Source organism: Anoplolepis gracilipes, chromosome 14, assembly GCF_047496725.1.
Source record: "Anoplolepis gracilipes chromosome 14, ASM4749672v1, whole genome shotgun sequence".
Classification (NCBI taxonomy): Eukaryota; Metazoa; Arthropoda; class Insecta; order Hymenoptera; family Formicidae; genus Anoplolepis; species Anoplolepis gracilipes.
Genome location: NC_132983.1, coordinates 7725581 through 7797669, shown reverse-complemented (window position 1 = coordinate 7797669; position 72089 = coordinate 7725581). Strand labels below are relative to the sequence as shown.

The window sequence follows — 72089 nt, the reverse complement described above, 5'->3', positions numbered from 1 at the left end:
TTAAAGACCAAACAACACATTTGATAAATGTACTTACAATCGGGTTTTTCCATTTTTATATATGTTATAGAGGGTACATTTCTAAATTACACTTTGTTTGAATTTTGTGGCGTCTGTTTGTTTTTAAAATATATAACTTTGAAATAATATTTTTAGAAAAAGAAATTTAGTCTCAATGATCTTAATCTTGAGATATGTTTTCAAAATTAATTATAAAATAAATGTCTCAATGATCTTAATCTTGATATGTTTTCAAAATTTTTATAAAGTAAATGTGTAGACAAGGGAAGGGCTTCGCCTACATCCTGTACCCTCTATCGCAAAAAAATATCATTCTACAACCTGTTTCTCTCTTTCTGTTTTTAATATTAAAATCATACATTCTTATGCATATTTTTATTTGGGAAGATAAAAATTGTGGAAGCATTTCAAATAGTAATTGTAGAACTATTAATTTAACATAGTAATTGTTATTGTTTAAAATCTTTTTCAAAACAAAAATATTAACATTGAAATTAAAAATATAACACACATATGTTATGTTACAAACACAATTTTATTTTTCTTTAACCAATTTTTATTTTCATAGAATAGTGTATATTGTCGAACGCTTCAGTAATTCGAAGATTTAGTATATAAAAATCAGTCTAGGACGCGTGCATTGAGCAGTTTAGTATCTCACTTCAAATTACCCTTAGAAAAATCCACGAACAATACTCGTTTGTGTTGTTATTTTTGAATATTCTATTTTAATAGAAGTAACATTTCTTATTCTTATTTAGATAACATATTCAAAATTTATTAAAATAAGAAAAATACACTTGTGTCACTTTCTTTGTCAAAAACTTCATCTCTCCTTTCTTTAACAAATTATAGACTTTTACTTAATAAGCGTATACGAGTTTGATACAATAAGTAGTACGAGAAGAATAAAATTTTGATTCCTATAATTTTTCTTTTGTCTAATCAACAGACTTAATTTATTAACATTGCTCTGTGCATACTTAAACCAAAACAAAGTTCACTGGTTATATCGACAATCATTATTTTACAATCGCAATAAAATTATAGCATAATATCATGTAAGAGTACGAGGATATTACCTAATGTTTATTAAGCACAGTTCGCATTTGCTCTTATATATGATTAATCTAATAAGTCAAGTTGGTGTCATTAAAAAAGACTGACATTGAAAACGATGCGATAATAAAACAAAATGTCAAGTGAACATAAAAATAATTGTTGTGCAAAAAGTATATAGATTAAATGTATATACCTAATATTGTTTAAATCTGCTCTTTTGTGCAAAAATAATGTTATAACTTTTAAAATTATGTTTATTAAAAATAAAGAAATACAAGCACTATAAAATTTTATATTTTTTATTTAACATTATTATCCCACATTGTTTTTAAAATATTAAAAATTTTACATAATGAGGATATAAAATTTATATACAATATTTATAAAGAATATATAAAAAAAGATATCACAAAAATAAGCTTATTTAAAGTAATTGCAGATAACCTTATTGGAGTATCTTGAATGTATTGAAACATGCTAATAGAAAAATTAATTTGTATAATAAATACCACTTTTTTTATTTCTAATCAACGAAATTTGTTGATGTATTTATTTAAGCTATCAAGAAACAGCCGGTTTTTTCAATTTTTTAGTAGATTTATTCGTCACTATCAGTCACTTATTAGGTAAATATCATATCTACATGTTAAATTTTTTACCAAAAGATAATTTTACTCATTATTTCAATCACCAAATAAAAATATTTCTGGATAACAATTTAATTCGTAGAGATAAATTTTATCAATAAATAGAACCATAGTTGCTAATATTTATCTGCAATAAATAATTAACGGGTAAATCTACCAAAAGTTGGAACATTCTATATAATTGATTAGTATCTGGCAATATTACTAAAATTTGGTAATTTAAAATACTCTGAATTAGATAGGCTAAATAGATTCTACACATTCTCCATATTCTTTTTTGTTATTTGTCGCTGGGGGTTTGTATGTTTCTTGATTTTTATTAAATTTTATACTTATGTATCTACATATGAAAGTATCAAGAGATCAATGGTTTATCGAAAGATAAATAGTTTATATTTTATCTATCCACGATATTATTTAGAATTCTCAAGAAAATACCAAGTTTATAATATATCGTTGTAACAAATAAAACAGAATTATAAAAAAGGATTTAAAAATTTTAAATTAATTAAAAGAAAACGAGCAAAATTCGGTTTTTATAAAAAAATCTGTAATATTTATATTATTTTTCACAGAAGTATCTTGTCCGTGTTTATTTTTGTTAATCGCATAAATTTGTAATATCAGATTTAGACTTAAAATACATTTATTTAGAAAAATATTTTGTATAATAAACAGATATGCTAATTATGTTTAAACGTGTTTTCGTTTAAACATATAATAGCAAGCTCTTGTTTTTTCTTAAAATTTTCCAGTTCTCTATGTACCTTTGAAGTATTATCATTCGCGATCAATCAAGGAATGAAGGTGAAGAGACACGAGACAAAACACATTTGTGTATTTCGAGATAAGAAATCACGCGACATGTTTACAATATATATTTCATTTATAATGTTGCACATATACAAAAACAATACAATATGTATTTGTTTATAATGTTGAACATATAAAATGCATAACGATTTTCTTCTATTTTTACAATGCATCTACTTCTTAGACTTTATGGTATCTGTGTTAATTTTATGGTTGTTTGCATTTAATTAAAATAAATCTTATATGAACTGGACGAAAAGGACGTATTATTATATCAGCTTTCACTCGAATATTCTTTAAATATTTAACGGGCTCCAAAAAAATAAAATAATTGCTAATAAAATAATAAATAATAAAAAATAAGGTAAATGTTTACCTTTACACAGTCAGCGCCAAATGCGTTCTACTTTATCTGAATGTTATTCTTGACCTTTAAGAAAGTCAAGAATATAGACATTTTCCGTCGCTCGTTATTTATTAAAAAGTTATAAACAAAAGAAGGGTAAATATCCTGTTTAGGGGAGGATGCTCCGATGTCCTTGACCTTGACATATGTTGTCAAGGTCATCACCCTCAGTAACGCTTAAAAGGTTTTAGCCGTCGCTCGTTGTTTACTAAAAAGTTACATACAAAAATTGTTAAAAATTGACGTTTTTTGCAATTATTTTATCAAATACTGGAAATTTAAAAAAATGTTTCAAATAAAAGTTGTAAGTCTCTTCAAAATACACGTTTTATATCTTATCGATTTTTATTATACGAGTGATAGTTTTCGAGAAAAACAACGTTAAAGACTATAAACCTCATACAATATTAATTATAATATCATATATAATATAGTTTTACTGTATTGGGATCTCTGTGAACTCCGTAGATATGAAGATGTACGATCGTTCCAGCAAGTACGACACATAATCCTGAAAAGCGTATTTTAAAATTACAAAATATTATATTACTAGCTTTTCGGACCGCGCGAAGTGCGGTCCGAAAAGCCTTTTTATTTGGACCGCGCTTCGCACGATCCTCATGAGCTACTTACATATTTATGAACCGATTTTCACTAAATTTATATCAAAATATTATAAATTTTTTGAGGATAACTACTATGTTATTTCTTTTTTCATTTTCTGATATTTTATTTCGCGCTGCCTTTATATATATAGATATAACATGTTATCTATATATCTATATATATTATATATTTTTTAAAACATTTTTTATTTTCTTCAATTAGTACAATTTTTTAATTTGTTAATTTACAAAATTTCTCTGTATATTATCTTTTTGGAAAACGTTTTTCACTTCCTTCAATTAGATGTCCTTGATTATTGAATTCAATCTTAATTTTTACACTTTCCTTTTTAGTTGCTCTAGAAAATGCCACATAAAGTTGACCATGAGCAAATACAGGATTTGGCAAATAAATCCCAACTTTTTCTAAACTTTGTCCTTGGGATTTATTGATTGTTATAGCAAATGACACTCGAATAGGAAACTGTCTTCGTTTAAACTTAAATGGCAGTTCCAAATCACTTGTAATTAAATCTATCCTTGGAATAATAACAATCTGTCCTCGTGCAGGACCAGTTAGAACACCCGCATAAATTAAATTATTTTTCAAATTAGTAACAATGAATCTTGTGCCATTACAAAGTCCTTTCTTAGTATTTAAATTCCTTAATAAGATAATTGTAACACCGATTTTTATTTTAAGTCGATGAATTGGCATTCGAGAAGGTGTCAAAGAGTTTAAAAATTTAGTTGGAAAATTTAATTGTTCCTGTGAATCGTTACTTACAATGAAGTCAATTAAGAGATACTCCTTTTCTTCTCCTTCCATTAGACGAAGGATTTCGTCATTAATTATGAAAGTATCCTCATTTTTAGGACAAAGAATCGCTCGATCTGGATTTTCTCTATTCCGCTCTATGGTGATTCTATCACCAAAAATCTTAGTAATAAGAGATTCTTTTGATATAAAATCCTGGGGAATTTCAATTGTATCAAGATGTAGTCCATCAGTAATTGATAATTTACCATCTCCTAGTTGCATTAGCTAATTTGCAGATTCTTTTTCTTTTCCAGTTCTCATATTTTGCTGTAGTTTAACCTGAGTTACATTCCTCCATATAGGGTTGTATTTTACAGTCGATTCAATTAAAGCTGCTTTTTGTGCATGTAGCACTACGGGAAGATTTTGTTTGAAATCTCCTGCAAATAAAATTACTTTTCCTCCAAATGGTCTTTCATTCTTCATCAGATCCTTGAAGAGTTTATCAACTGCTGTTAAGGCATGTCCAACAATCATGCTCACTTCATCCCATATGATGAGTTTGCAGAGATCAGTTCTCGTGCAGCTTGAGAGTTTCCTCTGATATTTGATTTAGCTCCATCATCAATTGGAATTGAAAGCTTAAACAGAGAATGATAAGTTCTTCCTCCTTTAAGAAGTGTTGCAGCAATGCCAGTTGAAGCACATGGAATAACTATTTCGTTTCTTCTTCAAATAACACTCAAAAATGTGTTAAATAGATAAGTTTTTCCACTTCCTGCAAATTCGTCAATATAAAATAACTGCTGAGGTTCATTCTCATTGTCAATCGTTCTAATGACTATATCGTACACGTGTTTTTGTTCATCATTTAGTGTTGATAATAAATATCCACCACGTCTTTTTTCTTCATCCACATTATACTCTGTGACGTAAATATTCACTGGAATTGGATTTGGCAATTGAAAGTTTTCACAGCTACTTCTATTATTTCTCAGAATTTCTTGTATATGATTTAAAGCCATATTTTCAAGGTCGACAACATTGTTGTTTACAAAGTCTTCAATCATTTGATCTTTGTATTTATTCCAAAGTGTTGGTACATCTGTTGGATTTCCAAATATACAAATATAGGCAAATAGCTCTCGAATTTGTGCAGGCATTTTTGATTCTGTTGCTTCCTCTAACGTTTTTGACCATAGATCGTCAGCTTCTATTAAATTCTTCGCAATTGCTGCATCCTTAAATGTTTCATAAATAACTCCACAATGTTTCATAAATAACTCCAGTTTACAGTTCTTAAATCTTCAAAACATTTAGCTCCAGTCACATGTAGGAGAAGGAGACGTAGATAAAATCTTTCATTATCTTTTATGCTCACTGTGTATAGCCTTGAAATTATTTTCTCACCACCTTTTTTACGTGGCATCCACTTAGTAACTTTCTTGTCATAAATATAGTGATAAGGAATATCTGTGTAAAAAAAATGCATTGCATTTTCATCATATTAATTCAGTTTGAACCATGCAGTCAATGTAGTATCTCGATTGAGCTCTCTTTGAGCAGCTTGTTCTTCATTTCTTGCTCTGAAATAACCATTTGGCGATCAGGCAAATGAATTGCCAATCTTATTACTGTGTGAGACTTCATGAACAGATCATATCCGTTAAGTCTCCACATTGCTTCTAGAGCACTAACATATCTTGCATTCAAAAATGAATTAACTTCATCTATTCTAATGAAACTTGTACCATCTCGTGCTTGCACTTCAATTGCAGCACAATCAAATCCTTTATGAATATATTTATATAGATATTTTACGCTTTTCACTAATGAACATATTTCTAAATTGATGTGTCGATTATATTTCATAATTAAATATGATGAATATGGCACCACCCATCGATTATCAACCTCTTTAGTTCTAACGATATATTTTTTTCCAATATTTCTACGTTGATACATTGGATATCCATTTACATTAACATTAGTTTCATCATGAAATTCTTTCGGAAAACCTTTTGAACATTTTCCATCGTCTCCAGTGAAAAGATATCTCCTCGAGGGATCTGAACCGTGAATTATGTGTTTAAAACTTTTTCGTTAAGTTCTGGATATTTTTCTTCGTTAGGAATTTCAGCCCATACCATCATGTCAATGATTTCTTGAAGTCGGGGCTTATCTTCATCGCTCAACATTGCAAGTAAATGTAAATGTGGAAGTCCTCTTTTTTGAAATTCAATCACGCCTGCATAAGCTATAATATTTCCAAAAATTTTATTTTGAATTAAAACCTTTAAAACCTTTTTGACATCCAAATTAAATGTTTTAGCGACTAAATCAGGTCGAAACTCTATTAGACATCCATCAAGGTTATCCTTAATTTCAGGACATTGAAGATTGCAAGTTATGGTAAGAAAAATGTCTGGTTTACCAAATTTTCTGACCAAAGACATGGCATCTTGGTATCTTTCTTGCATGTTCCTTGGACTGCCCATAAATGAAGATGGTAATATTACAGGTACACCAACTGTAATTCCCTCATTTTGTGTTCGATTATCAAGGTGATCCATTAATCCTGAATAAAGTTCTGCTCTTAATTGAGGTTGATTTAATTTAATATAATTAAATCTATTGGCTTCAGTTTTCATATAGGCATCAAGAATAAATTGACATCTCAACTTGCCTGCTTTTTTAAATTGACTAAATTCGACTCTTGGTGCTAATAGGTAAGCATAATAATCCATTTGAGTCACTTTAAATCCTGAATATTTAGGATTATATGATTTAAGTTCTGAATGCTATCCATCGTTACCATATGGATATAACAAAGGATAACACATTGGATCACATCTTTTATCCAAAATTGATATTTGTTGAACATCGTTCGAATTTTTATTATAAATCCGAATGTCTCTTTCAAATGGAGGTTCGCCATCTACATCTGAAAGACCACAGCTATTTCATTAGCTTGTGGAGCATTGTATCTTCTTTGATCATTTTGAGAATCCTTTCGAAAGGACAACATTAAATTTATTGTTTTATTGCCTATCGGATTAAGATCTTGTTCAACTTGACGCATCATCTTGAAAGTTTTTGCAAGTTTATTGCATTGTACTATAAAACGTGACAAATATTTTATTATTTCTGGATTCTCAATCTTGATTAGCTTGGTTATTCATTCTGTGATTTATAGCTTCTTCTGTATCTAAAAAGTAAAGCTGCGCAAAGCGCGGAGCTTGCCCATCTGCTGGGCGCATTGCTGTTGAGATCAAATGATGATATTGATGAATGAATTTTTAAACAATAAGGAGCATTATTCACAACATCTAATGGATTTTTATTACCTGGGGCACCCATGGAAACCATAGTTAAAGCGCTGTTATATGAACGAATATTATCAAGGAAATTTTTTGATGAAGAATTATTTTCCATGTATAATTTTTTAAGAAAATTAGGACAATTTATTGGCTTTAATTGAAGCTTCTTTTTTTGACAACAATATGTAAATTTTTCATTTTTAGATTTTTCACATGCAAAGTTTAATGATTTGCAAAATTGGCATTCTACATTCATTTTGCCAAGTGTATGAATTGGTATATTTATTGGTATATTATCCTTTGCAATTAGCGCAATTTTATAATCTAATTGCTTAACCTGTTGCCTTCTTTGAACATGTCTCTGAGCATCAGCTTCAAGTCGTTGAGACCTTGTGTCGTCATTTTCATCAGCCCTTCGCTGAGCATTTCTCTGAGCATTAGCTTCGAGTCGTTGAGATCTTTTCTCCGAACTCTCAATTTTTCGTCTTTTTTGTGAGCGCCTGCTTTCGCGACTTACTTTATACAAATTTCCGCTTTTTCTCTTTTGAGGCATAATTATTTGCGTTGTACCATATACATAGATATATTATACAAAATGATATCATAACAATACATTCTTCTTAAAATATATATAGATAATTATTTCTTATTTTATATATAAGATATCCTATATATAAGATATTTAAAAAAAAATATTTATTAATTCTGTATCAGCAGATAGTAATCGTTTATATACAGGCGCACAGCAGCTCTGTATCGGTGGATAATAACCGTTTTTACAGGCGCACTGCAGCCTTTTTTTACAGGCGCACTGCAGCCTTTTTTTTTTACAGGCGCACAGCAGCCGTTTTTACAGGTGCACAGCAGCCTTTTTTTACAGGCGCACAGTAGCCCTCTTTTACAGGCGCACAGCAGCCTTTTTTTACAGGCGCGCAGCAGCCTTTTTTTAACAGACGCACTGCAGCTCTGTATCTACGCACAACAGTCTTTTTATAATTTTTTTGAATTTCGAATATCTAATTTTTTTTTAAATTAATAAAACTTTGAATATTTATTTTTCGTAAAATTTTATCTCTTTTATTCTCTCCTTGTTACGCCGTTTTTATTTAAAATCGATCTTTCCATAATGACATTTTAAATAATTAAATTTGAAATCAGTAACTTATATTCATTTATTAAAATATTAATCGATTCACGTCAAACGTCAAGAAATACAAATTCGTTTCCATTTGTCACTGATGTGCTTAAAGAAACGCTAAACCGACATAATTTTGTTTTTAACAAAACGTCAAAATGTCTAATAACGACGAAAATTCAAGTAATAACATTATTACCCAAGATATAAGGGACGAAAACAATTTATTAAAGATACAATTACGTAATTTGGAATGGCAATTTGCCGCTGCAGTTTCCTCTGCCTTGAACAAACAATCATCTCAGCCTCGCGGCTGTTGATCAACAACCTCAGGTGGATCCACAGCCTGCATTCATCGCTGATGAAAATACAAATCCTGTAGTACCACCCAAAGAAAATGGTAACAATACATTTCAACGTAATTATCCATATATATAGATATCAGTCTATCTGTCTGTATAACTGTGAACTAATTCAACATTTAAAGACCGATTCCTTTGTATTATATTACATAATAATAAATAAAAATAATTAATAAATAATGTAGGATTAAAAACGCATTATTTAACAGACTGCATTCCTCAGAGCACTGTTATTAGAAGATAAGTTTTATGTGCGCGCGTGCGACGTTGCAGGCGATAGCGGCTAGATCATACGACACAAGTATCTAGCATTGTTTATAACAGAAAAGTATCAGTTCACCGTTGCGTCATTAGCGGCTAGATCATACGGTGCGAGTATCTAGCATTGTTTATAACAGATTAAGATATTGGGAGAGCACGATGAATCAGTGCAGTCTCTCAGGGCAGTCTGTATTCAATCATCATTCTGTGCGTACACCATTATATTATACTCTATATCCTCAATAAATCCTTTTCTTATTTTATAACATCTTTCTGTCCCCCATATATCCCACAATAATATAATTAAATATTTGAATTTTATTTATCTTTTTACAGATAAAAATAAATATAGATGGGCAAGAGCAGGAAAAAGACGTAACCGTGTACGTGGACGTGGTCCTGGACGCAGACCTGGCCGCGAACGCGGAAACAGAACTATTATAAATTATATTAATATGTAACATCTATATATATAAATAGATAAATATATAAATATATATATACATCTTTATATATATAAATTATATATAGATTTTATAAATTAAAATTTTGTAAATATATTTATTTTTATAATTTAGATTTTTAATTTTTTATTTTTTTGTCCTCATTTTTTCTGTCCTTTTCCTTTCTATCTTTCCTCTTCTTTTCCTCCTTTTTTTGTTCCTCTTCTTCCTTAAATTTTAAAGCCGCCTCAATTAATAGATGGTCTAGTCCATCCTCAAACACTATAATTTTAAAGAATAAAAAAAAATATGAAATATATATACTATAAATTAAATCGATTTGAATCATATATTATATATTAACATATATATATTAACATACATATATTTCTACATCTATATATATATATATATATATCACTAACATACATATATTTCTACATCTATATATATCACATTTTAATTTTTATTCTAATTTTTATTGTTATAAAAATCATTTACCATTTTTATATTCGTCTATTTCTTTTTGCTTTTCATTTATTTCTGAATGATTTTCATTCTCAGGCACTAAAATTTTAAAGAATAAAAATTATTATAAATTTAAAATAATAAGTAATAATAATTATTATTAATAACAATTAATAATAGTTTACCATTTTTATTTTCATCCACTTCTTTCCCACGTTGTCCATTTATTTCTTTTTTATTAATCATACCGTTTTCCATTTTATTTGCCTATTCACTTCCATATGATAGTTAGTATTTGAAATTATCAACTGATATTTACTGTCTGAAATCATCAACTTGTATCTACATATAATTGTTTAATTGAAATTACTAATCAATAACTGATATCATCTATATAGAAAACGTTATTTTGTGCCTTAAATTTGTGAGTGCTTAAAAAAAATTTTTTTACAACCTCCTCTAATTAAAAAAATTATATATATGAAAATGTAATCTATCTCGATATTTCGAAACATTTTAAACACATCTGCACAAAAATTTAAAAAAAAAATTAAATAAAAATTTTTTTTAAGGAAAACATAAATGTGGAAGTAGTTCGTGGATGCGTTGGTGGATGCGTGGGTAGGATAAAACTTAAAAAAAATCACCTAGCAGTCATACCTTAACAATTTGCGAAATTTTGGTACCAATTTCTTGAAAATGGGTCCATAAATGCGCATGCGCGTAGGTGGATGCGTGGGTAGAATGAAAATTAAAAAAAACAACATAGCAACCTTCTCCTAAAAATTTGCAAAATTTTGGTACCGATTTCGTACAAATTGGTACCATAAATGCGCGCTCGCTCGGTCCATAAATGTGCGCGAGCGTAGGTGGATGCGTAGGTAGACGCGTGGGTGGGATGAAAATTAAAAAAAAAACTACATCATCATAATCCCAGAAGAATTAGAAACATTTTGACACCTGTTTCGTGGAGATCGATTCACAAATGCGGAAGTAGTTTGCGGTCATACAGACAGACAGACAGACAGACAGACGGACCGCACTTATATATAGAATTCCTCGCAGGCGTGGACGGATGCATGGGTGCATGCGTAGGTGGGCAAAACCTAAAAAAACCACATAGCAGCCTTTTCCAAAAAATTTCCGAAATTTTGATACCAATTTCTTGAAAATCGGTAGATAAATACTCACGCGCGTGGACAGGTGCGTGGGTGGACGCGTGGGTGGGATAAAAATTTAAAAAAACCCACATAGCAATCTTCTCCTAAAAAATTGCGAAATTTTGATACCAATTTCGCGAAAATCGATCCATAAATGCACATGCGCGTGGGTGGATACGTGGGTGGGCGAAAATTAAAAAAAATACCACACAGTAGCCACTCCCGAAAAATTTGCAACATTTTGGTATCTATTTCGAAAATCGGTCCACAAATGTGGAAGGAGTTCGCGGTCATACATACAGACGGACGCTACTTATATATATAGATATATTATGTTATAATTAATATTGTATAAGGTTTAGAGTCTTTATCGTTGTTTTTCTCGAAAACTATCACTCGTATAATAAAAATGGATAGGATATAAAATGTGTATTTTGACGAGACCTACAACTTTTATTTGAAACATTTTTTTAAATTTTCAGTATTTGATAAAATAATTGCAAAAAACGTTAATTTAAAAAAATTTTTATAACTTTTTAGTAAACAACGAGCGACGGAAAATGTCTATATTCTTGACCTTCTTAGAGGTCAAGAATAACATTCAGATAAAGCAAAACTCATTTGGCGCTGACTGTGTAAAGGTAAACATTTACAAAAATAAAAAATAAATATAATAAATAATTGCTTTTTAAAATAATTGCTTATTTTAGTTTCTTATTAACCAAGACAGAGGAAGCCAGGGGCGAAGTGCGCGAAATGAGAAACGAGAGTATGAGCGCGGTAGCCGTCGCGCCACAGCCTTTTTCACTTCACGCGCTTCGCCTCTGGCTTCCTCTTGTAGCTCCGCGCTGATTGACTGATTACAATAATTAATTGCGGCGAAATTATTCATCGCATTGAAAAATAGTATTAGACATTTTTTCTTAGATTTTCATTCTCTATCGAATGGCACTGAGCAAATGCGACATTTTTTTAACACCCTGTATACAATATATATTTTCTTGATAATGTTGAACGTATATTATGCGTAATAATTTTTTTTCATTTTTGCAATTCATCAACTTCTTATACTTACATGAAATCCATGTTAATTTTAAACGGCTATTTGTGATTAATTGAGATGAATTTTATATAAACCGCACGCGAAGGACAAAGAAGTAAATCGGACTTTAACTGTATATTTTTTGTATTTAAATAATCTATCGGTTCTAAGTAAAAATTGTGCACCAAAAATGCTATTGTAGCCTTCAACTCCAGCAGAGCGAATTATTGACCTATTATACAATTCAAAGTTTATCGACACTATCAAAAATTATCGACAAGAGCAGAAACGAAAATAATAATTCACCTATGCAATTCCTCGGTCCTACGTTGAACAGTATATAGGAATATGGATGATGATTCTGTATTTTCTCGGGCAAAAATCTATCCGGATCAAATACTTCTGGATTTGGCCAAAAATTGGGATCTCTGTGAACTCCGTAGATATGAAGATGTACGATCGTTCCAGCAGGTACGACACATAATCCTGAAAAGCGTATTTTAAAATTACAAAATATTAAAATTTACAAAAATAAAAATTTCTTTTAATAAAATGTACATAATATTGTACATATTTTAAAAATGTTAAAGCATTTAAACTTTACATTTGATAATATATACTTCGTGTAATATGATATGTAACAATATGCATCAAAAATGGATTACATAATTTTATATGAATTTTGTATGAATCTGAATCATATAATAATATTACAAAATATTGAAATTTACAAAAATATGAAATTAAAAAAAAATGAAAGATACAAAATATTGGTATTCTTAAAATCTTAAAGCAATTTAACTTATTTTACGTTTGATAATTTATACTTCGTGGTATGTTATATATCCAGAATATATAGAGAAAAAAGGAGTGTATTATGTAATTTTACATCTTCGGCAGCTTTTCGAAGTATTAAAAACACGCTGGGATACAAACATAGCGCTTTCTTTAAACATCTCTCTAAATATGATAATTTTTGCAACGCTTTCATTGTTAGTTTCCCTCCGTTTTCTTGCATCACGGTATCGACTTCAACTCTTACACGTTCCTGTATCACCGATGACATTTAAAGTGTATTGTTTAATATTCTGGTTTTTATGTACGTACATATAAATAAATTCTTAATAAAATCAAAAGAAATTTTTTATATTTATTAAAAAAAATTTTTTTTTTGGTATACGTATATGTAAAAACTAATGTAAAGAGTGCCTCAAAATTAAATGTCAAAATTTTAGGACTGTGAAAGATAAATTAAGAAAAAAAGTCTTTTAATAACTTGCTCGTTTTTACTGCGTTTTGAAGAAAATCGCAAAGACCCATGTTGGCATATTCAACGAAATTAGAAATTGTATGTGACATATTGTGACATTGTAATTAATTATTCGCTTGTAGACTTCTGATGTGCAACCAATTAATTCATAGTAGAAAGGCACAAATATAAACAAAAACAAACTAAAACAGCAGGTTACAATAAAGAGCGGTCTAACCAATTATATTCAATATTCTTCTTTAAAGTCAACTGTGATTGGTTAATTCCTTGTGGCCCACGACTTACAACATCTATTGTAGACGGCCCAACTCTCTAGTATCGCGTATTTATTTAAAATTTTTTAACTTTATTTTAGTAAGATTTTAATTCACTCTTTTTTTTAATTTTCATATTCCATAACTTTTATTTCATGGTACTTTTTGATAAGTATAATAATTGTAGTATCGTTTAATGATTTTGATAAAATCTTTTCTGTTTGTTTTTCTTTTAATTTTGTTCAAAACAAAGCAAAACCGAGCAATGTTTTGTAAAGGAGTTCTTTTTCTTTGTTTATCGATCCCCTATATACTCTCAAAATTTTGACATTTTATTTCAAGACATTCGGTATATAGAAAATATACATTGCAACAAAAACTTGATATCAGTACTATAGATCTGTACTATAATTATCCGTACAAAACTTTGAATAAAAATTGTAATTTAAATAATACATTGCAATAATATTGAAAAATATTTTGACACTAATTGTTTATACTAATTGTAACTTTACATAACTATTCAATAGATAATCTATTTTTCAAATTATATTTATATAATTATACACATTATCATAAGATAAAGAAGAGATCATAGAAATCATATAATTATTTACTAAATATAAATTATCTATAAACTCTATCAGTTGGATTATATCATTTATCGCATTTCGATACTGTTGCTGGGACTTATCAAGATTTTGCAAAGAGATGCCCATAGAAGTTTCTACGAGTGCATTTATCATATAAAATCGCAAATAGGTCAAAGATTATTAGAGCTGAAGATTTTATGTATAATTTTAAATATAAAAAATTTGAATATTATCTACTTTCATTGGAGTGTCAATGTTTTGTGTTAGAATGAATTACCTTCTTATCTCAAATTATGATAATTTAGAATGAAATCTTAATACATACACAGGACAATGGAAATTTTACAAAAGCCTTACCGCATATCGCGTTTAGCGTATGTTCACTAATATATGATAATAAATCTTTTACTACTTCTCCAGCATCCTTCAACGATTTTGTCATGCAATTGCTCTCTTTGATCAAGATAGTTTTAATAATATTATAGAAGTTGTAATAATATTATATAAAATTACATTTTCATTCTTACTTTAATGTTTAATTGATCAATTTTTAAATAATATATTAATTATCTTAAATTAATTTTTTTATCGCAACATTTATTTTTATAATCCTTTAAACTTTTTTTTATAAAACTTTTACTAAAAGAATTGTTGGAACAAATATTAACTTAAATTTAATTATTATTTTGTATTTAAAGCTCTAAGGATTAAGAAATAAAATTAAAAGTATATTACGTGCGCACGTATAATAATGTTTATAATTTAATTAAAAATTTTTAATTAAAATATCTGCTGTCGTTATTAGTACTGCTATTTGCTTGAGAATACATGTATCACAGCGAAATTATCCATCATTATAATCTTTACTTGTAAATTTCTTTTAAATTTATTAGTTTTTATAACAAAGAAGTTGTTTATTTAATTGTATAAGATAATATTTAAGTCTAATTGTAACATTTTATTGGATTATCTGTGATGGAGAGAGATCGATAACAGACTGTAATAGTAAAGAATATGTTAATGTACGCTTTTATGTTAATTTCATTACGTTACCTGTGCTGATAAGAAGACCCGTGCCCAACCAAGGAATTAACGTATCATACACATGACTTTTCTCAATGTGGTTGGTGCTACTTAGTATCGTCTGAAATTATCGAAAACATCTTAAGAGAGAACATCTGTATATTGTGTCACTTTATCTTAGATACACAAATAATTCAATCAATTAATTATATCTCAAATTAATATTTAGATTTGATCGAGTACCAATGTTTCGTTTTTTTCATTTTTTAAGAATCTTTTTTTTTTACAAGCAAAAATCTACTTATGAGGCGCAAGATTTTTAAATCTAGCTAAATCGTAATTTTATGTCTTCAAAAAAATAACCCGCAAAAAAATTAATTTTTTTATTACCTCCAAATCATCTGGATGACGGATAGACACAACAGGCATGAAGAAACCCCAGGCTTTCTTATATTGTATAAAATTATATATTTGTACATACACAGGTTCCATTATCTAACAATACACAATCATTTTTTATGTTATTAATATCTAAAAAGTATAGTGTTTTGTTTTTAAAATAGAAAATTGACGACAAGTCTTTTGATTAATACCATTTAATAATGGTCCATTGCAATGATGTTTTCTTAGTTGAATGTTATTAGTATTTGTTAAAATTTCAACGTCATTGCGACTATTTATATCAATTTCCGTTAGTCTTCTTGCAATTTGTTGCAAAGACTTGTCACCTTTACAAATCAACTTTTTTATTTTAGAAAGATAGTTTTCAAATCTAAATGCGCTGAATTGATCTAATGGACCAAATGTTTCTACATCATCAGTTAGATGCAACAAGTTATGTACATTGTGCGAAACGTCCTTTTTTCCATATATTATTTTAAAATATTTAACAAAGTGTTGTAATAGTTCTTTTGCATACTGAATATTTTCTACCTTAGCAGATAAATTTGGACTAACTGAAATTGTTATGGCTGCATGTAATGTCAGAAAATTGGAATAAACATTCTCGTCTATTATACCTTTAAGTACTATAGGTCCTACATATAATAAGAATTGCCTTAATTCCGTTGCTTTCCACAATTTAAGATAATTCTTCATGGTTTTCTAGAGAATTCAAATGGGACATATTTTCTAAAATTAATTAACTCAGTTAAAATTTGTTTCTTTTGAATAATCGATAATTTAAAAGGAAATGATTTCACAGTCCACAATAGAAGAAGTTTTCGGACTATACTCAGACAAACTAAATGCATATAGTCTAAAGGCACATTTTTTATTAAATCAAAATTAGGAATATTACACAAAATAGTCTGCTCAATTTGATAATTATCATTATATGCCAAATTTCTGAAATTTTCGTCCGTTCTATGTTCTTCATTTCGATCATAGGGAAAACACACACAATTTGTATCATCTACATATTCTCCTTTTATAACACATTTAGTACAACTATAATAACCATTGTAGTATTTAACTTTTAAAATATAAGACTTCGCAGGTGCATCGCATATTATAGCTTTTACTCTAATATGAAATAAAGTATTATTTAACATAATACCATTATTTATAAAATATGTTACTTCAGCCACAGTTTGTTGAAGTAAATCATTAGAATTCTTTGGTTTACCTTCACCACAGTAGATTCCGATAAGAAAAACTTGTTTTGTAAAAAAATCGGAACATAAGATAGGCCATAAACTTTTTTCACTAGAATGCCCTAAAGGAACACCATCTATGTTAAACATCAGATTTACAGTGCGTGTTTCAAATCCTAATTTTAAATATTTTTCAATTATCTTAATAATTGCTTCTTTTAATCCTAAATAACAGTACTGGCCGTCATCCATTGTAGAAATAATAGTCGTACGAGGTGTTTGCAATAACGTTCAAGCATCTTTTGGAAAAGGAACTTCTGTATATTTGCGCAAAATTTTAAGCAAAGCAGTAATTGCTGCAAGTGGAATTGTAGAAACAAATTCAACTGCCCAATTTGAAATTTCGTTAACAAATTCTTGTCGATACTGATCTTCGGAAAAATTATCATCGTTCAAATCATCATTCTCTAAATCTCTACAGTCCAATATTATACTTTCATTTTCATCAACAAAAGATACGTCATCGTTTATATCTTCCGCATAATTGAATGATTGTGGTGATGACGCTCTTTCATTTGCTGGAAATATTATTATGTCAACGTCGTTTTTTTTTCAAAAATATATTATATATAAATATATATGCCTATTACAATGTAATATATAATACGTGTGTGCGTTTTTATATTCAAATATATTTATATTCATAAATAATGTGCTGAGTTTTAAAAAATTATACTTGAAAAAATACTCTTTAGTTACATATCATATTCAAAATATTTCAAATAGTTCAATAATTATATTAACAAAATATATATATTTTATTTAAAAATAAAAAATAAAATTGCTATATAAGTGCAATATATAAAGCGTTTATTTTCACAGCAATATTAATTAACTATAAATAACAGCTTTAAAGTTGTATATTTAAAATTATTTATAATTAAGAGTTTTTACTATGAAAATGGTTTGTAAAAATAAATAACTTAACCAACTTACATTCACTTGTATATTGAACTGGTTCATTGTTAGTTTCATTAATAGATTGTAAATTGCATAATTCATCATCATATGTTTCAATATTACATTGATCATAATTAGTAGAATTATTAGGATTATTTAGCTGTTGTGGCAATTTTGTATGTACTCCTCTTTTCAAAGATAAGCATTCATTATGAATCAAACGACGAATATGTCTTTTAGAATAAGAACATTTACGATTCATATCTGTTAGAAATATAGGGAAATATTTTAAATTGAATGAAATATAATTAGAATTATTAAAAGAAGATATAACAATTTGAGAACAATAATCTGAAAACACAAAATAATATTTAACAATTGCGTAATTAATTGTGTGATAAAAACAATAATTATTTTAGAAAATAATATAAGATTTATCTGATTTCAACACAAATGATTAACTCAATAGACATATTATTGTGATATAGATATATTATATAATAAATCAACAATATAAATAATATATATATATATATATATATATATATATATATATATATATATATATATATATAATATATGGGCTGATCTCGCGCCGGATTTGCCGATCTTTGTAAATTAATTTCTCAATAATTATTCCGAAAATCGCAAAATGGTACAGGACTTTTCTATTCAGTTTAATGCGCTCTACCTGCTCACGAACGTTGATTCAATCTTTATGGGACACCCTGTATATGTATATATGTAAGGATGAGGAAAGGAGGAGGTTTGTAAGGGGTTTGGTGGTCTCCGAAGAACACTATGTACGAATTGAAAATCCCGAGCGGACTCAAATAAACTCTACTACTACTACTACTATTTTCAATATCTTGAAACATATGCTAAAAGAAGAATAAATTTGTATAATATGTATACTTTTTCTATTTCCACTCGAAAAAATTTTTTGATGTGAAATTCGAAATATCAATTAAATATACATATTAAATCTATTATAAATCTAATCAGTTCTGGAGTTATTAAAATTTAAAAATCAAAAATATTCTAGACTAAATGCTGGTTGCGTATAAATTCTTCAGAATCATATTCTGCTTTTATATTCGTTGCTTAAGACTCACTTTTGTCTCTTAATTTTAATAAAATTTTATACGTACATGCAAAAGTATGGAGAGATAAGATCATCGAAAGATAAATATTTTATATTTTATCTAATCTTGAATATTTTTTATTTTTATATTTTATCTACTCACGATGTTATTCAAAATTCTCAAAAAATACTGTTTATGCATTGTTGTAATAATTAATTTAAAAAAGAACGATCAAATTCTGTTTTCAATCTGTGATTGTTGTATTTCTCACAAAATCTGACTCTTTTAGAAATATCTTTTCTTTGTTTTCCTTTTCCTAGTAATTTTTTTTACTCTCGACTGTTGCCAATCGTAAGTTGGTAAAAAAATGGAGACAATATGCGTTTTAATTATTCAAAAATTGAATTGATATTCATTTTAAATCTTGCTAACTATAGTACAGTTTATCTTTTGCTCATAAGTTTCTCATTAACCAAGGCAGATTTAAGGCATATAATTATCATTTTAATTATTTATTTTCTTATAATATTCCCAGTGCTCTATCTTTGAAATATCACCGTCCGATTGATCACACGAGAAATAAAGGAAACAAGATGCGAGGAATATATTTATATGTTCCGAAATAAAAAAATCACGTAATATGTTCACATATACAATATATATTTTCTCAATAATGTTGAACGTATAATATGCGTAATAATTTTCCATCATTTTTGCAATTCATCAACTTTTTATACTCTTACATGGTATCCGTGCTAATTTTAAACGGCTATTTGTGATTAATTGGGATGAATTTCATATAAACAGGACGCGAAGGACAAAGAAGTAAATCGAGCTTTAACTGCATATTTTTTAAATAATCTACGGGTTCCAAGTAAAAATTGTACACCAAAGATGCTATTACAGCCTTCAACTCCAGCAGAGCAAATTTTTGACCTATCATACAATTTAAAGTTTATTATTGACTATCAAAAATTATCGACACAAGCAGAAACGAAAATAACAATTTACCTATACAATTCCTCGGTCCTGTGCGGAACGGTATGTAGGAATATGGATGACGATTCTGTATTCTCTCGGGCAAAAATCTATCCAGATCGAATACTTCTGGATTTGGCCAAAAATTGGGATCTCTGTGAACTCCGTAGATATGAAGATGTATGATCGTTCCTGCAGGTATGACATATGATTCTGAAAAGCGTATTATAAAATTACAAAATATTGAAATTTTCCTAAATGAAAATCTTTTTTAAGAAAATGTACATAATATTATATTTTTAAAATGTTGAAGCATTTAAATTTATTTTACACTGGATAATATATACTTTGTGTATGTAACAATATACAACAAAAAGTGGATTACATAATTTTATATGAAATTTGTATGAATCTGAATCATATAATAATATTACAAAATATTGAAATTTACAAAAATACGAAATTAGAAAAAAATAAAATGTACATAATATTGGTATTCTTAAAATGTTAAAGCATTTTAATGTATTTTACGTTTGATAATTTATACTTCGTGGTATGTTATATGTCCAGAAATATATAGAGCAAAAAAGTAATGCATTACGTAATTTTACATCTTCAGCAGCTTTTCGAAATATGAAAAACACACTGGGATACAAACATAGCGCTTCCTTTAAACATCTCTCTAAGTACAGTAAATTTTGCAACGCTTTCATCGTTAGTTTCCCTCCGTTCTCTTGCATCACGGTATTGACTTCAACCCTTACACGTTTCTGTATCACCGATGACATTTAAAGTGTATTGTTTAATATTCTGGTTATTATGTACGTACATATAAATAAATTCTTAATAAAATCAATTTTTCTTAAAATCAAAATAAATTTTTTATATTTATTTAAAAAATACTTTTTTTCCGATATATGTATATGTAGAAACTAATATAAAGAGTGCCTCAAAATTAAATGTCGAAACTTTAGGACCGTGAAAGATAAATTAAGAAAAGAAGTCTTTTAATGATTTGCTCGTTTTTGCTTTGTTTTGAAGAAATGCGCAACAACCCATGTTGAAATGTTTAACGAAATTAGAATATCTGGCATATTGTGGCAGATAGTAATTAATTATTCGCTTGTAGACTTCTGATAAACAACTGTAATTAATTCATAATAGAAAGGCAAAAATATAAACATAAATTAAATTTTAAATTAAAGTAAGCAGATTACAATAAAGAGCAGTCTAATCAATGATATTCAATATTCCCTAAGGTCAATATTCTCTAAGGTCAACTGTGATTGGTTAACTTCTTGTGGTTTACGTAGAAGACTGCGGTATCGCGTATATATTTATAATCCTCTAACTTTATTTTAGAAATTTTAATTTACTCTCGTTTTTAATCTTAATATTTTATTACTTTTATTTTATGGTATTTTTTGATAAACATAATAATTGTAGTATTGTTTTATATTTTTGGTGAAATCTTTTTTTTTTAGTTTTTTCCAAAACGAAGCAAAACTAAACGATATTCTGTAGGAGTTTTTTTTTGTAGTTTATCGATCTCTTATATGCACTCGAACTGTTGACATTTAATTTCAAGGCATTTGGTATATAGAATATATATATTGCAACAAAAATTTGATATCTGTCCTATAGATTTGCACTATAATTATCCGTACAATACTTTGAATAAAAATTGTAATTTAAATAATACATTGCAATAATATTGAAAAAAAGTACCTGAATATCTTTGTTTTCAGCTAATACTACTAAGGAAACAGCATAGTCCTCGCTGTAGTATCGTAACCCTGTAATCATCATCATTAATTATTGTATTATTGTATTATGTATAACGTAATACAATTATACATGCTTAAATACACTAAACGAAAAAAAAAGATTACTGATACGTACTTCAACCATAAAAGTATCGACTTCTTCTCTGATGTCCAAATCAGTTAATAAACCTTCTCGAGATGCCGCTATTAAAAGATCCAACATGGCCAGCCGCTTTTTTTTAACTTTTTAGAAATAAATACAGCATATTAGCTCAATCTCATTTTTGCATTATTTACTTAACATTGTTCTTGTTTAAATTTAAACTCTATTAGAAATAATAATGATTTAATTTTACATTAGATATATGTTCCATGCTATGTAAATACTATATCATTACGCGTGATCATGTATGCTTAGTACAAATACTACAATAATAATTTTAGATTATTGCGCAAGCAAACTTAAATTAGAAGCTGATCTCTTACATACTTTCAAACACTTCGACATCATTTATCTTTTTGTCACTTTCAAGGTTTTTCAAGTACCGACCATTGGTGCGTTTGTGATAAAATTTTCTTTCCGCAATGATCTATAAATACAAGTACAATATTAAATTTTAAAAAATGACTTTCGTATTTAATAACAATAGCGCATTGTACTGTATCATAAATATTAATATTAATGTATTATTAATATTTTTGATTAATCATGTAATCTCGCGGTACGAAGATTATGAGATTTATTGTAATATTATACAAAAAAGAGAATTTTATGAATCAAAATAACATAATTGAAAAACGTATTTTTTCCGTAAATCCATACAGTATTTTCAAGAGCTTTTTTTGCTTTCTTCCTTGTGGCGACAATGAGAATAACAAATCATTATGATACCAAAGCTTCAGTACTCTATATAATACAACAAATTCAATCAAATTATATAATTTTAATAATAACATAACTTTGTAACAAATAATGTTGCTAATAAAATAAAAATCTTACTTCATAAAATCATTATATAATCTTGGAGAAATCTTTATGTAATTATTAAGTAATTATAGATGATAGAAAACACAGATAAAATTTAAAATCTAAAGTCTTATAAAAAAGATATACATAAATTTTCTGAAAAGATTGTTATTTTTTAAGTATAGATTTTTTTGTTTAATTTTTGATCATTTATCTAATGATTTTATTACATATATTATTCTTCTTATTCTTTTTATTTTTTAAGTATTTGTTTAATAAATATTTATAATGAAATGAAATGTTCAGCAGAGTGCGTACAAAATATTTTAATTGATATTGCAAATATTTTAATTGCCGGCTTAAACAACACGGCGGCGACGTCTTACATTAATTGTTTACCTTTATATGACTATTAAACAATTAATCTATTTTTCAAAATGTATAGATATATTATAATCATAAATATAAATATACACATATATTATAATCATAAAAGATTAAGATATATTACACAATTATTTACTACATTTATAAATTACTATAAATCCATAAATGTATCCATAAATTACCTATAAACTAGCAGTTCACCTATATCGTGTACTGCATTTCGATACTGTTGCTGGAACTCGCCGAATTTTTGCAAACAGATGCCCATAGAAGTTTCTACAAGTGCGTTTATTATATAAGATCGCAAATAGGTTGAAGATTAATAAAGCTAAAGATTTCATGTATAAAAAACTTGAATATTATCTTCTTTCATTGCAGTATCGGTGCTTGTGTAAGAATAAATTATCTTCTTATCTCAAGTTATGATAATTTTGAATAAAATTCTAATACATACACAAAACAATAGAAATTTTACAGAAGCCTCACCGCATATCGCGTTTAGCGCATGTTCACTAATAAATGGTATTAAATCTTTTACAACCGTCCCTCCGACATCCTTCAAAGATTTTGTCATGCAATCGCCCTCCTTAATCAAGATATGAACAAACTGATTTAATATATTGAAATGAAATGTAGGTGTTAATATCTTTCGGCGTGTTTGCCACTTAACACCTAAAACAAAAACAATATAACGTAACAATATAAAATTTATAAAATAAAAAATTTATAAAATAAAAAATTATAAGTAAAACTATATCTCGTAAATTCTTTTATAATTTTTTACATTTTTTCTTATAAAATTTTTATGATAAAAAAATTATAAGTATTAACGTGAATTTAATTAATATTTTTGTAATTAAAACTTCATGGATTGGCAGATAAACTATTATTTATTAAAATGTTTATTACGCGCGATGGCTTTTGATTATATTGAGAATCTTCTTTCATTAAAATATCTATTGCTGCTTTTTATTTGAAAATATATAAATCATGGTGAAATTATCTTTTAGTACAATCTCGCGTGCAAAAATTTCTTTTATTAATTTTTACAACAAAAAGGTTGTATAAGTTTATTGTTTAATTGTAAAATAATAATCTAGTAATATCTATTGTAATCTATTGTATCTATATATATATATATATCTATTGTAATATTTTATTTGTATTTCTGTGATGGAGACAGATCAATAACAGATTATAATAATAAAATTTGTACGCTTATATGTTAATGTCATTACGTTACCTATGCTTGTGAGAAGACCTGTTCCAAACCAAGGATGTAACAAATCATACCCACGACTTTTTTCGATGTGCTTCATACTGCTTAGTATCGTCTGAAATCGAAAATATGATTAGAGAGAAATATCAGTTTATTATATTCAAATTTTCGTTTAATCTCGATCGAATATCGATCTTCTACTTTTTCATCTTTTAAGAAACTTTTTGTATGAACAAAAATCTTCTTGTGAAACATAAAATTTCTAAATCTAATTAATTTATAATATAGAGAATTGAATTTCTTTTATTACCTCCAGATCATCTGGATGACGGATACTCACAACAGGTATGAAGACACCCCAGATTTTACCAATGGGATAATAGTCATTGGATAATTTAATAAACAATTTCATTTGTTCTTCTGAAAAATACATTATAAATACAAAATTAGTGTGGAATTAATTTTAATTTCGTTTGAGGAATTATTTTCATTGTTACTTTACTTTTACTCAATACGTTGAAAGCAGACTAATGATAATTAAGAAAATAGATTGCAAATGGTTATTGCAAAGAAAAGTACTAAGATATACATTTCAAGAGAGTTTATGAATTTAACTTTTACTTTCATGCATGAGTGACGGAGTGTTTGTCTATTAATGTAGATAGATTAAAAATTTTGTACTTACCTCGTGAAATAATGGCTTGCAATACATTGCCAAGAATCGGAAGGCTCGGTGGTCCTGGTATAAGATTAATAAGTCGTCCGTCTTTTCCATGATGCACATAATAATTATACACCAATAAAATAAACATAAATAATAATAATATAGTGATAAACATTGTTTCTTGAGGTAATATTATTCTTGACCGTTTAATTTAGCTTTATCTTTTTTAGCTTCCTTTTTTTATAATTTTTTAATCACCTGTAATAAAGTAATATTTGTTTCACAGCAAAACTGTCACAATTGCATTGATATTCGAAATATGCTAACAATAAGAGAGAAAAGAGAAAGAAGAAGAGAAAGAGACAGAGAAAGAGAAAAAGAAAGTGAAAGAGAGTGACAAAGAAAGAGAGAATAATCATTGAATTAATCCTACATATTTTATATAGTTAATAATTGTGAAGATTAATAATGTATAAATAGTGTGATGAATTATTTATTATAATAAACAAGATATCATTCGCGTAAATAAAAAAAAAATTTTATCGGCTATTGTTTATAATTATGTTTTTATTTACAAGATATAATTTTTTAAGATTCCATTGCAAAATCTGATTAGTGATTAATGGTATCAAAATTAGATCAAGTATTATTTTTATCTATTTATCTAAAAAATGTATCAGTTATTTTAGCATTATTATTAATTTTATTTACTCTATAACTGTAAAGAAATGCTTTTAAGCGACCACATAATAATGTCTGTCTAAAGTTCAGTTCTATAAATTTGTGTGTGCGTATCTATTTTAAATCTATTTTTACTGCTAAGCAAAGATAAAGAATTGATGCGTAATAAACAGAGCTATTTAATTAAGCATTCACACACTTTCTCATAAACAAGGAATTGATTTGAAAATTTTATGTGATTTTTATCAAATTTATTACCACGTTACACACATAAACACATTGTGTTTTCATATAATATACAAAGTATATAATTATCACGATTGTTTAACAGTGTTTTTTTCCTTTGTTTATCTAATTGTTAAAAATATGCGCAAAAATAATATAATATACGATTATAACAATTAAACAAAGTTAACAACTTGTTATTCAAAGAATTATGTATAAAAGTCATGCACTTATACTAATTATATTATTAACCATAATTCAAATGTTGAAATAAAATGTTATAAAGTTTTACTTTACATAAATAAGTACTACTTAATTACCTGATAGATTATCTGTAGCAACGTTCAATTGAAACATCACTCAAATGTTTAAAATGTTTTAAATGAAATTACAAATCTTTTTAAGCGGATACATGTGCTAGTACAACAAACCTTCACGAACTGACAATGCACATCTGAGGCCTATACTTATAATATCTGTAGTTCAAGAGCGTGTTAATAATAATCACAGTCTCATACTTGAGAGGCAAATGTCTAATTGGATCGGTCTTCGACGACTCATTAAAAAAAGAAATGACATTTTCCGAGCGAACTCCACAGTACACGAGTTAACAATTTGTTACCAGCCGTCACTAATATTGTTAAAGAATATCAACGATCATTGTTATTCACATACAATATTATCAGGTCAGTGATTTCTTTTTATTGTTGACTCTGTCGTCTGTCACATCATAATAAAAAACATCTATCGGAGTTGGTCCAAACAACTAAGACAATAGCTTATTACATTTATATTTATAACTCATTATTAAATATTCTCGTTTTACTAAATTTTACAATTGTATTTTTATTTATTGCGCTGATGAAGACACAAAAATTGAGCTCGAAACGTGCGCATTCAAATATGCATATAATTGGATTTTAGTTTCTCTTAATATTTGTCGTTTTAATATCTTTGATTGTAGTAACGTTGCGAAAATGCGATATATAATTTCTCTTAACATTTGTCGTTTTAGTATCTTTGATTGATTAACGTTGCGAAAATGCGATATATAATACCGTTATTAGTAATTTAATATTTAAAAGTATTGCGACATATGTAAGATTAAGTCACATTTCTGATATTAATTATAATACACCTTATTTTGCTTAATTATTATAAGAATCGTTTCAATTATTACCTAACTCGTTTAACACGACTCAATTTTTGCTCTCTATTGCCGTTTATAATTTATTTCTTATTTTATATTTTTATATTAAAATCACCGCCCACATGTTTACTAAAATATTGATAAAACATCACTGTTTATAATATCAGTTTATATCTAAGGAATAGCATTAAAATTATGAAACCTTAATTTGTTATATTTTTCAAACTAATGTTTTTCTTTACTTTATTCTTGCTGATAATTACTTTCGAAGAACAATTTCCTATACAAATCGTGAGGCATAACCTTTTATACAGAGTTGTCACAATTATGACACTTCAAAATCGTAAATATCAAGAACCAAAGAGTGTTACAAAATTCAACATTGTATTACTCAAGAATATATTCTTTATAATATATGTAAAAATAACAACAATTTGAACTGTAGATCAAGCATTTATTTTAATGCATATTTTTATTTGAGAAGGTAAAATTTGTGGAACCATTTCAAAATATAATCTGAAATTTAAACTATTGATTTAAAATGATTTTGTTGTCGCTTAAAATCTTTTTTAAATTAAAAATATTGACATCGATATTAACAATACACAAGCATAACAATTTGATTTTTTTTTAATCAATTTTTATTTTCATAGAAAAGTATATATTGTCGATCTCTTCAGTAAATCAAAGATTTAATATATAAAAGTCCAACACGTGCATTGGGCAATTTAGTACTTCACCACGAATTATCTGTAGAAAAATTTACAAACACTCGTTTGTGCTTGTTTTTCTTGAAAATTCTATTTTAATATAGAAGTAACATTTCTTATTTTTATTTAGATAACATATTTATAGTTTATTAAAATAAGAGAGAAACACTTGTGTTACTTTCTTTGCCAGAAACTTTATCTCTCCTTTTTTAAACAAATTCTAGACTTTTACTTAATAAGCGTATACGACTTTGATACAACAAGTAATACGGGAAGAATAAAATTTTGACTCTAATAAATTTTTTTCTTTTATCTAATCAACAGACTTAATTTATTAACATTGCTGTGAGCATATTTAAACCAGAACAAAGTTCACTGGTTAGTATCGACAATCATTATCTTACATTTGCAATGAAATGATAGCAAAATATCATATAGGAATACAAGGCTTAGCTAATGTTTGTTAAACTAACCTTGCATTTGTATTTATAATTTGATAAGTTCGTATTATTAAAGAAGACTGACGTTGAAAACAATGCGGTAATAAATCAAAATGTCAAGTTAGCGTCAAAAAAATTGTTGTGCAAAAGTGTAGTGCTAAAATATATATAATATTGTTTAAATCTGCTTTTCTTTCTGCAAAAATAATGTTATAACTTTTGAAAATTACGTTCAATAGAAATAAAGAGACACAAGCACTATATAATTTTAACATGTTTCTGAAATATTAAAAATTTTATATAATGAAAATATAAAGATTCGAAGATACGAAGATGTCAAGGAGATAGAAAGAAGAAAAATATCAAAAAGTAATAAAAAAATAATTAAAAGTAAAATATATTTAACATAGAATATTCACATTTATTTATTTGATCACTTTATTGGATATAATATTTTCAATATCTTGAAACATGCTAATAGAAGAATAAATTTATATAATATAGTATACTTTTTCTATTTCTAATCGGAAAAATTTTTTTATGTATATTTATTCGAACTATCGATTAAATATACATATTAATTCAATCTATTGTAAATCTAATCAGTTCTGGCGTTATTAAAATTTAATAATCAAAAATATTCTGAACTAAATGCTGGTTGCGTATAAATTCTTCAGAATCATATTCTGCTTTTATATTCGTTGCTTAAGACTCACCTTTGTCTCTTAATTTTAATTAAATCTTATATGTACATGCAAAAGTATGGAGAGATGAGATCATTGAAAGATAAATATTTTATATTTTATATTTTTTATTTTTATATTTTATCTACTTACAAGATTATTCAAAACTCTCAAAAAATACTGTTTATGCATTGTTATAATAATTAACATAAAAAAGAACGATCAAATTCTGTTTTCAATGTGATTGTTGTATTTCTCACAAAATCCGATTTTTTTTTAGAAATATCTTTTCTTTGTTTTCCTTTTCCTAGTAATTCTTTTTACTCTCGACTGTTGCCAATCGTTGGTAAAAAAATGGAGACAATATGCGTTTTAATTATTCAAAAATTGAATTGATATTCATCTTAACTCTTGCTAACTATAGTACAGTTTATCTTTTGCTCATAAGTTTGTTATTAATCAAGGCAGATTTAAGGCATATAATTATCATTTTCATTATTTATTTTCTTATAATGTTCCCAGTGCTCTATCTTTAAAAAAATTATTGTTCGATTGATCACACGAGAAATAAAGGAGAGGAGATGCGAGAAATACATTTGTGTGTTCCGAGACAAGAAATCACGTAACATTTTTATATATACAATATATATTTTCTTGATAATGTTGAACGTATAATATGCGTAATAATTTTTTTTCATTTTTGCAATTCATTAACTTCTTATACTTACATGATATCCGTGTTAATTTTAAACGGCTATTTGTGATTAATTGGGATGAATTTCATATAAACCGGACACGAAGAACAAAGAAGTAAATCGGACTTTAATTGCATATTTTTTAAATAATAATCCATTAGTTCCAAGTAAAAATTGTGCACCAAAGATGCTATTGTAGCCATCAACTCCAGCAGATTGAGTTTTTGACCTATTATACAATTCAAAGTTTATCGACACTTTCAAAAATTATCGACAAGAGCACAAACGAAAATAATAATTTACCTATGCAATTTCTCGGTCCTGCACTGGAGGGTATATAAGAATATGGATGACGATTTTGTATTCTCTCGGGCAAAAATCTATCCGGATCGAATACTTCTGGATTTGGCCAAAAATTGAGATCTCTGTGAACTCCGTAGATATGAAAATATACGATCGTTCCAGCAGGTATGATATATGATTCTGAAAAGCGTATTTTAAAATTACAAAATATTAAAATTTACAAAAATAAAAATTTCTTTTAAAAAGATGTACATATTTTAAAAATGTTAAAGCATTTAAGCTTTACAATTGATAATATATACTTCGTGTAATGTGATTTGTAACAATATGCAACAAAAATGGATTACATAATTTTATATGAATTTTGTATGAATCTGAACCACATAAATGATATTACAAAATATTGAAATTTACAAAAATACGAAATTAAAAAAAATAAAAGATACAAAATATTGGTATTCTTAAAATCTTAAAATAATTTAATTTATTGTACGTTTGATAATTTATACTTCATGTAATGTTACATGTCCAGAAATATATAGAGCAAAAAAGTAGTGCATTACGTAATTTTACATCTTCGGCAGCTTTTTGAAATATTAAAAACACGCTGGAATACAAACGTAGCGCTTCCTTTAAATATCTCTCTAAATATGATCATTTTTGCAACGCTTTCATCGTTCGCCCTCCATTCTCTTGCTTCACGGTATCAACTTCAACCCTTAGACGTTCCTGTATTATTAATGATGTTTAAAGTGTATTGTTTAACATTCTGGTTTACATGTACATACATACATACTTATAAATTCTTAATAAAATCAAAATAAATTTTTTATATTTATTTTAAAATAATTTTTTTTTATATATATGTAGAAACTAATGTACATACAGGATGCCTCGAAAATAAATGTCAAAACTTTAAAAGCGTGAGAGATTGATAAATTAAGAAAAGAAGTGTTTTAGTAATTTGCTTGTTTTTGCTACGTTTTGAAGAAAATCGCAAAAACTCACGTTGATATATTCAACAAAATTAGAATATGTATGTGACATATTGTGACAGATGTGATTAATTATTCGCTTGTAGACTTCTGATGAGCAACTGTAATTAATTCATAGTAGAAAGGCATAAATATAAACAAAAACAAACTAAAGTAGCAGGCTACAATAAAAGGTGGTCTAAGCAATGATATTCAATATTCTTCTTTAAGGTCAACTGTGATTGGTTAATTCCTTGTGGCCCACAACTTACAACACTTATTGTAAATGGCTCTTAACTCTGCGATATCGCGTATTTATTCACAATTCTCTAACTTTATTTTAAAAGGATTTTAATTCACTCTTTTTTTTAATTTTAATGTTTCATAACTTTTACTTTATAATAATTTGAAAATATATACGGCTCCAATATTTACAAACATGATAAGATATACTCGGCAATGAGAGCCCATGCGTGGATGTTGATGCGTAAAGAAACTGCGTAAAGAAATTAATTCTTTTCACGAAAGAATTTTTAATTAGTGCACAGAGCACATATTTAGATTCTCATTTTTGAGAATTCTAAAAACCCCTCTATACCCCCCTAAAGAGATGTAGACGAGAAAAAATATCGGGGCGGAAGACTCGGGTTCAATTCCCGATTCAGCGACTTCGCCCCGATATTTTTTCTCGTCTACATCTCTTTAGGGGGGTATAGAGGGGTTTTTAGAATTCTCAAAAATGAGAATCTAAATATGTGCTCTGTGCAGTAATTAAAAATTCTTTCGTGAAAAGAATTAATTTCTTTACGCAGTTTCTTTACGCATCAACATCCGCGCATGGGCTCTCATTGCCGAGTATATCTTATCATGTTTTACTTTATAGTACTTTTTGATAAATATAATAATTGTAGTATTGTTTTATATTTTGGATAAAATATTTTTTGTTTGTTTTTCTTTTAATTTTGTTCAAAACAAAGCAAAACCAAGCGATATTTTGTAAGGGAGTTTTTTCTTAGTTTATCGATTTGCTATATGCTCTCGAAGTTTTGATATTTAATTTTAAGACATTCGGTATATAGCAAATTGTTGTGCCTCCGCGAAGGGGCACGGGATTTGTCGGGATCGTTTGGGAATGTCGGGGATGCGTCGGGCGGTTTCCCCTTTTTTATTGTATTACACTTTTCCTTTAATTGTAATCTTTTTATTCTACTAATTTCACAACTTGTATAATTCTTCTATATCTCGCAAAAATATATGATAGTTTAATTAAGGTCAATGGTGTGATATTTTGTCACTGCTCCCAGCGAACGTTATACTACTCGCGCTTGCTATCGGTTAGAGTGAGAGAGCGGTATCTCTCGTATACACCGCCGTACCGGTAGTCTGATACGCGTCGGCTTATCTCAGGTGCGCGTATATCTCTTAGTCATGCGAGTATGACTCTATTGAATCTGGTCAGTAGCTGCCCGTGGCGATTGTTACTCGTTCGGTTCTAATTAACGACTGCCCGTCGCTTCATCGCGGCGGGTGCTGAGCTTCCCTCCGAACTGCATGGTTTTTCGGAGGGGGTCCCTTAGCAACATGACCAAATATGGTTATGTTGCTGAATTCGTGTTTCAGTGCAGGCGAGGAAGTTCAAAGTCGAATTTCCTCGCTTGTACTTTTAGCAATTCGGCGACACCTTTCCGGTGCGTTTCCGAGAGCGCTTTCCGGTTTCGCGTTCGCGCTCGGTCTCGGGCGCGCGTGGCTCGCTGCGTCAGCGGCTCGCGCGATTATCGCTTCGCTCGCGATGCATTCCTGCATCAATATAATTATATGTATATATATATATTTATTAAATCTGTAGCCTTTTCTGGGGCTATAACAAAATATGCATTACAACAAAAACTTGATATCAGTACTACAGATCTGTACTATAATTATCCTTACGAAACTTTGAGTTAAAATTGTAATTTAAATAATACATTGCAATAATATTAAAAAAATGTTCCTGAATATCTTTGTGTTCAGTTAATAGTAATAAAGCAAACATCATATTTCTCGCTATAATATCGTAATCATCATCATTAATTATTGTATTATTGTATTATGTATAACGTAATACAATTATACATGCTTAAATATACAAAATTAAAAAAAAGATTATACTGATGCGTACTCCAAACATAAAGGTATCGACTTCCTCTCTAATGTCCGAATCAGTTAATAAACCTTCTCGAGATGCCGCTATTAAAAGGTCCAACATGGCCAGCCGCTTTTTTTTAACTTTTTAGAAACAAAAACAGCATATTAGCTCAATCTCATTATTGCATTCTTTAATTAACATTGTTCTTGTATAAAGATCAACCTCTATTAGAAATAATAATGATTTAATTTACGACAGACATATGCTATATCTCATTACGTATATTTTGTACAAATACTACAACAATAATTTTAGATTGTGCAAACAAGCTTAAATTAGAAGCTGATCTCTTACATACTTTCAAACACTTCGACATCATCTATTTCTTTGTCACTTTCAAGGTTTTTCAAGTACCGACCATTGGTGCGTTCGTGATAAAGTTTTCTTTCCGCAATTATCTACACATACAAGTACGATATTAATTTTTAAAAATGATTTTTTATACTTATTGACATTAGCATATTGTGCTATAGCATAATATTAACAGCATAATGTGTTATTAATATTTTTGATTAATTATGTAATCTTACGGTACGAAGATTATGAGGTTTATTGTAATATTATGCAAAAAAGAGAGTTTAAAGGATTAAAATAACATGATTTAAAACGTACTTTTTCCATAAATCCATGCAATATTTTTAAGTTTTTTTTGCTTTCTTCCTTGTGGCGATAACGAGAATAATAAATTGTTATAGAACCAAGGCCTAAAAATTCTAAAACGTAATTCAATAAAACTATATAATTTAAAATTAATATAATTTTGTAACAAGTTTTATTTAAAGTCAGCGTTAATATTTAAAGTAAACTATAAGTGCCCGGGAAAAAAAGTTGGCCATATATGAATTTTGTCAATATCTGATCGTGTCTTACCAAGTATAGTCATATATGATATTATATGATAATTAAATAAAATCATATGATATCATATATGTGATTTTATTTAATTATCATATTATCATATATAACTATATTTGGCAAGATATGCTCAGATATTGACAAAATCCATATATGGCCAATTTTATATGGACTTTTTTTTCCCGGGACAATATAATTTGATCATATAATAATATCCGAAATTTGGCATAATATAATCTTATAAAAATAAGATATAATTATATAATTATATAAAGATATAATTACATTCAGCTAGATCTGTTTTCATATATAATTCTTTTAAAATTTAACAAAATATGATTATATAGAGATATGGTCATATAAGATCATATTGCAGCATTTTTCGAATATTATATATGATCATATAAAATTACACATGTGATCAGATCTTTTCATATCTAATTATGTATGTTTACATCTGACCATATTAAATCCATTTTTTCTCGGGATGTATTATCTCGGGATTTATTAATTAGGAATATATTTTCTCTAACATATATAAAAATGAAAACAATCCGAGTGTAAGTAAACATTTATCAAATGTGTTGTTTTTAATCAAATACGATTTAACTTACCTCTTAAGATCACTATTATCATTATTAATATTATTATTATTATTGTAATACGCTCTGATTATTATAAATATTTATAATACGTTCTTGAGATATTATAAGTATAAACCTCAGATGTGCATTGTCAGTTTGCGGAAATTTGTTTTACTGGCACATGTATCTACTTAAGAAAACTTGCAATATTTCATTCAAAACATTTTAAACATTTGAGTAGCGTTTCAATTAAACGTCGCTTCAAAGAATTGATCAGGTAATTTTGGACAGTACTTATTTATATAAAATAAAACTTTATAACATTTTATTGCAACATTTGAAAAATTTTGATTAATAATATAATTAGTATAAACGCATGATTTTTACACATAAATTTTCTTTAATACCACAAATTGTTAACTTTGATTAATTATTATAATCTTATTAAATGTATATTATATTATTTTTGCGCAAATGTTTAACAATTAGATAAACAAAAAAAATGCTGTTAAACAATCGTGATAATTATATAATTTATATATTATATGAAAACTCAATGTATTTATGTGTTTAACGTGATAATAAATTTGATAAAAATCACACAAAATTTTCAAATTAATTTTTTGTTTACGAAAGTGTGCGAATGCTTAATTAATAGCTCCGTTTATTACAAAACAATTCTATCTTTAATAATTCGAAATACATAAGGCTCCGATATTTACAAACACAATAATAGACTTGGCAATGAGAGCCATGCGCGGATGTTGATGCGTAAAATTTCTTATTTAGAAATTAATTCTTTTTCGCTTTAGAAATTAATTCTTTCGCGAAATTTGATTCGTGCACAGGGCACATATTTTACTTGGTGCGTTTCACCAAGTAATAGATTTTTTGAGAATTCTATACCCCTCTTTACCCCCCTAAAGAGATGTAGACGAGAAAAAATCAAATTTCGCGAAAGAATTAATTTCTAAATAAGAAATTTTACGCATGCACATCCGCGCATGACTCTCATTGCAAAGTCTATTATTGTGGGAATTCTATCTTTGCTTAGCAATAAAAATATATTTTTAGAGTTAAAGTACATACGCACAAAAATTTGCACAAAACTAAATTTTAAATTAAACTTTAAACGGACATTATGATGCGATCACTTAAAAAGCATTTCTTTTTATACATTTATAAAGGAAATAAAATTATAACAATGTTAAAATAACTGAAACATTTTATAGATAACAAAATAAATATAATACTCGACTTAATTTTGATACTATAAAGCACTGATCAGAGAATTTGCAATCTTATTTTAGAAACTTAAGAAATTAAATATCATGAATAGAAACATAATTATAAACAATAAACAATAAAAATTTGTTTATTTAATTTACGCAAATAATATTTTTTTCATTATAATAAATAAAACTATCACATTATTTATAACTCTTCAAAATTATTAACTACATAAAATACATAAAATTATTTCAATGATATTATCTCTGTCTTTATTACTCTCTTTAACACACACACTTTCTCTCTTTCTTTCTGTCTCTCACACAAGGTAATTATGACAGTTTTGTTGTAAAACAAATATCATTTATTTTTTCACATGCAATCCAAGGACCATAGAAATAGAAAGGTAAAAAGATAAAGCTTAACTACCAAGTACCATGAAATAAAAGTTATCGAATATGAAAATTAAAAAAAAGAGTGAATTAAAATCTTGCTAAAATAAAGTTAAAAAATTTTATGCTTTATTTTTTTTTATGCTTTATTTTTTTTATGCTTTAACATTTTTAAAATATATACAGTATTATATACATCTATTTAAAAGAAATTTTTATTTTTGTAAATTTTAATATTTTGTAATTTTAAAATACGCTTTTCAGAATCATATGTCGTACCTGCTGGAACGATGGTATATCTTTATATCTACGGAGTTCACAGAGATCCCAATTTTTGGCCAAATCCAGAAGTATTCGATCCAGATAGATTTTTGCCCGAGAGAATACAGAATCGTCATCCATATTCCTATATACCGTTCAGCGCAGGACCGAGAAATTGCATAGGTAAATTATTATTTTCGTTTGTGCTCTTATCGATAATTTTTGATAGTGTCGATAAACTTTGAATTGTATAATAGGTCAAAAATTCGATCTGCTGGAGTTGAAGACTACAATAGCATCTTTGGTATACAATTTTTACTTGGAACCTGTAGATTACTTAAAAAGTCTGCAGTTAAAGGCCGATTTACTACTTTGTCCTTTTCGTCCGTTTTATATGAAATTCATCTCAATTAACCACAAATAGCCGTTTAAAATTAACACGGATGTCATGTAAGTATGTATAAGAAGATGAATTGCAAAAATGATAAAAAATTATTACGCATATCGTACGTTCAACATTATCAAGAAAATATATATTGTATATATAAAAATGTTACGTGATTTCTTGTCCCGGAACACGCACAAATGTATTTCTCGCATCTCCTCTCCTTTATTTCTCGTGTGATCAAACGGACGATGATATTTCAAAGATGGAGCACTGGGAACATCATAAGAAAATAAATAATTAAAATGATAATTATATGCCTTGATTAATAAAAAACTTATGAGCAAAAAATAACAAACTATACTATAGTTAGCAAGAGTTAAGATGGATACCAATTCAATTTTTGAATAATTAAAACGCATATTGTCTCCATTTTTTTACCAACGATTGGCAACAGTCGAGAGTAAAAAGAATTACTAGGAAAAGGAAAACAAAGAAAAGATATTTCTAAAAAAAAATCGGATTTTGTGAGAAATACAACAATCACATTGAAAACAGAATTTGATCGTTCTTTTTTATGTTAATTATTATAACAATGCATAAACAGTATTTTTTGAGAGTTTTGAATAATCTCGTAAATAGCTAAAAAATAAAAATGGAAAATATAAAATATTTATCTTTTGGTGTTCTCATTTTTCCATATTTTCGCATGTACATATAAAATTTAATTAAAATTAAAGGACAAAGGCGAGTATCAAGCAACAAATAACAATCCAGAATATGATCCCGTGAAAAAAAATTAATATGTATTTAATATAATTCAATATAAACTTTATTTAAACTTAATAAGACACTAATAAGATTTTAATAAGAATTCAATTATTTATTAAAACTTTATAAAGGTTTAATGAGATAATATAAAGATCTATATTAAGTTTTATATAATGCTTTATTAAATGTCTTCATATGACTTGGACAAAATAGTATCCTTATTAAATTATATAAGATCCTTTATTAAATGTTTATATAAAATCCTTAAAATTTAACCATATTTAATCTTAATATAGAGTGCTTATAAATTCTTTATATATTTTAATAAGGCACTCTTAAGCTAACATTTCATGAGCAGTAACATTTTTGCTGCTGCTCTTTACTGCTCATAAAATGTTAGCTTTAGTTGTATAAATAAAGTTTAGTTCCATTCAAAAAAGTATAAAGTATTAAATAAATCATAAGCATTATACATACACTAGATGTTTGGTAATAATCGCTTTAATGATTAAGGACAGATTTTCTAATCAATTTGGAAACGATTTTTGTTTTTAATGAAAATGTGTCGTGGTAGATAACAATTTTTTTCAAAACTTCTAATTTTTGTCAGTACATAACTTTAGAACTTTATAACTTAAATTCAAATTTTATTAAAATAACTCTACCTAAAATTAACTAAAGAATGTATAATATTATATGTTACTCTTTCAAATCTACAAATTTTTGTTTACGAGAAACCTTTTTTTTCAATCGTTTTTGTAACTCGAAAATTATTGATATATCAACATTATATTTTCACTAAAGAAAAATCGTTTCTAAATTAGTCAGAGAATCTGCTCTAGGTTGGGGCGATTATTACCGGATATCCTGTATATATTAATTGTATGTCATGTATATATTAATTAAATTTATACAATTTATATTGTACAAGTCAATTAATTATTTAAAATTAAAAACGTGTTTTTCCTTTATTATTTTCGTTTCTCTTTGCGCGAAAATTACAAATAATAATCTATTAAAGTTTTTATAATTATGTGAAAATATTAGGATTATTATATATTTGGGATTTGTGTGTGTGTGTGTAAAGTATTTAATGATTATTTTATCTTAAAATAATCACTAAATACTTTACACACACATACACACACACACACACGCACACGCATACGCGCACGCACACGCGTACGCACACGCGCACGCACACGCACACGCACATATATATGTGTATATATATATATATATATATATATATATATATATATATATATATATATATATTATACACATGTATATAAAATATATATGAATAAGCAGGTCAAATTAATAGCAGTTCTCATTGTCTTATAATAAAAAAAGCACATTCTTACGTCTCACACAAATTAAAAAATAGAAAATTGATATTTATTAATACTATCCAGCAATAATATTAATTTTTTGTAAGGTATTTTATGTAAGATATAGCATCATATATAATATAAAGCAACTTTATTAATAAGTATTTATAAATATATATTATAAATTCTTTTCGATAAAATTTGGATTGTGGCACACAAAATCTCCAACTCTTATAACTTTAAATAATACACATCGAAAGAGTATACACTTCAACTCATTTGAGGACATGACTGGAATTATGTGACTAACCTTAACACGACTAGCTTCATGAAAGAAAATAGCAGTATGAATTATTTTGAAAACATTAATTACTGCATAAATATTATTGTTATTATCACTGTTTTTTACAAAGAATTTTATTTCGCCGTAACCTGAAAACTGTTCTAGCTCATCTTGAAAATATACATGCAGTGAAATTGTTTCGTTTCTTTCTCTGCGATACAGCAATGAGGTAAATATTTCGCTTTGTTGAAAGTCTAGAAAATTTGTCGAACTCTAGAAAATACAACATACGGTTTCACAAAATTACAAGCATAAAGAAAATCTTGATCTGAAACATTATTTAAACTACACTTATTCAACGGCTGGAAATTACAATGAGTGCTTTGAATTCTAACAGTATTAAAGTCATGAACTTTACGTCTCAAAATTTCAACTCCATGAGCAATTCCAAGATTATTGATTAACTCCTTCCATTTATTTTTTTTTCCATGAATAAGTTGACAAAGGACTCCATTATATTTTTCAAAAATGAAAGCTGAAAGTAGCCCACAAAGATCCCCATCTCTTCACGTATAATGGAAGATGAAGAATCTCATGTACGTTATAAGCATAATCTTTAGGTCGATATAAAGTTTCAATGTTTTTTACAAACATTCTGAGCATTGTTTCCGCCATTTCAATATCAGATAATTTAATGTCTTCCTGAAGGAGTAAATAAATAGATATTACGAAAAGGATCCAATGTTGCAAATAAGCATCGGATAAAAACTTAGAAAGAGTTGGAAGAGAATAATACAAGAGAAATGCTCTAAATTCACTAGCTTTCTAAGATTTCATTTCTGAAACTCTTCGTGGCAATCTGCCTATAATGCTTGGTCGAATATTGATGAGAAACTGATTAACTTCATTCACGTAATTTCCAATATACCATTCGCCTTCATTAACGTTGAACCAGAGATTCATAAAACGGCGTACAACGTCCAAACAAACAAGATGCATATATTCTCCAAATACACATTTTGAAAGGTCAAGGGAATTAAAAATAAAATGGCTGAACCTTTGATACCTTTGACTTCTTTTTTTTTAACTGCCTTTTTAGCTTGTTTTAACATTCTCTCATTGGTCCGAAGGCAAACTGGCTTTTTTTAAATAAAAAAACACTTTTTCTCTTAACAGTTTGTCCTTGAGCAACTAATGTTAATTCATGACGAGTCAAAGGATATTTTTTTATTTTTTGTTCACAAGTGTTACAACTATATAAACTAGTATGGCTCGTAATGTTTTGTAGTTGGGCTCTGACTGGAGCATCAGCACATACAGCTGGAGCTATAACTGAAGTTATCTGAATATCAGAATTATTTGGATGCGTCCACTTCACACCACCTTTATTATAAATACTAACCAAAGAATCAACAAATGGTCTCAAAAATATATTTATTGGAGGATGATCAGTATCACACTACATTCCACTAAGTATTATAAAGGAAGATATTAATTTAGGTGAAATTTCACATATAGCATACAGTAATGGATACAAATTAGTCTTTGAGCTGCGACTTAAAGAAATTCCGTCTGTATTTAGCATTAAAGTTATCTCGCATTGACAATTACTTTGCACTTTTATATACTCAGAACCATCACAAATGTCTCCTATAATATCTTTAACATTTTCCTTTCTTCTTAAAACTTCATGAAGTCTACAGTTTTCAAAATAATGTTTAATTTGATCCTCAATAGAAAAACCATAAAATGCTTTTTGCCCTGAAGAATTACATACAATGCATAAAACTTGATCATCGCAAGGTGATAAAGCAAAGCATTTTGAACAATAGTAATACTTAGTTTCTTTGTATAATGGGGCTAAATCTCTTACATACTTTAAAATATGATAAACAGATTTAGGGCAGTTATTTGATTTCGGTAAATATTTTATAAAGGTTGAAACTTGATCATGAAGACTTTTCTTTGTTTACCTGTTATTTAAGTGGTCATCTAATAAATCAAGAATAGCCTCATCAACAGTATACTGACAGCCATCATATAACTTAATTTCCTCCTTATTAATATCATTTTCTTCTAGAATATTTTCAGTATTATCGTCATGATTTGATTCTGAATTGAAATCACCGACATTAAACCAACTCTCATCATGAAATAAACATTCATCAATAATTATACTTTCAACTTCACTTTCAAAAACACTGTTTTTGATATTATCAGTATCAAAAACACTGCTGTTTAAATTCGTGAAATAATTCTTTTCACTAGATGGCAGCATTTCGGATGCCTCATCTTCTTTTCGTTCTTGATTTGATAAATCAATAATTGGTTTATCTATATTAGCTTCAGTGCTACTGGATTGCTCCTCATTAGGAGTTTGTTTAAATCATTCTATACGTTTCCAGTTATAGAGAGTAGATTTAGATGGCTAGAAACAAAAATAAGATAATACTTTTTTAGTTCAAACTAAATTGTCATACATCATTGCTGTTGAAATACAATACATATGACACTTTTAATTCTTTAGTTTTTTATTTTAAGTTATAAAAATATTTCTTTTCTATTTCTTATAATGCTTTAGTTATATAATTATTTTTCTGATTCTTGACATCTTGGATCAAATTTTAGTATTTAAAAAAGACATAAATGTGTGAAGTAGATATGATACATTCAATTATTATTTAATAGCAATTACTATTCACAGCTATTTTAAATTAATTTTTAAATTATTTTTAAATAAATTATTTTTATGAATTTACCTGCTTATTTCCTTCATTTCCACGATTAAATACTTGCCATGTTCTTGATTTTTTTAGAAGACATTGAGAAAAATTAGGGGAAGATGGATTTGATGATGACATTGGAGAAGATGATAGAGTCTGTAAAAACGGTGATGATGGTGGCGAAGTATCCATGTTTTTAATATTGCCGATGATAAATTGTTGTGTAGAGAGATAATAGAAAAAGCTAAACAAAATATAAAGGTTATAGGAGCAAAACAACAAAAATTGTTATTTATAATATAAAATTTTAAAAATGCATTACATTATTAAAAAGAATAGAGTGTTTAGTTGTGTTAAATATTCTTTTTTTCAGTGTTAAATTCGTTATATTTACGAAACATTCAGTACTGTCGAAACACGCACACAATCCAAGAACCGCATGCATGAGTTGCGCAAAAAGCTGTACGCAGCTCATGTCACTACGCAAATTTGATGTTTCTAGAACCTTCCGCGGGGCAAGGGGAATGTAGAGAATAGCTATGGCATCATCAAGCGGCGGCGGCCAATCGTCCTTGATTTATCGATCTAATTATCGACCGCCAGATAACATGTTGAGTTAATAATACGCGATTTTTTCTTATAATAATAAATAAATAAGTAAATGTATATAAATATAAATCCTTATTTGAAAGTTTGTAATTATATTAAATTCAAAGAAATGTTAGTATATTTACTTAAAATATTACATTTTATTTTATGTATTTGTTACATGTTATCTGGCGGTCGATAATTAGATCGATAAATCAAGGGCGGTTAGCCGCCACCGCTTGATGGCGCCATAGCTATTCTCTACAGTCCCCTTGCCCCGCGGAAGGGGTCATGGAACAAATTGAATTCGCGCAGTTACGCTATTTTCCAATTGTGTGCATGCAGGCCAAGACCTCGCTCTGGCGTCACAGTCAACGCGACGCTCGACCAACAAAAGAAAAACTACTGCTACTGATTAACGATTTTTGAGGACCGTCTTGTATATTTTTTCATAAGATTTACGTAATAACTGACAATATTAATTTTGTACCAATATTGTAATTACCATGGCTTTAAAAGAGAATTTAAGGGGATACCGTACCGTACTACCTTACCGATCAAAACGATTGTTTAGTTTTTAAACGAAATTATTAAATTAGTTGCATAGAATGAAAAATGCTTCTCCATGATTAAAGTACATATAATAACGAACCGGGGTTGTGTTCAATTTTCAGTTAAAAACGAGAAAAAAAAATTACAGTTTTAAATTATTGACTGCTAGCGTCAAGTCATACATATATTTGTTTAATATAAAAGTTTTGCAATTTGCACGTACAAAATAAGATAGATTCCCGCTTGGAAATGCATGAAAGAATATATGTAAACTTTTAGAAATGATTTTGAGGTCTAGTAAAAATAATTTCGTTTTAAAACACTTTCATGCATATTATCATACGAAAATCGAAGATAAATGGATAAAAAAGAGCAGTAGATTAGTATACCAGCAGATTGACTTATGTCGCGATAGTCAGAGCTATAATCTTTTTCTGTGACAAGGAAGGACAATAGTACTATCCTTGTCTGTTTCATGCGTAGAGTAATATACATGCACGCCGGTGACACCAAACGGCCCGTATGACACACACACAAGCGCAAGCTGTTTACATGTGAGCTTGGCACGTGCGCGGCGCCACATATACACGACTAGCGCTTGTGTGTGCGTCATACGGAGAGTGAGCCATGCATCTGATTCGGCATTACTGATGCACGCTCTAATATCGTTTAGTGTAGTGAAGTTATTTGTGTAGTGTTAGTTATTTATGGATCAACAGCACGATTGGAAATATTTGTCTCTCTGTCAACGTAGAGTTTTCTTCAAGGAAGGCTGGATGAAAAGGTTAATATTTTCATTTATATAAAAGGAAATGTTTTAATGTTGTTATATCATGTTATTTATTATATTATATTGTTATCCAAATATGTTATGGCATATCGTTTTCGAATGAAAGATTTCATTACTCAAAGAGCGATCTTATTTTCGAATAAATTTATATTTTTTATCAAATATGAATTTTGATTCATAAGTTATATATAAATAATATATACATATAAAATATAATAATATATAATATTATTTAAATAATATAATATATATAGAGAAAATTACAATGTCCCATTTGACACTTTCACTTTTATAAAGCACATACTTTATTCTCTAATAATCAAATTATTAAAATGATAAAATAATGTTATAATGTTCTTGAAATTGTCCATTGATTTAAAAATCCAAATATTTCTATTAACACAAGACGGATTTTTAACGTCATTAATCACACTTTTTGAGTGATGACTTGTATCATTTGAAAACGATAATATTTCGTAATTTGACTTTCATAAAGTCCATTAAAACATTAATATTATGAAAATTGCTTTACATTTTTTTACAAATTATATCTTTAAAACAATTCCTAAATAAAACATATAAGTAGTATATATAAAGTCTATTATTAAAATGTGGTTTGCATGTGCGCATTAGTTAAAAAATAATCTCAGAGGCAATTTATTCGTGAGCTGGTTGCATTTTATGCCAGATGCGGTTTGCATGTGCGCACTGGTTAAAAAATTATCCCAGAGGCGATTTAGTCGTAATTTGGTTGCAATATTTTATGCCAGATGCGGTTTGCAAAGCGCACTGGTTAAAAAATTATCCCAGAGGCGATTTATTCGTGAGCTGGTTGTAATATTTCGTACTAAATGCGGTTTGCATGTGCGCATTAGTTAAAAAATAATCCCAGAGGCGATTTATTCGCGAGCTGGTTGTAATATTTCGTATTAAATGCGATTTGCATGTGCGCATTAGTTAAAAAATAATCCCAGAGGCGATTTATTCGTGAGCTGGTTGCATTTTATGCCAAATGCGGTTTGCATGTGCGCACTGGTTAAAAAATTATCCCAGAAGCGATTTATTCGTGAGCTGGTTGTAATATTTCGTACTAAATGCAGTTTGTATGTGCGCATTAGTTAAAAAATAATCCCAGAGGCGATTTATTCGTGAGCTGGTTGCATTTTATGCCAGATGCGGTTTGCATGTGACATTTTGCGCTGCAATTGTAAAGAACATTTTGTTCCCTCCCTCTATCAATACCGCGGCTATGAAATATAGTTGCGAGAGGAAAAAATTGCAAAAAAAATTGGACAAAAAAAAGAAAAAGGAGATTAAAACTTGCGAATTATTCATTGATGTTAAAAATCCATGCTTGGGTGCTTCTCCTGATGGGCTCATAGATAAAGATGGCCTGGTAGAAATAAAATATCCTCTATCAGCTGAATATTTAACAGCGGAAGAAGCTATAAAGACGCTGCCTCAATTAAAAAGCGTTTTTGATAAGAAAAATCTAGATAAGATGAATCCAAAACATCGATTTTTCTATCAAGTTCAAGGCCAGTTAAGTGTAACGCAGCGAGAATATTGTATTTTCACTGTGTGGACGCCAAGAAGCTTAAAAATAGTACGTGTTAATAGGGACAATGTATTTTGGAATACTCAAATGCTGCCCTTTTTAACACGTTTCTATTATGATTGCATGATGCCCGAAATCTTGGAGTCGACATAATAGACATATGCCTATTAGAAATCCCAAATATATAATAAAATAGAAGCTCAAGAAGCAGCCTAAAATTTACTGGTCGAAAAAATCGTCGACAATATAATATAACCGAAAATATTATCAAAAAAAGTCAATGTTGCGAATCCAATATTTTACCAATGGAAGCAACTAATACTATTATTACTGTTCTGACAAATGCGGAACAAGATGACGATTGCATCATTGTTAGTTATTCACAAAATAAAGAAGACCTAACTAAAGATGATATAGCGAGACATAAAGAATTTCTCGATAAACAGGTTATTCCTTTTATAGCCCAGTAAAATTGCTCGATATTTCACGATTTGGAAAAAATAATTGAACAAATGCTGCAATTTCGTGGAGAGGTGTGTTTTGGAGTGCTTTTTGACATATCAGAAGTCCCCATGCGTGGAAGCTACGGAAAACTCACAGTGGTGACAAAAAGGTCCAAAAAACCTGTTTTTCGTAAATAATTCGAAAAGTATCAAGTTTATGAGCAAAAACATGAATATCAAAATTGTAGTTAATAAAATTCCGCACAATTTGATTTTTTATAGAACTCCGTACAACCAATAGAAGCCGAGATAGAATTTTTAAAAATATGGGTCATTTTGCGACGCGACGAAAACGCGCTTGCGCGTCGTGCATTTTTCGTTAATATTTCAAAAATGGTCATTTGGATCGCAAAATCGTTTAAATAAAAGTTGTAGAGCACTAAATTGCGAATAAATTGCGTTTTTTTTATTCCTGTGCGATCGATATTTGCAGAGATACGAATATTTAAAAATTTTTTAGTGCGCTGTTAGTGGCTAAAACTACAATTTTCGTGTGAAAAAGTCGATTATAATTCAAAAAGTACTGATCGTACGCATATAGCATGTATTATAAAAGTAATAGGGAATAAAATTTTGAAACTTTTCATGTACATTTAAATTCATTTTGGTAATGAGTGTATGAGATAAAGGCAAGAAAGTTGCAAAATTTGAATTTTGAAAAGTATTTTGCAAAATAACTCATTTCCAGTTGACTGTAGGCTATAATAACATATACATTAATTAAAGACAATTAAATTATCTTTAAAATGAGCCGCGGCAGACCCTTCTACGATAAATCGTTTATGAGTTATACGTGTTTAAAAATAAAGGCCAATATACATTTTTATTAAAAATTACAGTTATAGTTCATATACATATGAAAATGGTCCAGCTGCGCCAACGTAACAAAATTTCCTTCAATTTAGGTCCTGTGCATTTTCTTTGTAAAGTTGACAGAAATGAAGATATAGACAAGAAAAGGAATGAAAATGCAATTTTGGCATAATTTATCCGAAATACAGCATTTTTCCAATGCCTGTTTTTTTAGTAAAACACATCTCGTGATGGACTTACGCAGCTGGACCATTTTCATATGTATATGAACTATAACTGTAATTTTTAATAAAAATGTATATTGGCCTTTATTTTTAAACACCTATAACTCATAAACGATTTATCGTAGAAGGGTCTGCTGCGGCACATTTTAAAGATAATTTAATTGTCTTTAATTAATGTATATGTTATTATAGCCTACAGTCAACTGGAAATGAGTTATTTTGCAAAATACTTTTCAAAATTCAAATTTTGCAACTTTCTTGCCTTTATCTCATACACTCATTACCAAAATGAATTTAAATGTACATGAAAAGTTTTAAAATTTTATTCCCTATTACTTTTATAATACATGCTATATGCGTACGATCAGTACTTTTTGAATTATAATTGACTTTTTCACACGAAAATTGTAGTTTTAGCCACTAACAGCGCACTAAAAAAATTTTTAAACATTCGTATCTCCGCAAATATCGATTGCACAGGAATAAAAAAAACGCAATTTATTCGCAATTTAGTGCTCTACAACTTTCATTTAAACGATTTTGCGATCCAAATGGCCATTTTCGAAATATTAACGAAAAATGCACGACGCGCGGGCACGTTTTCGTCGTGTCGCAAAATGATCCATATTTTAAAAAATTCTATCTCGGCTTCTATTGGTTGTACGGAGTTCTATAAAAAATCAAATTGTGCGGAATTTTATTAACTACAATTTTGATATTCATGTTTTTGCTCATAAACTTGATACTTTTCGAATTATTTACGAAAAACAGGTTTTTGGACCTTTTTGTCACCACTGTGAGTTTTCCGTAGCTTCCACGCATGGGGACTTTTGATATGTCAAAAAGCACTCCAAAACATACCTCTCCACGAAATTGCAGCATTTGTTCAATTATTTCTTTAAGAAAGTTCCATTTTACTAGGTTATTAATTTAGTAAGGGACAATGTATTACCTGTACGTTGCAAACTAAACGACGAATTATTGGACCGATTTTTACGCGTCGTAAGAAATAAATCTCATTTTAAAACACAAAGTGTGTTATATTTAGAATATCCTCATTTAATTGAAGCAAGTCATAGCGACAAAAGCTTACAAATTATTGGAGGAAATTGTAGTGATCACTGGCAATGTATATTTTTTGACAGCACCAAGCTTCGAGTGTACGACAGTTTATCCGGTTGTACATACGATAAATTGGCGTCTAAAGAAAAAAATTCCATTGATCGTCGTTATCCACAAATAAGTGCAAATGATATAATATTTACAAAGATTCAAGTACAACCTGATGGATATGTTGTGGAATTTATGCTGCAGCTTTCACCATTGTAGCATTAGAAGGAAATCCTTCTAACGAGAAATATTCCAATCGTGTGGAATACATGAGGCAACATTTTCTTAATATTGTAGCAGAAAATGAATTGTCGCCTTTTCCAAAATGGTAATCCAATGAATCATTGGAAAAAGGCGCTTCAATATTATTGATTTCTTTGTACTCGGAGAGACGAAAATAATACATTATGGTTGAGTCTTACGAGAATGGGCGATGGAAGGTGCCTATTCTATATATAAAATATTCTATAAATATATTTTATATTATATATGTTATATATACAGCCAAGAGCGATCTAACGTGTACTGGCATTATACGTTTCTTTTTGTTAATTACACATTGACGTTCCATATGTATATATGTCAAATGATATATTCATATTCTGTTGCATTTCTTTGTTCGACCAAAATTATTGCCATGCAAAGCCATGTGCGGAAGGAATCGTCATGCAAAATGTGTGCAATGAATATAAACAAAATATTTAATTATTTAAGAATTATATGTATATAACATTGTCCATTTAATGTTATATACTTATTTTTATCTCTATATAATAAATACAAATAAATTGTTAAACTTTTTCTTTAATTTTATAAATGTATAGTATTATATATATTTGTGAAATAAATATTTTATCATATTTGATATCTCTTAGACACTTTGCACACGTCTACTTCATCTTGTACATAGCTTTATTATATCATGGTTTTGCATATGCCAAATATGCAATAAATATGGAACTAAATATGCTACAATGTTTAATTTGAGAAATATATATGTGTATATAACACTATATACAGGGTGGACCATTTTAATCCATCCAGTCGAATATCTCGAAAACCAAGCCCGGGAGAGAAAAATGTTTCAGACAAAAGTTGTATGGTTTCGAGGGGGCCATAAGATGGTACCATTGGTTTGACCTTGAAAAGTCATTTGAAGGTCATGTGAAGGTCACTTCAAGTTTTTTAAATGTAACACCCTGTATATTTTTACATATTCTTGTAGCTCATCTCGAGAGCTTTCTAAAACACTTATGACAAAGTATTTTTCATTAAGTATTTTTTGAGTTATAAGGCTTCAAAGTTGCAGTATTTTGACATAAAATACAAGATATCTCGTAAAATATTCATTTTTTGATTATCTAATGATGCTGTAGAAAAGGAATTATTAAATATGATTAAAAAAAAAAAAAAACTTCTCAACCGATTTATCCAAGAAAGAAGACATAAGTAATATTTTTGATAATGAGAATGATCCAACAAAGGTTGATCAAGGAGAACGTACTATTCAACTGAATTCTTCTCCTTCTGACATAAAGACTTCTGAAAGCTCTGTAAGTTTATTTTTTTTAATTTCCAATAAAAAAAGTGAGAATTTTTTAAAATGCTGGTTTTGCTGACTTTTCAATATTTAACATGTTTTATTTTGTCTATTATATATCATACTTATTTTAGGACACAGAAGATGACAGTAATAAAGAAAATAATGACAATGCTGTCACTGACGAATCAAGTAGTAATGAATATAATAAGAAGGAAAATTAGAATAAAATTTCAGAATCTAAGAAACTTCGCAAAGTATGTAAATTAAAAACGTAAAATTTATTTTCTTCAATTTTTATTCATTTAAATTTTAAAGTAATATTTATGTTTTGCAGTTGGCTGCTCAATTAGCTGCTAAATTTGATATTCAAACTCTAGAAAAATTAGTTTCCCTTGAGCCAAAAGCTGCTCTCATGCAACACAACTCTAGATTTGGGAACGAAATAATTGCTCGGACTGAGAGTGATAATGAGTCTAAGATATTGAGATCTGAATTTCAAAGGAAACACCTAGAATCGGCTCAAATATCTGGAGCTAAAATTGAAATTAAAATGTCTCAATCTTTTGAGTCAGAACCCATTGATAAATCTCAATTAAAACTTTCTAACAATAATACAAATACTAATACGCAGATTCTTAACTCTGATTGTGTAAAAAATATCTTTCCTAAAATAAAAATTTCTAGCTTGAATAATATGTTCAGCGGAGATATGTTTCTTGTCAAAGATCCTGCATGGTAAGTACAGTTTCATATTGTGTAACGTACTGTTTTATATTTTTCATGACAATGCTCAAATAGACAGACGTGTTGAACATAGCATGCTTAACATTTTATGCATAATTTATGATATACAATTTAAACAGCATAAATAATACAAATAATTTAAAATTAATAATTTATAATTTAATAATAATTTAAGTGTAGGAATTATGTTATTAAGTTACATATACACAAAATGCTGGCATGCTGCTGTTATTTTACTGTTTTTTTTATTAATGATAGTGTTATAGTTGGCTTATGTTATGACGCATCATTATGCGTAATGGTATATGGGCGTAAAAATGTGTAGTGAAAATAAAGTTGAAATTAAAAAAGATTAATCGATAAATAGATAACTTAAGGCACAAAATATTAGTGAAAAGAGTAATGTCTTTGATGAAAACTTCTTTTACTTACCCATCTGAGCCAACAAATAAAAATGATTTCAACTTGATACAGGAAAAAAAAAATTACATTATGTATTTTATATATATCAGAAATGATGAAAAACACATTAAATATATTTTTTGGTGTATGCGGTCTCTCATACTTGTATCAATGCCGCGAGCATTAATTTTTTCGCTTTTGCAATTTGTTTTTCGACAGTAACAGAGCTTTGTAATACTAAAAATTATATATAAAAATTAATACTTAGTAGTAATGGGGCAGGTATGGCCCGTCAAAACAAACCCCCACCACTGCGCCCACGGGCACCGCGGGGGGTGTCTGGTGTTTTCCCCCACCACCACCAGGACTGACAGAAAAAAAAGTGGTGGTTGGAGGGGGAAGGGTTCGTGCTCAGGTAAGAAAAATTTATTTTTTGGAAAAATTTTCTGGTTTTCTCGGGACTTGAACCTGGGTCCTTCGTATTGCTGATCCTGGTCCTGGTGTGTTGAGCTAAATAAGAACTTACTAGAGTAAAGGTTAGATAAGGCATTTATGTTACGTAGTGGGGCAGGTATGGCTCTTTGTCCGATATCGGTTACGGTGCTGGTGAAGGGAGTAAAAAGCGCTTTGATGTTCTGCAAGCGGAGCAGGTATGGCTCTTGGGACGATAACGGTTACAGAGACGGTGGTGGGACGGAAAAGTGCGTTCTGCACGTGGGGCAGGTATGGTCCGTCAAAACAAATGACGTCACATGGTAGTTGACCATGTATAACGTCATGCCTGTGAAAATGAAAAAAAAGATAATAACACAGGAACGTGCAGGTTCTGTCAAACGCGATGGTATGACGCAACGAAAGAAATAGTATTATCGGTGTCTTATATTACGATGAGCGCCTATTGTTGAAAGAGGTTGCGGAACATCCTCTTTCAATAATAAAAGTAACGGAACTACTTATATGTAAAATGGGAAAGAAGAGCGGGTGAAAGAAATAGATGATTAAAAATAAAATTGCTCACATTTATTGATGCAGATTTTTACTACAAAAATCAAGATTCTTATTACATATAATTAAGGTAATAATAAATTTTTATTAAGTAATAGTTCAATTTTTTAATATTTTATTACACAAAGGTTTACATGTTTAAGCGTTACATGTCGGTATGTTTAATACGTTTTTCGTGAAAGAAAATTTTATTAAATAATCGTACAATCAAGCGATCGTTACGTTCGCAATCTTCGGTAAAAAGAGTAAGAAACTGATTAAGATCGTAACCGCTACACATATAATATAAAAATACGCAGCAGTATTGCCCGCAAGTTTGAGAAAAAATTCCTTGTAATTGCTGGGTGTTCCAATGGTGGATGGTGGAATTTCGCCGCAGTCGGAGTAAAAATCCGGAATACAAAGGGGGTAATCCGTAGTTATCGAAGTAAGTGCCTGTACCGTATTTATCGAGGAAGAAAGCGACCCAATGTTCTCCAGGTCGAGTATGGTTGTCGGTGTTAACAACGATGGCCGTCGACCTCGTCCACACCCTCGGAACTCTGTCGGCAGAATACACTCCCACATGTCTGGCATCGAGATGATGGAGTGCTTGCAAAATTTCGCGAGAGTTCATTTTTTTCCAACAAAGGCGAACGAACGTGCGGTATTGTTTGAATAACGTCGGTTTTTACCTCTTTTGATAATGCGATTTTATCAATATCGGCTTTCGGGTTTTCAATGTCGGTTTGCGTAGTAATGTTAGTAATTTTGAACTTGTTTTCATCCAGCAATGTCTTTGATTTCGTCAATTTCACGAATTCCTCTTCTTCTTCTTTTTCAATTAGATGTTCGATTTTTTGCAGGTTTTGTTTCTCTATTTCATTACTCGATTTAATATTTTCATTCATGTCACAAAAAACATAATCTTTGCTTTCGATTTCCTCGGCGATTTCGTCGTCCGTGTTCTCGGAGTATATTTCACAATCTTTCTCAGTACTACAACTAACTTGAGTACTAAACGTAACGTCGATATCACAATTATTTTGTGTGACTAACCAGTATTTTAGTTTATAAGCATTGTGTAATGCGCAACGGAAGATTCCAAAATTCCAAAATCCGTGGTGAGAGCAATATCGTCCGTCTTCTTCTTTTGATGATAGGTTTTTAAATGGCGGAGAGATATCTTTCAAGTTATTTATATCTCTGGAAAGTATATTCCGCAAGTAGCTTGCCTTTTCATTGCCTCTAATGTAAATGTAACGCACACGTCTTGTAATTTCGCGCAAATGTGAAATAAAATATTTCAGATTAGTTTCACCGTCGATACCGTGATAATTTTGCGAGAGCCAATTGTTTTCTCGTCTTGCTTTTGCGGATAATTCTCCAAATGGATGTGGAGGCATCATAATCCAATGATCGACGATTGGGGCGTCAATCGAGACAATAGCGACTTCCTTTGGGATAAATTTATCGTTGACATCACGGAGCCTTGTATGTCGATGACTATGTCCATATTGTGAAAATTTATGTGCTTGCAATGACAAAGTATAACCTCTTCACGAAACGCTCGCGTTCACGTCTCGAATGAAACTAAATCTTCTTTTGTTACAATACACGTTTTTGGAAAACACGGCGATATCAATATTTTATTTGAAATTGGAGGGGGAATTTTTAACCGAGTATTACACTACGAGGCATAAATCGTGCATAGATAAACTAGCCGGAAAAATCGACGATGACTTGACGCAACGCGTCGATTTCTATCACATTATCGAACTCTGCGTAAACAATACAGTTAATGGTCTCGACGAGAGCTCTCTCGAATCGCACTTCTAATCGCAAACTTCCATGTTTCACAAGATTCCAATGGCCGGCACAATTAGCGGACAAATCGGGTGTAAGGTCAAAAGCAAATAATGTATATCCCTTGAAATAATCCTCTCTGCTTATAGAATTTCCTTCATTCACAAAATAGATATCTGTCCCCGAAAAAAGCGTTTGATAAGCTTCAACATAAAGCGGTTCTTCAACCGAGAAAACCGGCTGTAACGGCCTACTGGGAATTTGCATACCATTGACATACATTGAGAAGAAATTTATACCCCAATTTTTTAAATTAAACGGATTTAATTTTCTATCACCATTAAATGCTTTATTATTGACGAAACCGACTATTATTCGTTTCGGTAGTTGACCTAATATTGCATTATCTATTGATTCCGCCATTACCCCGGTATGAATCGTAAAAGTTTTAACCTCGACTCTCGTAAGTGGATACTTAACAGTAACTTTACTCAACATTCTAGCGTGTGCGAGTACCACCCCGGCGCTTATTTTCGCTCTTCTCACAAGTAAGCTGGCATCCAATATATGAATTTTCGATAAACTGTTACTTTCCATGAGACAAAATGAATCTTTCGAGCGTACGAGTCGTAAGCGTACTTCTACGCCGTTAATTAAAAATTTGTTTTGATTGAAAACGTCGCAATGAAGATGTCCTATAAGATCTAGCGCTCGTTCTCCGTGAATGTATCGAGCTCGTCTCACGAGCGCGGCGTTGCCTTTTGATTCCAATAGATCGTCCATGTATCCGGGTGTATCCGCGTCCCACAGACTCGAGGTTAGATGGGTAGTTTTTGCGGGTGAAGAGTAATTTAACAACGCCTCGATGTACGCGCGGTACGCGTAAGCGTTGTTTGGAGGCGACACGAGCTTTTGATTAAAATACACGTCGATCTGATTGAGGATGGAGTGGAGTAAATGATTTACGGGACCTACTTTGACCTCTGTGGCGGCGGCGGTATCTCCCGTTCGCGGCGCGAGGTCGTCGTTGGTTTCCACGCGCACTCGAAGACTCAGCATGGTATGTGTGAGATCTAAATATTCTTCTCCATGGCCTGGGATGACGAATTCTATCGGTGAGTCGTCCGAGAGCGAGCTGACGGGTTTGTAATAGATCCATTGTGAACTTTCGATGCTAGTCTGCGTGGGTGGTAAAGAAAAAAGATCGAGTTTACTTTTTAAACACTCGCTCGAATGCGTATGAAGAAAAGACATGATTATTTACCGTAAATTTTTATCAATATCTTTTACCGATATTTTCGTTGTCTACTGTGTTTAGCGTAGTATCGTTTAAGAAAATATGTCGGATACGGTGCGCTTTCTAGAAGTTTTACGATGTTTCGCGGAGGAGTTATGTCTTTTCTTTGACTTGCAATTTTTCTTTCTCCCCTTGCTTTTTAATGTTTTATTCCGCGCTTTGGTTTTTTTCGGTAATCTTCTCTTATTTGATCGCCGACGTTTACGTGACGACGTTACCGCAGATTTAACGATACGCGCGTTAAGCCCGGCGAAAGGAAACTGAGCTGCGTGCATTTTCGCATCTGTCTTATATCCCGAGCCTTTCATCAGACTACTTATTTTTTCTTTAGCTTTTCTCTTGAGATTTTCGCGCGATTCTTTAAAACGGTTTTCGGCCGACACCTTTAGCGGTATATTATTTTCAATATCACCGATTATATTAACACCTGCTTGTAAAGCTTCTTTCCCTACTGCATGCGCTCCTCTACTTAGATAAGGTAGTATACGTCTAAATAATCCTCCTAGAAAACTTCCGATTCCATGACCGCGTTGATAAGGTGCGCCGACGAAAACTCTCGAAATTCCACCACCTCTGCCGCTTTGTAAATTGTAATACTTGTAGTAGTCTGTCATGTTGCATTTGAGAACTTAATTTTTATCTTTTTCCCTATGACGCCGACGTTCGCAATACTAACGGGTTCGCCTAAAGTGTAACGTCACAGTCGATGTTCCGGATTCGAATACTATTTTTTTTCCAAACTGATCTCTTATATCGATTTCAATCCTACTGAAATTTGTTCGTCGTAACGGGATATAATGCAGAGAAGAGAAATGTTTCACTTGATTCGTTCCGTACTCGTAATCGCGACCATGCCCCTCGACCGACACTATTCGGAGAAGAGGAGACTGCACATCGCCTGTTATGTAAGGTTCGCAAATATCACAATAAACGAATAGTTTATCGGGAATACCGCGAGCCAAACTACAGGGTTCGTAACTAAAGAATCCAAAGCGTCCCTTTTCAAAACCGAGTTTAAAAATTGATGTAGATTTTTTTTTTTAATCAGGATTATACGTCGTAAGCATAGTGTAGTATCGTCCTTCCCGCTTAGGAGCATTATAAAGTGCATCCCCTAAACCGAGTATTCGTAGAAGTTTATCGGAAAAGTTTACATAATGATTTAGTTTACATTTATTTTCATCACACTCAAGGTAAAACTCTATACTACCGGCGGATAACCCCCGTCGATCCAGACGAAAATGCGAACCGACTCCTTTACACGTCGTATTAATCGCGTCGAGAAGTTCGTCCATATTTTTATAAATGCCAGCCCGTATTTCGTCTTCCCTCGAAATTATCACAGAATCTTTTTCCTCGTTACCTTGAATGTCAACATCGGCGAATGTGAGTATATTCTCACCGCGTTGTATATGAAAAAAAGTATTGGGAAATTGAATTTCGCTGAACGCGACTTCCCATTCGCCGTGTAACTGTATCGATTGAGGCAATTCCGTAATAAATGACGAGGTAGTATTGTCCGGAAAATAACGCATACTGCTATTGCTCGGAAGAACCAGTAGAAATTGGTCCTCCCTCATCTCAAAGATTTGTTAAACTTGAAGCGGAAATCCAACTATCGAACTTGCTAGGATAACCACGCCAGCTAACTAACAGCTGTTTATTATCACCACGTCCTCTGCTCTTTATCACGCGATCGACGATAAATTCTTCCTCCTGTAAATTTTTCTCAACTAGGGCTAATTCTTGCTCGTAAAAAATACCGTCTATGACCTCGCCGGCTAAGTCACTTAGTTCGTACACTCGCGGTTTTCGCCAATCAAGAACCCGATGAATTCGAAATATCTCCTCGCTCCACTTTGCCTCGTAGCCTTTCTCAAAGGTGACTTTTGCTCTACTGATCCGCACGAGTTTGCCAACGCGATATTTAGCCTTTTGTTTTTCGCATTTCTCGTTTTTCCAACAAAGAGTTATATTTTCGCGCGCAATGCGGGCATTTTCCCGCGTAACGACCGCAGGTTGCATTTTGATACTGGAATGACGCGTGTGATTATAAGCATGAACGATATCCTACAAAACATTTATGTAATGTCGTGTATTTTTATACGTAAAATAACGCCACATACGTTCCTTGAGTGTTCTATTAAAACGCTCCACTATAGCTGCTTTAATATCAGGATTGCGAGTTACGCGAAAGCGAATGTCTTTTTCTTTTAAGAATTTTTGTACAGGACGCGCTATAAATTCTTTACCTTTGTCGGTCTATAGGCAAACCGGTAGATGACCATTGCTTCTCGAGAATATACGCTCAAAAGCTCGTATTACACAGGTACCTGTTTTGTCACGTAAAGGTTCAACCCATACAAATTTACTAAGCATATCGATTACTACGAGTAAATAGGAATAACCGTCATTATAGCTCTTGAGATTACGGAGATCAATCAAATCAGCTTCCCACAAATCGTCGATATTTGTCACATTATAATGTAAACGCGGAAATTTTCGTCATACCGGTCGATGCAGCGTGTACGCGTCTTGCGATTTAAGCCAGTCGAGAACATTGTTGGGACTAAAATTCGGTTTAACGGCTCGCGTTAAATTGTCCACCGCGGAATACCCTGCGTAGTGCGAGGGGTCGTAATACAGTTTTTCGAATTCCGACATTAGAGTCTCATCCAATCGAGTAAACGTTTTTTCCCTTTCGACGGAGAATCTTCGTTATCGTGTGTTAATGTTTCATCAGCGCTGTCTTCGCCGGCGGATACAAATATCGTGTCTGCGTCGGACTCGTTTAATTTACGAGTGTATGATTTTGAGCGCAGAGTTTTCTTCGGAGTGGAGCTCCCGCGAGGTAACAGATTTTTAATACGATGAACTCGTAACAAATTGTGATTACCTATGAGATTGGAAGGCGTGTTTATATCATACAGTAATCGAGCAAACTGAATTATTCCGGTTGCTTTTACGGTTTTTCTTTCCCGTATCGCGTCGTTTATGAGATCCGAGATATTCGATCCCGTTACGACTATACCGTCTATAGTCACAACTCCGCGTCTATCCCAGCTAATCTTAGACTCCGGGGTGTCTACCAAATATTTCAATAGAGCGCGTGCTTTGTCGCGATAAGATTTCGGCACGGAGACGACTATTTGTTTTATCATTTCCACCGATTGAGCGCGTTTTTTTCCGAAACTGCTACTAGCATTACTATCGTTAATGTTACCGTCACTGCTAATTAAAGTTTGCGTTTCCGAAAGTTCATCGTTATCGTCATCATACAAATCTTTCATGTCTTCGTTCTGCTCTTCATCTACCTCGCCATTATCTTTGCGTAAACGTTTTCTCGCAGCTCGAACAAAGTGAAGATAACGTTGAAGTACTTCCTTATACATTTTCCATCTTTCTCCCTCGTCGCGGGGAGTCGCAAGATTAAGAATATGGCACATCTCAGTATCAAGTCGCGATAAAGTAGTTCCAGGCGTCTGCACCGTATTATTATTTTCGTTAACATTTTCCAGATTTTGTTTTATCGAATTATCCGACGATGATGCGCTGGGTGCTATTTCCGGATGATGTTGATGTTACATGCGCTGCATTCTCTCGAGATTTTCCGTAGAAATTAAAACCATTTTTTTAGCTCTTTTCATTATTCAAATATCGGAATTGTTAATGCTTTACTTTTTATTCTGAAAAAAAAAGCTGATATAAAAAGTTGTATAATTTTTCATTTCCCGATAATCCGTGATAATATAACCTCGAGTAAAGGAGCAATAAGATAGGGTAAGAATCCTCCCCGTTATACCAGTAGCTTTCTTCTGCCTCTCCAATTACCTCATTTTGTCGCGACGCGTCGTAGGATGGTTTTATGCTTGGCTAATCGTCTTTTTTCGTTACTTCCAAGCGGTACGTTTCCTTTGAGCGTATTATAAGCGCACTCTTGTATGCACTTTATTAGTTTATTATCTGCAGTGCGTAAGAAAGACACTCTTTGATTTTTTTTCAGATAGCACAAAGTTTTCAAAAGACATGCGTTTCGCTCGCCGATTGATCGTCTAGCAGTTTTTATTGCTCTGTCCGATGAATTCCGCGACGCCGGTGACGAAAGATATTTATTCTCTTTTACCATTACGATGTAATAGTGCGACTGACAAGATGCATATGTAATCACCTTTCTTTTATATACTCCCTCCTCTATTGCTCGATCTACGAGGTACGTAGACGTAATGCAGCGAATCGTTGGGAAAGATACACGCCCGAAATCGATATTCGTCTGGAGTGGATTGTTTCAAATCAAGCAATAAATACCCATGCGGTCTCGAGGTTGCGTCGTAGTATGCTTCTTCCATAAACTTTGGGTCGTCGGGATATACTTGACGTGCTAAATGACGAATTTGGGTACGATTACGCGGATTTTTGAAAACAACTATATAATTCGCGTTGAGAGATATGTCACGCTGTCCACGCCTCTGATGGAACAGATTTTGCGAGATAAGAATAACACTGAGATTCTTATGATGGCTTCCTTTCGTAAACAGATCCACGATAGCGTCGCATGATGATGATTCTCTCATAAGATCGTCGATTATTACCAATTTCGGAGAAAGCGGATCGTTGGAATATTCTTCCGGGCGCGGCAATCCCTCTCAAAATTCGATTATTTTTTTTTTCGCGTTTCTCAAAGTATTACCGCTAAAGTATCCGCTTCTTCGCGCGCTTTTCTCTTCTACTTCTCTTTCACTCACAGCGTGTTGTAAGCGCTGATACGCATCTTGCCACTCGGCGTAATAAAATAAAATTCTCTCGAATCGTACATCGGACATGATTGATAAACTTCGAAGGAAAGTTTCCACGAAAATCGTTTTTCCGCATCCCGTAGGTCCGCAGACGATCGACGTCCAAGGATGTTTCCAGCGTACATCCATTTTGCAAAATGAGCGATTGCGCATTTATACACAAATTTATAAATGAAATAAGTTCATCGTCACCCTTACAAATAATAATAATAATAAGCTTGTTAAAAATGCGCATGCGCGATAAATTTTTAATGTTAAACGTTGGAATGCAGAGGAATAAGCTTATCCGCGCTTCGAGGCCCTCCACCCGCAGCGGTCGCGTGCTCGCGTTAGCGAATATCTCGCTGAGCGTAATGGCGCGGTGATAAGCTGTAACTTTAGTAAAAATGCTCTCACCAGCATATATATGCTCGCGATAACAAGGGATTGAGCGTACGCGCTATTTTTAAAAAATTATTGTTTTACTAAATAAAAAATATACCACTTAAAAACTAAATTAATAAAACTAAAAAATATAAAAAGTTGGGAGGAAATAGGAGCAGTATTTTTATTAAAAATAAATTTTTTATTTTTATATATGCATTTACATAGCATTTTTCTTATTAGCTATATTTATATTTTCCAACTAAACTAAGATTTACATTTTATTATAAAAAAAATTACAGCTATATTTAAAACTAAAATTTTATTTTACAAAACTTTACATTTTGACAATATTTATATTTTACGCAGGGTGGGAAAACGTGCGCAATTCTATATTTTTACACACAAAGTTAGAGGAGTGAACAGGAAAGTATGCTAATATCTATCAAGTTTCTGATAAATACCCGTACGGTAGAGAATATCGTTTTGTTTTTATAAATCTTCGTTTTAATAGCACAGGCGCACATCTCTTTTTGTTTCATCACGCGTAATTATATCATGAAACACTGTGCGCCGAATGGCTTTAAACCGAAGATTTATCCTCGATTCAGGGGTTGTTTCTTCTACTTGTTCCTCTGCCTGTTCCTCTCTTTCTCTTTGTAATAATAATTCTCTAATGCTAATAAAATTAACTAAGCGCGAGTTTTCAAAATTCAGAGTTATACCCTTTACTTTACAAACTTCGCGAGTGAATCCATCGGGTGTACGAACCACATACGCGTAAAATTTCGGTCCACCGGATACGAACGACTCTATGTAGCTACCCTCGCCGTAGTTTGCGAGTTCATCCGTCATATCGCCTAAAAAATTACCCGTACGCGGTTCGTATTCCTGAGGATCGCCGGTACTCATGTATATACGGTACTCACGTATATACATGAATCGGTATCATAATATAAAACGCGATTTTCTAATTTTTCTAAATATCCGTATAATTTTAATCTTGCTTGTGCCGTTGTGTAAGCTGCTATTACTACATTAGTAAGGGGCGAAGGTACGATTGCTTCTTGTCGCATTCGTGACGAAACATATATTACCTCGTCGTTTACGGGCAATATATCGGTTATTTCGTATTGCGGGCTAGTGAATAGGCTCATTAATTTCTGCTGCGTTTTAACGATGTCAGTATGTGGCAAGTTTTCGCGTTGACCAAATTTTCCCCAAAAAGAATTTAACGCTAGTTTCGCGACCGAACGTAAACCGGGGTTGTGTACGATGTTATTTTTCTCAAAAGCAATACCTTCTGTTTCCTCGTACTCACGAAGATATCGCTCTTTAGCATCATCATCTGTGCATTCGCTCGGCCAACCATTAGCCTCCTGCTTTAATTGTAAAAATGTGTTTATATATCCGGCGAATAGACCTCCCTGGCGCGTGGTGTGATTATAACGAGTGACATTATACTGCCAAATCTCACTAACCTCTGTCACAAAATAACCTTTCTCAATAGCTTAATTTAATTCGCACGATATCCATGTACCTTCGAATTCGCGTTCGAAAGGTTCATGAGCGCACACGGATTGAGAAAATGTTTCGCAACAAGCACGACACAATGCGAATAATAATTTACCCTGCACGCGATAGGGTAATACAGAGTGAAAAAGATTGCGGGGAGGGAGTACTCTTCAACGAACGATTCCTTCGACCGAGTCGAAATTATATCCCGGCGATATTCCGATTAATTCCGCGCATTCCTCGCCTACGTATACCGTTGGATGCCCGATCGGAAAAGCACCGGTTTTCAACACATACGGGTACAGTGAATATACATCAACGTAACGTATCTTCTCCGTTCCCGTAATCTCGTAGCGCGTCACAATATTTTCCGTGCGCCCTCCGTAGAAGGAGTGTCGAGGATCGAGCGGTTCGTTGTCTAACATTTGATGACGTTGTAAATATTCACGCATCTCAACATTTTCATTTATATCGCGATCAAAGTCGCACTCCCATTTCTCTATCACCCTGTATCCCCGTGTTCGAAGACGCGATGTCGTTGCGACGGTATGCTCATAACGTAAATCTATTATATCTATATGATCTGACGAAAGCGGTTTATCGCGATTGACTCGAAAACATCTCGGACAACCATGCCAGAAACATCCGTGAAATTGTAACACGTAATATTGCGTTACCCCGTTTTCCGCAGACTCGTAGTACCCATCGATAAGCGTGCCATCGGATAAACGATATTACCTGCTTCGCCCTGCGTGGAAAATGCGATGACCGAGCTCACGCTCCTTCCACACTAACCACTGTAGAGCTTTGCGCGACTGAATATTTACACGTCTGTAACCACCCGCAGGAATAACACCTATCTCTCTTTCGCGCAAAAAGTTTTTTCTGAATACTCTCATGCACGTAGAAGCAATAGTTGTACATTCCTCGAATGGACACACATCCCCGCACTGTAAAAAGATCTTTCTAAAAGCCATGCACGCTTGTCTAAGAATATCTACGTCATTACGGCAGTAATCCAATATTTCGCGTTGAAAATCAAACACGTAGTTCGCACGCGTCATCTCCGAGTGCCATGCCAAAAATTTTTCGCGTTCTTTCACCTGCATAGAATCAGGTGAATAATATTGTACATTGGGCAGTGGACCGACATAAGATTGATTATCGATAGTATTAAATAAGTGAGGAAAAATACCTTTATTCGAAATATCCGTCAGACCGAAAGCCTTGGGTAATTCGGATAAACGCATCGGCATATAATTAACACTATCGATAAATTTTGTACGTCCCACCGTTAATACAACTATTTTCGTTCCATTTAAAATTACTTGCGGCTCTAACGAGATACGGTTTTCCGATATGATGTAAAATAAATTGAGCATCAAACGATTTAGCGTTATGTGCGATACAAATTATTTGTTTAAAATATTTTGTCGGACGCGTTACAAAATCTACAAATTCCTGTACGGGATTACGATGAAATATATATTCCCGAATCCCGCACCAACAACATTGCACCGAGGTTTCATTTATTTCCGCGCATAACTCACAAATTTGATGAGCGACGCAGAGCGTAGGCACGTGAATTTTTACATTCGTGGTACCTTGGAGCGTTTCGTCTTGCCTCGTCTCAAAGTCGTAAAACACGAATGCTACGCGGCTTTTTTTACGTGCGGGTATACAATTATTTTCGCCGCCGTTCCTCCGTTGTTGTTGCTCCTCATTCTCTTTGATAAATTCTGTACAATAAGGATTGGAATTATCGCCACGCCAAATAGGTAACATATAACAAAAGTGGTTCAGCGATTGTAAAGAATGACACACGGTACAATAAGCCATGTCGCATTCGTGTTGTTTATTTCTTTGAATTAACCGGTCGCAATCGTTACAAAATCGTACAATTTCGCAAACGCTTTTTTGCGATTTTCCATCGTATGATTTCCGCGCGCAGTGACGCTCCAAGCACTCACGATTAAAAAATCCCCGTCCACAATTATCGCTCCTAATATGTGGCGTATCTATTTGCTCGCACGGCGGCATCGCTTTACATCGCGGACATTTGTTAGAGCATCGATGCTCCCCCTTATCGGAGTGATAACTTAAATTACACGGAACGCAGTATCCTCGGCCACCCGCGGCGGCCCTTAAATTTAAAATTACGTCGAAATGCTTTATGTCCGGATGAAATAATATATTTAAGCACGTTCTTGTCTCTCGCTGTAGAGAGGCTAAGAATTCAACCCCGTTGTACAATGGTTTACCGCCCCGACCAAAAGTAACGATATTATATATCACTATAGCAATATTATCCCCGGCGAGATATTGTTGAAAGCGTTCGATTTCAGGAATTCCGCTTCCTTCCTCAGGAATCGTGACACCCGCATTCCTCGTAAGTTGCAACGCTAAGTCGCGTTGTAACACAGAGTTTTGTCGTCTCACTGCGTTCCATTTTTCATGTAACTCTCCCGTGCGCAAATTTCCACGCTCGTTAAAAATTTGAGCGGATACAAGCGCACGAGGGAAACATAAATTGTCCGAATTGGAAATCGTTAAAATCGAACGCTTAACAATAATATCCCGTGTAAGTGCGTTACGTCCGCTTCCCTGAGGAGGAGTAACTTTAGAAACGCGGATATTAAACGCTAGAGCTATATCATGACTGTCGCAACTTTGCGCTAACGAACTTACAAGATTCCAAATATTCTCGTAAGTCAAGTCGCGAAATGGTCGAAACGATATACCTGCGGGTCCACGCGTAAAATTTCTAGAATCAAAAGTCATCCCGACGTAATCACCCGGTACGCACGAACGCGTTACGTACGTGTGAAGTTCCCGAAACGTTCTCTAGCCAGTTATATACATTAGCCCCCTCGGGTACGGGTCGGATACGAAAACTAATTTCGCGTCCCTCTATACCGAAATTTCTAAATTGGCGCACGTTTTCCGATAATAATACAATACTTCTAAAATTATTTTCTATCTGATCGCCAGTATATACACCCTCCTCTTCTCTTCTATCGGGCTCGTTTTCCACAGCGTCAAGTGTTTCCTCATCTGCATGCGAGTGATTTTTTTCTTCTCCTACGCGTACTTGTTGATGTTGATCTTGTTGAGGTTGTATTTCGCCGCTTCTTCCACCCCCGATCTGTACTGTGAAAAATAAGAATAATTAAATTATTTTGATGAAATATTTCGTAAAATATTTCTCTCTTACGTTTAAATTTTGTTAATAATGTAAAATTGTTACGTTATTATTTATGTTAAGCTAACTTACTCGTTTTAATCTTCTCCCTTCAACCTTCTGTTACACCGGTATATCTTTAGGGATCGTACACCGACGTGTATGAAATGTCGGAGATGATAGTTGTTGAGTAAAAGTTTCCTAGTAAAATTTTTTCAATTAAAATAAAATTTAAACGTAAGAGAAGAACTAAAGAATGTGTTAAGTTATTACCTTCTTCTATCATCGACACGTCATTTATATCATTTTCTTCTTCTTCTTTCTCCTCCTCGTCTTCCGCTTCTTCTTCCACTTCTCTCATTCCTTCTTCTTCTTCTCTCATTTCTTCTTCTTCTTCTTCTTCTTCTTCCTCAGTCATTTTGCCCGATTCTATTTCTGCCTCTTCATTTCCCTCCATCAGGTCTTCATTCCGTACTTCTTCGTTTGCTGCGATGTAATCTAAAAAATATTGTATTATTTCTCTTGTTTAAAAAATCTTTCGCGCTATTTTTTTTATTCGATGTAATATTTTTTACTTACTTGCAATCTGGGAGAATATGACCACTTCGTCAATCGAGCTAACTTCTCCGGAAAGCGGTTCCTCTGTGTCATTCTCTGTGTCCTCCTCCTTTAAATCGATAACAGGAGGTTCTGGAGTTAACACATACTAAGAGTGCCCGTCCTGAAATGTACGGTATTTTAAAATTTGAAAAATAATATTTTGTTTTTCATCAACGCTATAAAATATGTGTTAAAACTTACGTGAAGGTCCCGCCTCTGGCGACGTGTCTGCTTGTCGTCTCCTGCGTAAACTTAATCTTCCGGTTCGATCTTCGTTTATTCGAGGGAGACGATTTCCTTCGACTCTCGCGATCGCGATCGGACGCGTTGAGTCTAAAAATTGTTTGATTTAAATAACATATTTTATAATTTTAAACCCGATAAAAGTAAAAATAAAAACTTACCATTCAAATTCTGAAGAAATCGATGAAAATGCAGCCGAAGAAATTCTATGTGCCCACCAGCATCGCTCTCTTCCTCACCAAAACAGATTCGCGATTCGATAACTTCTCCGGCGATATTCAAAAGTTCGCGAAAATTGCAAAAATGTTCTAGGCGGAATAATACCGTGAGCACCACGCTAGGACACTCGCCAACGAACTTTCCGAAGACACTATAATTTTTTTCGTCGTCGCTTGTTAATCCCGATAACAATTTGTCAAATTTCTGGCCGCATAAACTCTGTGCCAGTGAAAGGCAAATTTCTACAACGTTTTTAAGATTCGACATGATAATTAATTATTTGCACTGTAACTCGCGTGATGGATAAAATTCAAATTCGGAACTTAAAATGTACTTTTTCCAATACGGAGAACCATATTTATACATTTTAAAGAAAACGGCTCTTTAGGAAGAGGGGAAAATTCTTTGATTTTGTATTGGTCGGATTGTTAAACAAAATGCGATAGGACAATACAATGCAAAACTTTCGAAAGAATGTTTTATTATTATATTTTCTTCTTTTATGATGGATTAACGGTAAGTTCAAAGAAAGTTTTGGAAATAATCTATTTCCTACGTTTACATTTTTTTTTGTTACGTACGATAATAAACGAATATTCCTTTTTTGTTACGTGAAGTAATCTTTATTATTTTCTTTATTTCCGCGGCGCCTCGTTATAAGAAAGTTTTGGAAATAATCTATTTCCTACGTTTACATTTTTTTTTGTTACGTACGATAATAAACGAATATTCCTTTTTTGTTACGTGAAGTAATCTTTATTATTTTCTTTATTTCCGCGGCGCCTCGTTATAAGAAATATGTCGTGAAAAAATTTCGGTAATCTTTATTATTTTCTTTATTTTCTCGCCGACTATTTATAAGAAATATATCGTGAAAAAAATTTCAGAAAAACCAACAAGCAATAAACGCTTATTCCTTTCTTTTTGTTACGCAAAGTAATCTTTATTATTTTCTTTATTTTCAAAGTAATCTTTATTATTTTCTTTATTGGCACTCTTTAGAATTTCTTTCTCTAAATTTTATTTATATATATATATATATATATATATATATATATATATATATATATGAAAAATTTTCTTTTATTATATTTTTCACGATTTTTGTAAAACTACGTTATAAAAATATTATTCTCTGAACTTTAGACGCGACACAGGCAAGCTATGGAGAGTAACGTACATTTTTATAATCTATTTTTTAAATTGATTTAAAATTCCATACACATATAATTTTTTATTATTCTGCGCGCGCATTTTCCCCACCGCATTTCTATTTCATCTTTCTAATTTAAGTATTTGGGAAAATTAAGTTCAGTCGTTTCCTGCCATCCGAACTAGCAAGTTCAACTGTAACAGTTCGTTGTTTTCGTTTGTATTCTGTGCGTGATTATTCGAACTTCGATTTTTTACGCAGAAGCAGCTATCATGGACAATCGTAAGGAAATTTCAAATTTCAAGAAATCCTTGTATTCAGTCAGAATGCAATTTCGTGGGAAAAATCGAACTGCAACGTATATTGTTATCTATAACATATGGTCTGAATTCATCCTATACGAAGAAAATTCATGTGGGCCTTATGGCGTCGGATGGAGAGGAACTGGATTTTCTACCGATTGTTAAATTATCATCTCGCTGAAGGAATTTGTTTCGATATGGAATCGTGGCAGAAATTTCAAGAAAACATGGAACAGATGTCTTTGTACTTAAACGGTGATAAAATTAAACAGAATACGATTATCATCGACAAAATAATTATAAATTTTACTACCGCATATGGTGCTAGAGCTGTGCTAGTAGCGTATCGCGAAAACGTGCAAGAAGATCTTCCTTCCGAAAACATCGAGGATACGAACGCAAATGGGTCTACACCGAAAAAACGGAAAATTTACAGCGTTGCGATAGTAATGCAGAGAGCAACCTTTCTGGGACTGAAAAATATAGTTGGATGTGTAAACGCTCGTTTGAATCAACTAAATTTAATTTCCAACAGTGTCAACGAATGTGCGCGATATCTAATGAACGAAATAGAGATAAATCTTCCTATTAATAGTAACATTAATAGCAGTATTATAAAACTTCTGATCAATAGTAATAGCAAGGAAATAGAACGTAACGTTCGCATTCAGCTAAAAGATTTATCATTTCTCGATATATACTTTGAAATAACATTTTTAGAAATAATCTCGCTTTACCTCAATCAAATTGTACATATGATAGTAACAAAACGAAAATTATAATCATTATCCCAGGAATATTTTCTTCAATTATTCATTTTGTAAAAACTTCTTGAATAATTTTGATTTTGTAAAAAATTTTAAATATAAACGTTACATATTTGTACATTTAAATCTATTGTCGATTTCTTTCACCCACTCCTCTTTCCCATTTTACATGTAAGTAGTTCCGTTACTTTTATTGTTGAAAGAGGATGTTCCGCAATCTCTTTCAACAATAGGCGCTCATCGTAATATAAGACACCGATAATACTATTTCTTTCGTTGCGTCATACCATCGCGTTTGACAGAACCTGCACGTTCCTGTGTTATTATCTTTTTTTTCATTTTCACAGGCATGACGTTATACATGGTCAACTACCATGTGACATCATTTGTTTTGACGGGCCATACCTGCCCCACGTGCAGAACGCACTTTTCCGTCCCACCACTGTCTCCGTAACCGTTATCGCCCCAAGAGTCATACCTGCCCCGCTTGCAGAACGTCAAAGCGCTTTTTACTCCCTTCACCAGCACCGTAACCGATATCGGACCAAGAGCTATACCTACTACGTAACATAAATGCCTTATCTAACCTTTACTCTAGTAAGTTCTTATTTAGCTCAACACACTAGGACCAGGATCAGCAATACGAAGGACCCAGGTTCAAGTCCCGAGAAAACCAGAAAATTTTTCTTACCTGAGCACGAACCCTTTCCCCTCCAACCACCACTTTTTTTTCTGTCAGTCCCGGTGATGGTGGGGGAAAACACCAGACACCCCCCGCGGTGCCCGAGGGCGCGGTGGTGGGAGTTTGTTTTGACGGGCCATACCTGCCCCATTACTACTATACTTTTGTATAAAAAAAAAAAGAATTTTCTTTTTGCATGCATTTTTAATATTAATATATTACTTTTTATTCACATTTCCAGCAATCCCAACCATTCAGCTTTGATACAGAAAACAAATCACCTACGAAGAAAACATCGCTGGCTAAGCATGATGTGTAAATATTATTTAATACTTGTTAATAATCTAAATTTCTCTTATATATATATATATATATATATGTGTGTGTATATATTATTTACAGATTGCAAAAGAGAAAAAAAAAGTTCCAAAGTTTAACATGTGATGCAAAACTGACAGAGCAAAGTTGAATGGTTGGGATTGCTGGGAATGTGAAAAAGTAATATATTAATATTACAATAAAATACATGCAAAAAACATTTTCTTTATGAAAGTATTAATTTTTATATGTAATTTTTAGTATTATAAGGCTTTATTACTACCAAAAGACAACTTGCAAATGCGAAAAAATCAGTGCTCGCGGCATCGGCACAAGTACGAGAGACCACATACGCCAGAAGGTATATTTAATGTGTTTTTCATCATTTCTGATATATAAATTGATTATATAAAATATACAATGTAATCTTTTTTTTTCTTAAAAGGATTTTGGGATCCAGAATTTCCTGATGAGACATTATCAAGCACATAATATCGGTAAAATAATAACTTATAATAATAATAATAATAAAATATAATTTATAATAACAATATATTAATAAAATTTTGAAAAAATAACACGTACATTTTATAATGTACACTATAATTCATATATTCTTAAATTTGTAATAGTTACGTATTTATATTTTAATAAATATATACCTATATAAGTATTTTGATATGCAATATTATTTTAAGGTCCCTCGGCTGATGAGTATACTCGCCACCTCACGGTATTGTAAACTATAATTAAATGGATATATTATATTAAGATTTCTGCGGATATACTTATCATGACCATGTTGAATCTATTGACTGTGAAGCAATAGAAATGCTTTTGTATATATATATATATATATATATATATATATATATATATATATATATATATATATGTAAATATATTGTTAGATTTTTAACCTCTTGATGCTATGATTCAACGATATAACCACAGCTCCGCAACTTTAATATAATATATATATATATCCATTTATTATGATTTACAATGCCGGCGGCATTATACTCATCAGCAGAGGAATCTTAATATCTATTTATTATAATTTTAGTCAATATATATTCACTTCTTATTGGTATAACCGGATTAATTGCGTTCTATTTCTGGCATAATAAACAGCATATTGTCGCAACATCAAAAGATATTTTTCACTTGCTAATAATATATGTTGATTATATGAGGGCGCATCTTTCAGTATTTATGCAAGCATTTTGAATTTAAAAATTTTGTTATTATACAAGTAATATGTTGACATTTGTCTATATGGGAATATGCATATATAAACTTTTACTGTGTAACTGCTGTTTATTTTATTATTGCGAAATACTCAAGTGTAGTATTTTTACTTTTAGGGAATTGCTTTGAATGATGCCAAATCAATATATTGTTTACAAGAAAAATATATTCAAGCAGAAAATGCTACGTCTGCTACAATTGCTGGCCGCAGACTGTTAGATGGAGTTTTTACTCCTGAAGCCCTATCTATATGCTCCTTATCAGGAATGCCACCTAGGGGTAAAGGAAAATTAGCATACGCAAACAAATCCTCGATTAAACCATCTCTGTCCCAAAGCAGTGACCGCTATCATAGGTAAGTTAAAAGTTTTTGAATAGACTAACATATCTTTCTTGATTTAAGGGGATACCGAAGCGTTGACCGAACTCATACGCGGTTTTGAGCGCCACCTTGAAAGAGAGAGAGAATTAAAAAAGTATTACCGACGCAGTCGGCATGATAGTGAGCGAGACAGCAATAGGAGCGAGCGAGATAGCAATAGGAGCAAGCGAGACGCAATAGGAGCGAGCGAGACAGTAATAGGAGCGAACGAGACAGTAATAGGAGCGAGCAAGACCGCAATAGGAACGAGGGAGACAGTAATAGGAGCGAGCGAGACAGTAATAGGAGCGAGCGAGAGAAGAATAGCAGCGTGAAAGGAAAGGCTTGAGCCTCGAGTTCTCTCTGCCAGCTGCTATGCCCCTCTCGCTCACTCCTATTACTGTCTCGCTCGTTCCTATTATTGTCTCGCTCGCTTCTATTATCGTCTCTTTCGTTTTGCTCGCGAAAAGATATTTGTTGTGTGGTAATAGTACACACTGATGCGTAATCTTTGTACATGTGTCGTTTCCAATTGTTATAAAGAAACGACTTTTTATCTCAACCAAAATTTCGTCGCAAGGCTGAACATAATGTAGAGGACTAATAGGCATATACAAAATGTGTGTAAACAAATTAAATTTGAGAAATATGTGTATGTAATATAAACATCTAATGTCATACTTTTTTTATATCTATATAATAAATATAAATGAATTGTTAAACTTTTTTTTTTATAGTATTATATATATATATATATATATATATATATATATATATATTTTGTAAAATAAATATTTTATCATACTTGATATCTCTTAGCACTTTACACACGTCTACTTCATCTTGTATGTGGCTTCATTATATCATGGCTTTGCATATGCAAAATATGCAATATAAGTAGGAACTAAATATGTTACAATATTTTTTGAGAAATATATGTATATATAACACATATCTAATGTCATACACTTTTCTTATTTTTATCTGTATGTAATATAAATGAAAATAAATTGTCTTTTAGAAATACAATTAGATATTGAATATAAAATTATGCTTTTTTTGTATTTTATACCATAATGAATGAAATTTTAAAATGTATTTTTATAATAGCATTCAATATATATATATTATATAAATACATATATTTATTTCTATTGTAAATACACGTATTTATAAATTTTTTCACATACAATATGGTATAAAATACAAAATAGAGATAATTATATACTCAACACCTAATATGTATTATAAATAATAAACAATTTATTTGCACTTATTACATACAGATAAAAATGAA

At 30.9% G+C, this 72089-nt stretch overlaps 1 protein-coding gene, 2 long non-coding RNA genes and 4 pseudogenes across 3 annotated transcripts; 3 read left to right on the top strand and 4 right to left on the bottom strand.

Annotated features, from left to right (window-relative positions):
• Nucleotides 1-19981: 19981 nt before the first annotated feature.
• LOC140673320 (cytochrome P450 4C1-like) lies at nucleotides 19982-26747 on the bottom strand (annotated as a pseudogene).
• A 3132-nt stretch (nucleotides 26748-29879) lies between these two features.
• Nucleotides 29880-36775, bottom strand: LOC140673496 (cytochrome P450 4C1-like; annotated as a pseudogene).
• A 12919-nt stretch (nucleotides 36776-49694) lies between these two features.
• LOC140673602 (uncharacterized) lies at nucleotides 49695-50437 on the top strand. Its single transcript, XR_012048076.1, has 3 exons — nucleotides 49695-49821; nucleotides 49943-50065; nucleotides 50146-50437. It is a non-coding gene; the product is annotated as an uncharacterized lncRNA (long non-coding RNA).
• A 3223-nt stretch (nucleotides 50438-53660) lies between these two features.
• On the bottom strand, nucleotides 53661-55658 carry LOC140673495 (uncharacterized protein F54H12.2-like). The gene is made up of 2 exons (XM_072906476.1): nucleotides 55263-55658; nucleotides 53661-54926 (listed from the first exon to the last, which is right to left on the bottom strand). Exons 1-2 carry the CDS (start codon nucleotides 55656-55658, stop codon nucleotides 53661-53663), a joined length of 1662 nt encoding a protein of 553 aa, XP_072762577.1.
• A 57-nt stretch (nucleotides 55659-55715) lies between these two features.
• Nucleotides 55716-57075, bottom strand: LOC140673529 (uncharacterized; annotated as a pseudogene).
• A 10047-nt stretch (nucleotides 57076-67122) lies between these two features.
• Nucleotides 67123-68319, top strand: LOC140673494 (uncharacterized; annotated as a pseudogene).
• Nucleotides 68320-69116: 797 nt separating this feature from the next.
• LOC140673336 (uncharacterized) lies at nucleotides 69117-69520 on the top strand. The gene is made up of 3 exons (XR_012048045.1): nucleotides 69117-69177; nucleotides 69265-69360; nucleotides 69442-69520. It is a non-coding gene; the product is annotated as an uncharacterized lncRNA (long non-coding RNA).
• The last annotated feature ends 2569 nt before the right edge of the window (nucleotides 69521-72089 follow it).

Bases quoted from the DNA above. Each gene is read 5' to 3' on its own strand.
- LOC140673495 (XM_072906476.1), bottom strand. From the start codon at position 55,658: ATGACAGACTACTACAAGTATTACAATTTACAAAGCGGCAGAGGTGGT. The intron at 54,927-55,262 runs GTAACGTCGTCA...CCACCCACGCAG, and splicing joins CGCGTATCGTTAAATCTGCG to ACTAGCATCGAAAGTTCACA.